Raw genomic sequence first — 71587 nt, 5'->3', positions numbered from 1 at the left:
GCGTGCGTGCACACACACACACACACACACACACACACATCCACTCTTTTTAAGATTCTTTTCCCATATAGCTTATTACTGAGTACTGAACAGAGTTCCCTGTGCTATATAGTAAGTCCTTATTATTTTCTATTTATATACAGTAGAATGTCTGTGTCAATCCTAAATTCCTAATTTATCAGTCCCCCTTTAGGACTCAAGTCTTTTTTTTTTTTTTTTCTGCATCGTGCAGCTTGTGGGATTTTAGTTCCCTGACCAGAGATCGAAATCAGGCCCCATGCAGTGGAAGAGTGGACCACTGGACTGCCAGGGAATTCCCAGGACTTACATCTTTAATGTGAAGAAGACAAATCCATACAGGTAAAAAAGAGAAAAGTAGATATTATGGCACTTTCAGTGAGTGTCTGGCCTCAGGTGTGGGGTAGCTACTGTCGGCCGCCGCCCTGTCTAGTCAAGGCTATGGTTTTTCCAGTGGTCATGTATGGATGTGAGAGTTGGACTGTGAAGAAAGCTGAGCACCAAAGAATTGATTCTTTTGAACTGTGGTGTTGGAGAAGACTCTTGAGAGTCCCTTGGACTGCAAGGAGATACAACCAGTCCATCCAAAAGGAGATCAGTCCTGGGTGTTCATTGGAAGGACTGATGCTGAAGCTGAAACTCCAATACTTGGCCACTTCATGCGAAGAGTTGACTCATTTGGGGAAAGTTCCTGATGCTGAGAGGGAGGGATTAGGGGCAGGAGGATAAGGGGATGACAGAGGATGAGATGGCTGGATGGCATCACCGACTTGATGGACATGAGTTTGAGTAAACTCCTGAAGTTGGTGTTGGACAGGGAGGCTTGGCATGCTGCCATTCATGGGGTCGCAAAGAGTCGGACACGACTGAGCAACTGAACTAAACTGAGTGAGTGTTTGATGAGTCCTAACTTGTTTAAGTAGAAGTTAAAACTTGAGTGCAAAATGAAAACTTAACTTAGATTGTGAGGTTGTATCTAGGAAACAAATGACTTTTGACTAAACTGTAATTTGGAGAGCAGTTAGGTGCCCATATAACATTTTCACAAAAATCATTCTGAGGATTTTGTCAAAGTCTTGGGAATAACCCTTGAAACCATCAAGGATCTACTGTCTTATGTCAGTGAGACCTAAACAGCTTGTTTTTTATTATTTTAAAGAAAAATGATCAAATTTCAGTATATGTTGTCTTGTGAACATTTGCCATTGGAACCATATATTGCTAGAAATAGACATATTTGTGGATGTGTAAGATGCACATCAAACTTGCCCTCAAGCTTCAGTATGAGAAAAAAAAAAGTACAGCAGCTAGAAAAATAAAATATACTAAGAGAGGAAACCAATAGTTTGGAGAGCATGCTGGATTTTTTCTCCTGCCACCGCCATCCCTGAATTCTATTCAAGGAAAGATAGTTTTAAGCCTCAGTCTCTTAGCAATGAATAATTACTTTTGCTAACCTCTCCCCAGTTTTATTTGTATGAGCTGGAGCATGATCTTGAAGATAACTAATGAATCGTTTCTGCTAAGGAGTCCAAAGAAAGGCAGAGCTGTTTTTGGTGGAGGATGGCAATGATCAGGCAGATCCCCTGGTGTAGGAAATGGCAACCTGCTTCAGTCTTCTTGCCTGGGAAGCCCCAGGGACAGAGGAGCCTGGTGGGCTACAGGCCACAGGGCCACACAAAGTCGGACACAACTGAGGGACTGAGCATGCATGCATCCCCAACAATGTATTTTGAAATAACACTTTAATTTCATTTTCTTCTAAATCTTTCTGAAGAAAGTAAATAAGAAGCCATGAGTTGAAATTACAGCAAGAAGCAATTAAATTTTTCTGGAAGGAAGTTCTTGGGGGCAGTCCCAGTGTGAGGCTTCAAGACATGGAATTGTTTCCTGAAGAAGTCTGAGACAGCTCTCTCCTCAGAGGTATTTGTCTGGGAAGCAGGGCTCAGTGAAGAGTTCTCTGCTGGGGGTTTGTCTCACCCTGTGGCTCTGAAGCCAGGAAGGGCATGAGGGTGTGCTGGTTAATGTCGTGACTCTGCTGGGATTTAACAAACTGGGGCTTGAATCCATCTTGGCTGTGTGTGCTCTTGGGCAACTAAATTTACTTCTTTGAGCCTCAGTTGTATGATCTACAAAATAGGCCAGATGAAAGGATGAAATAATACAGGTAAAGTGCTTGCCGTGTTTTAACAGGTTAATAAATAGCAGCTCTTATTAGTATCTGTAAGATGCCCTACAGAGCTCAGAAAGGAAATAAAGTGTTAGTCACTCAGTCATGTCTGATGCTTTGCGACCCCGTGGACTGTGGCCCACCAGGCTCCTCTGTCCGTGGAATTTCCAGGCAAGAACACTGGAGTGGGTAGCATTCCCTTATCCAGGGGATCTTCCTTACCCAGGGATGGAACCTGGGTCTCCTTGCATTGCAGACAGATTCTTTACCATTTGAGCCACCAGGGAAGCCCAGCAAGGAAGGGTGGAATAAGTTGACATCAACAGGGCAAAGACTGTGACTGGTGCCATACGCTACCAGGACCTCGATTCACTCTCTCACTTGATTGTCAACTGCCTTGTGAGGCTTTATTCTTCCTATTCCTCATTCCAGTGTGTTCCCAGCCTTGAAGCTTTGGTTTTGGCTTGTGCTTCGTTTGTTTAGGGGACATCAGACTAAAAGGATGTGAAGGCCATCGCCCTGGATCACCCTGTGGGCACCAAAGGGCTTAGGCTGTTTTGAGGCTGCCTTGGGCATGGATGGACACCACCCTCCTCAGCATGACTTTGGCTCTTAAAAGTAAGCTACTCTCATACCGAGGAGCCACCGCCTCTTTTCTCCCACATCAGAAGAAAGATTTTATGACCGTCTCCTGAGAGCCTCCTCCTGAGCCGTCAAACTCCGACTTGGTAGACACAGGAGAAAGGACTCAGCTCTTTTTGTCACTCTCATGGGCATGCTTATATTAGCTGTTGTGAATGGGTTCTCCTTTTTAGTAAATACTCCTCTAGCTCTAGGGTTCCTTTTATAAAAGCAAATATCTCAGCGACTATCCAAACTATCAGTTATCTATGCATGAGCTCATATTCGCAGTCAGAGCTTGGACCAGGGTGAGGGGAGTGAGGTGTCGAGGTCACCAAGTTTAAGGAGGCCCTTGCACAGCCCTGAGAGTGAGTGTCTTCTTAAGTTTTGCGCCCTTGACATCTTGTTTGCCTCACCCTGAGTAACCCAGTGGTCTCCAAACTGGTCTGCATATGCTGGTCTTGACCAATATACAGGTTAAAATGACTCAGCTGAGCCTGTCATCTCCTGATTGAAACTCTTTAAAGTCCCCAGTTCAGTTCAATTGCTCAGTCGTGTCCAACTCTTTGTGACCCCATTGATTGCAGGACGCCGGGCCTCCCTGTCAATCACCAACTCCCAGAGCTTGTTCAAACTCATGTCCATTGAGTCACTGATGCAATCCAAACATCTCATCCTCTGTCATCCCCTTTTCCTCCTGCCTTAATCTTTCCCAGCGATAGGGTCTTTTCTAGTGAGTCAGTTCTTTGTATTAGGTGGCCAAAGTATTGGAGTTTCAGCTTCATCATCAGTCCTTCCAATGAATATTCAGTACTGATTTCTTTTACAACTGACTGGTTTAAAGGCCCCTATTACCTATAAATGAACAGAGATCATGCTGTCGTTTTTGAGACTGCATCCAAGTACTGAATTTCAGACTCTTTTGTTGACTATGATAGCTATTCCATTTCTTCTAAGCGATTCTTGCCCACAGTAGTAGATCATCTGAGTTAAATTCAACCATTCCAGTCCATTTTAGTTCACTGATTCCTAAGATGTCAATGTTCACTCTTGCCATCTCCTGTTTGACCACTTCTAATTTGCCTTGATTCATGGACCTAACATTCTAGGTTCCTATGCAACATTGCTCTTTACAGCTGTGGACCTTGCTTCCGTCACCAGTAACATCCACAACTGGGTGTTGCTTTTCCTTTGGCTCCGTCTCTTCTTTCTTTCTGGAGTTATTTCTCCACTGATCTCCAGTAGCATATTGGGCACCTACTGACCTGGGGAGTTCATCTTTCAATGTTCTATCTTTTTGCCTTTTCATACTCTCCATGGGATTCTCAAGGCAAGAATACTGAAGTGGTTTTTCATCCCTTCTCCAATGGACCACATTTTGTCAGAACTCTCCACCATGACCCATCCATCTTGGGTGGCCCTACACAGCATGGCTCATAGCTTCATTGAGTTAGATAAAGCTGTGGTCCATGTGATTAAATTGGTTAGTTTTCTGTGATTGTGGCTTTCAGTTTGTCTTCCCTCTGATGGAGAAGGATAAGAGACTTATGAACGCTTTCTGATGGGATAGACTGACTGAGGGGGGCACTGAGTCTTGTTCTGATGGGCAGGGCTATGCTCAGTGAAAGCCTTTGACTGTGTGGATCACAATAAACTCTGGAAAATTCTAAGAGAGATGGGAATACCAGACCACCTGACCTGCCTCTTGAGAAATCTGTATGCAGGTTAGGAAGCAACAGTTAAAACTGGACATGGAACAACAGACTGGTTCCAAACAGGAAAAGGAGTACCTCAAGGCTGTATATTGTCACCATGCTCATTTAACTTATATGCAGAGTGCATCCTGAGAAACACTGGGCTGGATGAAGCACAAGCTGGAATCAATATTGCCAGGAGAAATATCAATAACCTCAGATATGCAGATGACACCACCCTTATGGCAGAGAGTGAAGAAGAGCTAAAGAGCTTCTTGATGAAAGTGAAAGAGGAGAGTGAAAAAGTTGGCTTAAAGCTCAACATTCAGAAAACTAAGATCATGGCATCTGGTCCCATCACTTCATGGCAAATAGATGGAGAAACAGTGGAAACAGTGGCAGACTTTATTTTTTGGGGGCTCCAAAATCACTGCAGATGGTGACTGCAGCCATGAAATTAAAAGACATTTGCTCTTTGGAAGAAAAGCTATGACCAACCTTGACAGCATATTAATAAGCAGCGACATTACTTTGCTGACAAATGGCCATGTAGTCAAAGCTATGGTTTTTCCAGCAGTCATGTATGGATGTGAGAGTTGGACCATAAAGAAGGCTGAGCTCCAAAGAATTGATGCTTTTGAACTGTGATGTTGGAGAAGACTCTTGAGAGTCCCTAGGACTGCAAGGAGATCCAACTAGTCCATCCTAAAGGAAATCAGTCCTGAATATTCATTGGAAGGACTGATGCTGAAGCTGAAACTCCAATAACTTGGCCACCTGATGCGAAGAGCTGACTCATTTGAAAAGAACCTGGTGCTGGGAAAGATTGAAAGTGAGAGGAGGAGGGGATGACAGAGGATGAGATGGCTGGATAGCATCACTGACTCAAGAGATATAAGTTTGATTAAACTCCGGGAGTTGGTGATGGACAGGGAGGCCTGGCGTGCTGCAGTCCATGGGGTTGCAAAAAGTTGGACTTGACTGAATGACTGAACTGTATTGTCTATAAAAGCCTACCTACCCATGAAGCCTCATGTCTCCTCTCTTCCCACCTCAGTTCCTGCTAAGCTGAACTACTGACTTGTTGTTTCTTTGTTTCTTAACATTCTAGACATTTGCACAGGCATATCCTCCTGCTGGGGTGGGGGATGGTCGTTTTAACTCCTGTCTGTCTCTCCAGTGTCAGCTTAGGACCACATTCCCACATCCTAACTTCCTAGTCCAGGTTGGGAGCCCCTCTTCTGTGTAAGCACAGAGCCCTGGTCTTCCTTCAGTCTTCTGTAGCAAAATGGCTTCCATACTTATCTGCCTCTCACATTAACTTGGTTGCTGCCTGTGGAAGGGAGTTAGACTTCTCTTGAGTGCCTAGCACAGGATTATTGAGAATAAATGTTGATCAGATGCTTGTAATATTTTATGCATACCTCTGTGTTTATCCTGGGCTTCCCTAGTAGCTCAGATGGTAAAGCTTCTGCCTGCAATGCAGGAGACCTGGGTTTGATCCCCGGGTCAGGAAGATCCCCTGGAGAAGGAAATGGCAACCCACTCCAGTATTCTTGCCTGGAGAATTCCATGGACAGAGGAGCCTGGCGGGCTATAGTCCATGGAGTCACAAAGAGTTGGACACAGCTGAGCAACTAACACTGTGTTAGTTCATGTCATGCAGTATTTTTCTATTTTTCTGTGTTTATCCTCTTAGAGGTCTTCCCCCTGACACCCAACAACCCTGAAGACATTAAGATTAGGCTATGAGACATAGTGCCTCAGAGAAAAAGGTTGTGAATGTCACCTAGAGGAAGTTCACTAAATAAGGAGGGAGCTCCTTCCACACAGGAAAAGGAAGGAGAAAGCCTCTGTGGTGCTGGGAAGAGGGAAGGAAGAGAGAGTGAGAGGAGAGGGAGAAGGAGAAGAAGATGGATGAGGAAGAGGAGAAGTTGTCCTCTCAACCCATCTTCCTCTCCTCAAACCTTGGAAGGGTTGAAGCAGAAACATCCAGACAAGGCTTGGAAGGGATTGAGGACTAACTAGACTGGTGTTCTGCCTTCTCAGACATGGAAGAGGGGACCTCAGACTTCACAGGGGTGCGTGTGCCTTGACAAACATGGCAAAGGAGCAGTGGAGCAGCAAGGAGGAGGTGAGGAGTTCTCTGTGTGAAGAAATAAATATTTAATTATTTCTTATTATGTCACATGTGTTTCAGTGGTGGCATTTGCTTCTTATGGTATTTGATATCATTATAAATAGTGCTTTTCCATTTTCTGAGGGGAAAATAAAAACAGGAGAAAACTGAGCAGGGAACAGTACCTGAGAGATGCTTACAACCTGTGAACTCATCAGCTATTCATCTCCTACCAGTCATTTCTCATTAGGAGACAGAGCTGAGAGACAACGATTAAACTTCTGGGCAGCAGGCAGCCTGTGTTCTTCAGCAAGAAAACAAAGAGAAGCGACAGTAGACTGGAGCTCATGTGGAGCAATTACCTTGGTCTGTGCAAGGAAGAGTGAAGGAGAAGGAAGGCATCAGGCAGAAACCAAGGGCTGAGAGTTGGGCGCACTGAACAACAGGATCACACACACACACACATTTATCCTTGAGCTCATTAAATATGGACTGAGCACCTATATTTGTCAAGAACTGTGGAAACACAATCAAAATTGGTAAGGTTGAATCTTTTTCTTCTAGGAGTTAATAATGTAGTTAGAGGAGATTTAAAAGTACATAAATACATCACTATGCAGTATATTTTGAGATAGCACAGAAGTGGGAGGATTTATTCTCTCCAGAGAGGGAAAGACGTCTAAGAAGGGATAAGTTTGAGTTGATATTTCATTTCTGCTCCTACTTGTCTTTCTTAATAGCTCACTCAGTGAAGAATCTGCCTGCAATGTAGGAGACCCAGGTTCGAATCCTGGGTTGGGAAGATCCCCTGGAGAAGGAAATTCTTGCCTGGAGAATCCCATGGACAGAGGAGCCAGGTGGGCTACAGTCCATAGGCTTGCAAGAGTTGGACATGACTTAGCGACTAAACCACCACCTACTTGTCTAATACCACCTGCTGTAGTGCAATTCAGTTCTGGCACTACCTACCCAGACATAACCCAGACCCTACAGGTTCAGGACAGATTCTTCCACAAAGTTATTCTCACTTCAGACGTCAACTGTAAGTTCCAGGGGCCCCCAACTCACCTGCACCTCTGACTGGCTGGCTACAAATTCATGGGTTTCCACACCTCCCTCAGGTGGGATTATTTACTCAGAAGACTCATAGAATTTAGGAAGGCACTTTATACCTAAGAATACAGTTTTATCTTAATGGATACTGAGAGGGTAACAGGCAGGAAGGCCAGGGGTCTCCAAATAGAGGAAAGAGGCTGCAAGTGCCAGATATTTTTATCTCTCTTAAGCGGCAGGAAGAAACAAACCAGCGATATGTTTTTCCTTTTCTATACAAATTTAAAACGAGTTTTCTCTTAAAATGCTGTGTTGCCATGACACCTGGTCTCACCTAAAGCTAACTACTCTCAAGCCTTGAGTTAACCAATACATTTCTTTTTCTTATGGAAATGTTGTCTTAAGCTATGTTAATGTACCCCAGACTCTATCTTCAAGTTGGTTCCGCCAAACGGCCTAACTTACTTACTCAGGTATTGTTCCCCTAATATATGTAAATGAAACTATTTGTTGGTATTCTGCCCTTCTACAAGATTCAAGTCAATCGTTTTATGGCCAGGGATGAATTATCTGGTGCCATTCTAAGTTTTATGACATTCCTTTCGTTTCATTAACAGACTGTGAGTGACCATATAACATACAAAAAAAGACTAAGAGGGGGCTACTCTTTTGCCCCCTTCTGATGCCTATGTCAGAAGCTTTCTCTATCTCCTTTATACTTTAATAAAACTTTATTACACAAAAGCTCTGAGCGATCCAGCCTCGTCTCTGGCCCCGGATTGAATTCGTCTCCTCCGGAGGCCAAGAATCCCGCGTCTTATCGTTCAGCAACAACCTTTCAATACACAGAGAGGGAGGTATGAGAGGGCTGTAGGGCTTCTGTGCCCAGTTCCCATGGGTCCATCCAACTGGCATGTGGATGTGTTCACCAACCATGATGTTCCAGTGGGCTTCAGTGTTCAGAATTTTTATTGAAGTTTCATTCCATTATATAGGCAGGACTGATTACATCATTGTCCATGTGATTGAATGTAACCTCCAGCCCCCCTCCCATCCTTGGAGGTCAGGCTGGCCTAAAGCTCCAACCCTCTAATCATGGGGCTGGACTCTTGTGATTAGCCCATCCTGAAGCTATCTAGGGTCCACTAGTGAATTGCCTTATTAGCATAACAAAGGCATTCCTATCATTCAGGAAATCCCAGGACTCTAGGAGTTCATTGTCAGGTATTCCTGGACAAAGACAAATTCTTCATCAGAGCACAGTTGGGTTTAGAAGGTTAACCAGAAGTTCAATAGATGTATATCCCAAGTGAGTCACCAACTGTTTATGTGACTGAGGTGGTACTGCTCACCCTGGCCTCCAAACCATCTCTCCTCCTTTTGCATGATGCAGGACTGTAGTCTTTACAGTTACGATCGCTCCTTGGGAGTATGCCATTGAAAGCTCAGTCTATCAACCTAGAGAGAAGGTGGATGATCAAAGATCAACTCAAAATCCAATATTGGATTAGTTTCAGTAGAGAGCAGGGTCCCAGGAGGATCAAGTCTTAGGAGCAGAGAAGACCATGGTGTAAGGGAGTTTGGGTTTAAACCTTGGCATGGTCACTTAGCTGTGAAATCTTGGACAAGTTACATAACCTCTCTGGGCTTCAACATCTCTTATCTACAAAACGAAGCCTGTGGCCAACACTCCACGTAGGCTAACCCCACATATGTTCAAAAAGGCCAAGAGAACCTCAGGTATGCTGGCCTGAACTGCTGAACCTAAGCCAGTCACTTACCTTCTTGAGAGCAAAACATTGTGAGCAAAACAAGCCCCTAGTTATCTGAGCGCCTATTTATCTAATCTCAAAAACAAGCCCCTATTATTTATTTATTCAAATTAGTTGAATTTTCTGTTCTATGCATTTATTTAATTTATTTATTTATTTTATTAGTTGGAGGCTAATTACTTCACAACATTTCAGTGGGTTTTGTCATACATTGATATGAATCAGCCATAGATTTACACGTATTCCCCATCCCGATCCCCCCTCCCACCTCCTTCTCCACCCGATTCCTCTGGGTCTTCCCAGTGCACCAGGTCGGAGCACTTGTCTCATGCATCCCACCTGGGCTGGTGATCTGTTTCACCATAGATAGTATACATGCTGTTCTTTCAAAACATCCCACCCTCACCTTTTCCCACAGAGTTCAAAAGGCTGTTCTGTATTTCTGTGTCTCTTTTTCTGTTTTGCATATAGGATTATCGTTACCATCTTTCTAAATTCCATATATATGTGTTAGTATGCTGTAATGTTCTTTATCTTTCTGGCTTACTTCACTCTGTATAAGGGGCTCCAGTTTCACCCATCTCATTAGGACTGATTCAAATGAATTCTTTTTAACGGCTGAGTAATATTCCATGGTGTATATGTACCACAGCTTCCTTATCCATTTATCTGCTGATGGGCATCTAGGTTGCTTCCATGTCCTGGCTATTATAAACAGTGCTGCGATGAACATTGGGGTGCACGTGTCTCTCTCAGATCTGGTTTCCTCAGTGTGTATGCCCAGGAGTGGGATTGCTGGGTCATATGGCAGTTCTATTTCCAGTTTTTTAAGAAATCTCCACACTGTTTTCCATAGCGGCTGTACTAGTTTGCATTCCCACCAACAGTGTAAGAGGGTTCCCTTTTCTCCACATCCTCTCCAGCATTTATTGCTTGTAGACTTTTGGATAGCAGCCATCCTGACTGGCGTGTAATGGTACCTCATTGTGGTTTTGATTTGCATTTCTCTAATAATGAGTGATGTTGAGCATCTTTTCATGTGTTTGTTAGCCATCTGTATGTCTTCTTTGGAGAAATGTCTGTTTAGTTCTTTGGCCCATTTTTTGATTGGGTCATTTATTTTTCTGGAATTGAGCTGCAGGAGTTGCTTGTATATTTTTGAGATTAATCCTTTGTCTGTTTCTTCATTTGCTATTATTTTCTCCCAATCTGAGGGCTGTCTTTTCACCTTACTTATAGTTTCCTTTGTAGTGCAAAAGCTTTTAAGTTTCATTAGGTCCCATTTGTTTAGTTTTGCTTTTATTTCCAATATTCTGGCAGGTGGGTCATAGAGGATCTTGCTGTGATTTATGTCAGAGAGTGTTTTGCATATGTTCTCCTCTAGGAGTTTTATAGGTTCTGGTCTTACATCTTAGATCGTTAATCCATTTTGAGTTTATTTTTGTGTATGGTGTTAGAAAGTGTTCTAGTTTCATTCTTTTACAAATGGTTGACCAGTTTTCCCAGCACCACTTGTTAAAGAGGTTGTCTTTTTTTCCATTGTATATCCTGGCCTCCTTTGTCAAAGATAAGGTGTCCATAGGTTCGTGGATTTATCTCTGGGCTTTCTATTCTGTTCCATTGATCTATATTTCTGTCTTTGTGCCAGTACCATACTGTCTTGATGACTGTGGCTTTGTAGTAGAGTCTGAAGTCAGGCAGGTTGATTCCTCCAGTTCCATTCTTCTTTCTCAAGATTACTTTGGCTATTCGAGGTTTTTTGTATTTCCATACAAATTGTGAAATTCTTTGGTCTAGTTCTGTGAAAAATACCGTTGGTAGCTTGATAGGGATTGCATTGAATCTATAGATTGCTTTGGGTAGAATAGCCATTTTGACAGTATTGATTCTTCTAATCCATGAACACGGTATGTTTCTCCATCTGTTTGTGTCCTCTTTGATTTCTTTCATCAGTGTTTTATAGTTTTCTATGTATAGGTCTTTTGTTTCTTTAGGTAGATATACTGCTAAGTATTTTATTCTTTTTGTTGCAATGGTGAATGGTATTGTTTCCTTAATTTCTCTTTCTGTTTTTTCATTGTTAGTATATAGGAATGCAAGGGATTTCTGTGTGTTAATTTTATATCCTGCAACTTTACTATATTCATTGATTAGCTCTAGTAATTTTCTGGAAGAGTCTTTAGGGTTTTCTATGTAGAGGATCATGTCATCTGCAAACAGTGAGAGTTTCACTTCTTCTTTTCCTATCTGGATTCCTTTTACTTCTTTTTCTGCTCTGATTGCTGTGGCCAAAACTTCCAACACTATGTTGAATAGTAGTGGTGAGAGTGGGCACCCTTGTCTTGTTCCTGATTTCAGGGGAAATGGTTTCAATTTTTCACCATTGAGGATGATGCTTGCTGTGGGTTTGTCATATATAGCTTTTATTATGTTGAGGTATGTTCCTTCTATTCCTGCTTTTTGGAGAGTTTTAATCATAAATGAGTGTTGAATTTTGTCAAAGGCTTTCTCTGCATCTATTGAGATAATCATATGGTTTTTATCTTTCAATTTGTTAATGTGGTGTATTACATTGATTGATTTGTGGATATTAAAGAATCCTTGCATTCCTGGGATAAAGCCCACTTGGTCATGGTGTATGATTTTTTTAATATGTTGTTGAATTCTGTTTGCTAGAATTTTGTTAAGGATTTTTGCATCTATGTTCATCACTGATATTGGCCTGTAGTTTTCTTTCTTTGTGGCATCTTTGCCTGGTTTTGGAATTAGGGTGATGGTGGCCTCATAGAATGAGTTTGGAAACTTACCTTCATCTGCAATTTTCTGGAAGAGTTTGAGTAAGATAGGTGTTAATTCTTCTCTAAATTTTTGGTCAAATTCAGCTGTGAAGCCATCTGGTCCTGGGCTTTTGTTTGCTGGAAGATTTTTGATTACAGTTTCGATTTCCTTGCTTGTGATGGGTCTGTTAAGATCTTCTATTTTTTCCTGGTTCAGTTTTGGAAAGTTATACTTTTCTAAGAATTTGTCCATTTCTTCCAAGTTGTCCATTTTATTGGCATAGAGCTGCTGGTAGTAGTCTCTTATGATCCTTTGTATTTCAGTGTTGTCTGTTGTGATTTCTCCATTTTCATTTCTAATTTTGTTAATTTGGTTCTTCTCTCTTTGTTTCTTAATGAGTCTTGCTAATGGTTTGTCAATTTTGTTTATTTTTTCAAAAAGCCAGCTTTTAGCTTTGTTGATTTTTGCTATGGTCTCTTTAGTTTCTTTTGCATTTATTTCTGCCCTGATTTTTAAGATTTCTTTCCTTCTGCTAACCCTGGGGTTCTTCATTTCTTCCTTCTCTAGTTGCTTTAGGTGTAGAGTTAGGTTATTTATTTGGCTTTTTTCTTGTTTCTTGATGTAAGCCTGTAATGCTATGAACCTTCCCCTTAGCACTGCTTTCACAGTGTCCCATAGGTTTTGGGTTGTTGTGTTTTCATTTTCATTCATTTGTATACATATTTTGATTTCTTTTTTGATTTCTTCTATGATTTGTTGGTTATTTAGAAGCGTGTTATTTAGCCTCCATATGTTTGAAGTTTTAACAATTTTTTTCCTGTAATTGAGATCTAATCTTACTGCACTGTGGTCAGAAAAGATGACTGGAAAGATTTCAATTTTTTTGAATTTTCCAAGACCAGATTTATGGCCCAGGATGTGATCTATTGTGGAGAAGCTTCCGTGTGCACTTGAGAAAAAGGTGAAGTTGATTGTTTTGGGGTGAAATGTCCTATAGATATCAATTAGGTCTAGCTGGTCCATTGTGTCATTTAAGGTTTGTGTTTCCTTGTTAATTCTGTTTAGTTGATCTATCCATAGTTGTGAGTGGGGTATTAAAGTCACCCACTATTATTGTCTTACTATTAATTTCATCTTTCATACTCGTTAGTGTTTGCCGTACATATTGCGGTGCTCCTATGTTGGGTGCATATATATTTATAATTGTTATATCTTCTTCTTGGATTGATCCTTTGATCATTATGTAGTGTCCTTCTTTGTCTCTTTTCACAGCCTTTATTTGAAAGTCTATTTTATCTGATATGAGTATTGCGACTCCTGCTTTCTTTTGGTCTCCGTTTGCATGAAATATTTTTTTCCAGCCCTTCACTTTTAGTCTGTATGTGTCTCTTGTTTTGAGGTGGGTCTCTTGTAGACAGCATATATAGGGGTCTTGTTTTTGTATCCATTCAGCCAGTCTTTTTTTGGTTGGGGCATTCAACCCATTTACATTTAAGGTAATTATTGATAGGTGTGGTCCCGTTGCCATTTACTTTGTTGTTTTGGGTTCACGTTTATACAACCTTTCTGCATTTCTTGTCTAGAGAAGATCCTTTAGCATTTGTTGAAGAGCTGGTTTGGTGGTGCTGAATTCTCTCGGCTTTTGCTTATCTGTAAAGCTTTTGAATTCTCCTTCATATCTGAATGAGATCCTTGCTGGATACAGTAATCTAGGTTGTAGGTTATTCTCTTTCATTACTTTCAGTACATCCTGCCATTCCCTTCTGGCCTGGAGGGTTTCTATTGATAGATCAGCTGTTATCCTTATGGGAATCCCTTTGTGTGTTATTCGTTGTTTCTCCCTTGCTGCTTTTAATATTTGTTCTTTGTGTTTGATCTTTGTTAATTTGATTAATATGTGTCTTGGGGTGTTTCGCCTTGGGTTTATCCTGTTTGGGACTCTCTGGGTTTCTTGGACTTGGGTGGCTATTTTCTTCCCCATTTTAGGGAAGTTTTCAGCTATTATCTCCTCGAGTATTTTCTCATGGCCTTTCTTTTTGTCTTCTTCTTCTGGGACTCCTATGATTCGAATGTTGGGGCATTTCACATTGTCGCAGAGGTCCCTGAGGTTGTCCTCATTTCTTTTGATCGTTTTTTCTTTTTTCCTCTCTGCTTCATTTATTTCCACCATTTTATCTTCTACCTCACTTATCCTATCTTCTGCCTCCATTATTCTACTCTTGGTTCCCTCCAAAGTGTTTTTGATCTCATTCATTGCATTATTCATTTTTAATTGACTCTTTTTTATTTCTTCTAGGTCTTTAGTAAACATTTCTTGTATCTTTTCAATCTTTGTTTCCAGGCTATTTATCTGTAACTCCATTTTGTTTTCAAGATTTTGGATCATTTTTATTATCAATATTCTAAATTCTTTTTCAGGTAGATTCCCTATCTCCTCCTCTTTTGTTTGACTTGGTGGGCATTTTTCATGTTCCTTTGCCTGTTGGGTATTTCTCTGCCTTTTCATCTTGTTTAGATTGCTGTGTCTGGAGTGGGCTTTCTGTATTCTGTAGATCTGTGGTTCCTTTTTATTGTGGAGGATTTACCCAGTGGGTGGGGTTAGACGATTGGCTTGTCAAGGTTTCCTGGTTAGGGAAGCTTGCGTCAGTGTTCTGGTGCGTGGAACTTGATTTCTTCTCTTTGGAGAGCAATGGAGTGTCCAGTAATGAGTTTTGAGATGGGTCTATGTGTTAGGTGTGACCTTGGGCAGCCTGTATGTTGATGTTCAGGGCTATGTTCCTGCGTTGCTGGAGAATTTGCGTGGTATGTCTTGCTGTAAAACTTATTGGCTCTTGGGTGGTGGTTGGTGTCAGTGTAGGTATGGTGACTTTTGGACAGTCACTTATTACTGAAAGTTCCATGTAGTCAGGAGTTTTCTGGTGTTTTCAGGTTTTGGGCTTAAGTCTCCTGCCTCTGGATTTCAGTTTGATTCTTCCTGTAGTCTCAGGACTTCTCCAACTATACAGCACTGATAAGAAAACGTCTAGGTTAATGCCAAAAAGATTCTCCCCCATTAGGGACACCCAGAGAGGTTCACAGAGTTACATGAAGAAGAGGAGAGGGAGGAGGGAGATAGAGATGACCAGGAGGAGAAAAAGGGGGACTCAAGAGGAGAGAGACAGATCTACGCAGCTGTCTGTTCCCAGAGTGTTCTCCGTAGCCCAGTTACCTACAAAGATTCACAGAATTGGATTGGGAAGAGAAGGGGAAAGGAGGAAATAGAGGTGTTCTGAGGTAGAAAACAGAGAGTCAAGATTGGGAGAGAATAATCTTCGGTTTAAAAATAGGGCTTCTCTTCTTTTTTTTTTTTTGTAAGGTTATAGTGCATTGAAAATGAAAATTAAGGAGTAGTAGAGGAGTACTAGAGGACTTTAAAAGAAATAAGAGAAAAAGAAAAATAGAAAATAGAAGAGAAAAAGGAAAGAAAAAAAAGAAGAAAAAAGAAAAAAAAAAAGAGAAAGAAAAAAAAAATTTTTTTTTCCCCTAATTAAAAAAATCGTAAAAATCTATGGAAATGAAAGTTAAGGAGTAATGCGGGAGTAATAGGGGATTTTAAAGGAAAATAAAAGAGAAAAAATAAAAAAGAAAAAAAGAAAAAAAGTAAAAATATATCTAGGAGTTTCTCTGGAGCTGTTGCGGTCAGTGTGGGTTCGGCTCAGTTTCAGATAGCTCCTCGTTCCAGCTTACACTTCTCGATATCTACAGGCCCCTTCCGGTGTAGTCAGTGTTTTCTACAGGGATTTTAATCTGTTGTACCAGTCCCTTCTGAAGCGGTTCCCTTTGGTTATTTGGCTTCTGTTTGCCGGTCTCTTCAGAGCCTCATTTCTGCCCTGACACAGGCGGGCAGAGGTGGACTCTTATTCAGGTAGCTGGTTCCGTCGCTCTGCGGGGAGGGGCCGGCACTGCTGTGAGGGGCTTGCGCTGCCGGGCGGGGCTGATGCTGCTTTCTCCGTCTGCGCTGCTCAGGCTCCCGGCTGTTCTATATGGAGCGCACCCCGCGCTGCGCGAGGTTCCAGCCCTCGGGTGTTCCACAAAAGCGCGGAAGGAAAAGCTGCGCCTGCTCTCTGTGCCTTCCCCGTCACAGCGGTCCAGGCAGCCAGCGGCTTGGTGGGCGCACTCTCCCCAGGTGTGGCGCGCCCCCTCCCTTCCGCGGACCCAGTCTCAGTTTCCGCTGGCGCCAGTCGGGTGCGCGCGCCTTCTGCCCTCCGCGTCCCCAGCCCCAGTCCCCGCCTGCGCCGGTCGGGTGCCTGCGCCCTGTGTCTCGCCGCGACCTTCCCCTCCCCCCTGCCTCCTGCCTCCGGCGGGGCTGGGCCAGTCTGCAGCCTGCGAGGTCTTCTCTGGACTTTCTCGGTCTCTTTGTTCTGCGAACGGCCGGCAGTGTGTTTGGGCCGGTTAATTTTCTCTCTCTCTTTTGGTCTCCCACAGTTCAAGTTGGCAACTCACAGAAGCTCCCTCCAATTGTCCTCAGGGCACTCAGGCCCGGACCCTACCCCAAGCAATGCCGCCTAAGACTCCCTTCCCGGGACGGATCTCCGTCCTTAGCTCTTTTGTCTCACTTTTTATCTTTTATATTTTGTCCTACCTCCTTTTGAAGACAATGGGCTGCTTTTCTGGGCGCCTGATGACCTCAGCTAGCCATCAGAAGTTGTTTTGCGAAGTTTGCTCTGCATTCAGTTATTCTTTTGATGAATTTGTAGGAGAGAAAGTGGTCTCCCCGTCCTACTCCTCCGCCATCTTGGCTCCTCCCTGTTCTATGCATTTAAACACATTGCTAGCTGATACCCGGTTCTTATAGGTCTGGAATTCTAAATATTTACTGAAGGCTGATAAAGTGTAAAGCACTGTGTGAGGTGCATAAAATAATCATTATTTAGAGTCCTGCTTTCAAGGAATGCACATCCTCAGGGGAAGAAGGGCTCGGGAGTACATGTGCAATTTGCATCTTTTTGAGTTCAGTTTGGTTTGAATTCATGCTTTACCACTTCCGGGGTCTGCAAACTTGAGTGAGCGCCCAGGCTTGTAACCTTATTCACAATATGGGGACAATAATGCTTTTATTATTGTGTACTATTGTCTGGAGGCTGAGAGTTTATCTTTACAGAAGCCTATTTCCCAACACAAAAGGTTTTTACTACCCTAAAAAAAAAAAAAAATTAGAATATGCTTACTCTCTACTGGTGCTCTGTTTTCTAAGGAGTTGATTTTGCAAATCTGGTGAGTCACATTTTCCCCAAGGCCAAACAGTTCTTAACTACATTGTTTATGTAATTACCTTACCTTTTTATACTTCATATTTCCTCTTAATTTGCAGTGTTTCATAGGAAATTGTTTCTTTTGTAGAATAAGTTGAATTTTAAACACAGATATCACCTGCTTTTCAAAAGTCCACTAAGTGCTGTTTCACTTAAGACCTTCACTACAACCTGTTTTCACTAACTGAAAGAAATCCAACAGAGGTGTGGATGAAAAATTTTGCCTGCCAGATGCGTAAACGGAAGATGTAGCCATCAAGCCAGTAGCCACCGTACCAGCCCTCACCTGTGCACCATGAGGGCATTAAGGATGGAGAAAAGCTGGAAATAGTTAAGGTGCACATCAAAGGATTGATTTCAATGAACCCAGACTCTTGCATCTTTGCATACATAGAAAGGCACTAAATTCCTTAACGTGAGATATTTGTTTTCATCAATTGAAAGCAATCTTCTGATGTTCTGACTGCCTGAGTTTTGCTGCAGAAACTCCTATATATCCTGGCTCCTCCTTTATTGCTTTGAAACAGTCCCTCAGAATGATCTGAGAGGCAGGCTCAAGTTGTTGCAGGAAGGGGGACCCCTTCCATGGCCCGAAACTGGGCTCTTGTCTAACACTAGGAAGTGAATTGTCTGAGGAGACACATATGCTGACAAAGCAAGAGATTTTATGGGAAGGGGCACCCAGGCGGAGAGCAGCAGGTAAGGGAACCCAGGAGAACTGCCACGTGGCTCCCATTGCCATATGGCTAGCAGTCTCGGGTTTTATGGTGATGGGATTAATTTCCGGGTTGTCTTTAGCCAATCATTCTGACTCAGAGTCCTTCCTGGTGGTGCACACCTAGTTCAGCCAAGATGGATGCCAGAGACAAGGATTCTGGGAGGTGGTTGGATATGTGGTGTCTCCTTTTGACCTTTCCTGAACTCTTCTGGTTGGTGGTGGCTTATTAGTTCCGTATTCCTTACCAGGACCCCCTGTCCTAAAACAACTCATGCAAATGGTTACTATGGTGCCTGGCCAGGGTGGGTGGTCAGTCAGTGAGCTTCCCCTAACAAAGTCCTCAGAAAATCTGCCAAATAAAAGATAATTCTCAACTTTTGAGTCCCTCTTTTTTTGCTTTTACCAAAAAAATAAGGCAAAAATTAAAAATAGTGTTCAATTTTGTTTGCAGGGAGCATTAATAACAGGGCTTCCCAGGTGGCTCATACAGTAAAGAATCTGCCTGCAGTGCAGAAGACCTGGGTTCAGACCCTGGGTTGAGAAGATCCCCTGGAAAAGGGAAAGGCTGCCCACTCCAGTATTCTTGCCTGGAGAATTCCATGGGCAGAGGAGTCTGGCAGGCCACAGTCTATGGGGTCGCACAGAGTCAGACACGACTAAGTGGCTAACGCTTTAATAGAGGCGGCACACATGCCAGGAGTAAAAACAGCGCCACCAAGCTCCTTTCCCAGGAACCACATTCAGCATCTCAGCATCAAGCCATCATAACTTTGAACTGTGTCTGTGAACATCTGTGCTTTATCTCCATTTATTCTGTGCATCTGATAGCAAGATGTATACCAAGGTAATTACTTCTTTGTTTTACACCGTTTCAACTTACACAAGTTTTCATCGGAACGCTGTACTTTCAGATGGCAGAGAAAACCTGTGCTATCGTGAGTGCCAGAAAGCTGGGAATGGTTTGAGAAGCAAATATGTTATTTGATTATGGAGTTTCTAGAAAGGTGTGGAAAGAAGCTAAGAAACTCCTCAAGCAGCCATATATCAGAAATCTTCCTGCTGGTCTCTTGGGTTTGCTATGGGATAGGAGGAAGTTGTATTTGATAGATGAATAGTCTTGATAGAAAGTTGCCAAAAATTCTATCATCACAAAGGACTGATAAGTACAGTTTTTGTGAAATTGCCCTGCTCTGAGATGGACTTGAGATTTTGTGTTAGTCCAAGTTTGTGTACCCAATGCACAGTGAAGCCAAACAAACTGACATGTAAGAACTTGGAGCAGAGAAAGGTTTTTTTTTTTTTTTGCAGGACTATGCAAAGAGATGGGTGGCCCACGCTGTAAAAGCCTGAACTCTTGAAGGATTTCAACAAAACACTTTTAAAATCCAGATGAGGGAGGAGTGTCACAGGTGTGTGATCAGTTTGTGCACAATTCTCTGCTTGGCTAATGGTGAGGTTAACAGGGCGATGCCACAGAGGTTAACACTATCAGTCCTTAGGTTTCAGGGGGTCTGGGGCTATGTGCTCATTGTCATCAAATAGTTAACACCTTCCAGTTGGTGGTGGGGGGCGGTTCACTTGTGCAAGACAACTCATGAAATGTGTATCAAATACTATTACTTAGGTACTTCAGAGAGGAGCTAAAGCAGAGGATGTGGTGGAAGGCCTGTCCCAGGAAGGCCCCATAGGACTCTGCTCAGTTTCAGAGTCTGTTCCTGACCACTTGGGAACACTTTATGGTTTATGGCCACGTGAGAAAAAGAAAATCGGAGATTCTGTAAACCCAACCCAATGTTCACTCCTCCAGTCTCAGTTTTTACGAACAAAAAATGAAAGGCACGGGAACTGGTGAAAAATGTGTAGGGCACTCAGCCTGCAGTCTAGAAATTGTTTATAAATAATAGTAACACAGGGAAACAAGTGAACAAGTAGATCCCAAGTTGGGAGGGGCAGCTTGAGTTCATGACTCAGAGGTGGAGGTGGGGTGGGGGATGGGGTGGTTCAGAGCCAGAGCAGACTAGAGAGGATAACGTGGAGATAACGTGTGTGATAACATGGAGAAAGCTTTTAGGATGCTCCTGACACTTGCAAGTGCTCAATTAACATTTTCTCTTTTCATCTTTCTTTTTTCTTCTCCTCCTCCTCCCCATCTTGCTTGAGTGGAGAACTGGGTTTGGAGGCAAAACAAGTGGGACTGGCCTTCTGGCAGCAGATCCATGTTGGAAACAGGAGGGATGGGAGTGGGCATGGTGGTGTTGCATTTGACCTGAACCCTGTGATCCTGGGAAGCAGAGAAGAAATCTCCTCACCATTTGCATTGTTCTAGGAAAAGGTTTAGCTCTAAGGCCCAGCCTTCCCTATATTACTTAGATAAGGTTCATGGCAACACTCTTTGTTATCCTATGACAAGGATAGACCCATCAGTTCACTTCACTAAGTTGTGTCTGACTTTTTGTGACCCCATGGACTGCAGCACACCAGGCTTTTCTGTCCATCACCAACTCCCAGAGCTTGCTCAAACTCATGTCCAGCGAGGCAGTGATGCCATCCAAACATTTCATCCTCTGTCATCCTCTTCTCCTCCTGCCTTCAATCTTTCCACCATCTGTCTTTTCCAATGAGTCAGTTCTTCACACCAGGTGGCCAAGTTATTGGAGTTTCAGCTTCAGCATCAGTCCTTCCAATGAATATTCAGGAATGATTTCCTTCAGGATTGACTGGTTTGATCTCCTTGCAGTCCAAGTGACTCTCAAGAACCTTCTCCAACACCACAGTTCAAAAGCATCAATTCTTCGGTTCTCAACTTTATTTATGGCCCAACTCTCACATCCATACATGACTACTGGAAAAAACCATAGCTTTGACTACATGGACCTTTGTCAGCAAAGTAATGTCTGCTTATTAATATGTTGTCAAGGTTGGTCATAGTTTTTCTTCCAAAGAGCAGATGTCTTTGAAATTCACAAAAGCCATGAAATTCATGGCTGCAGTTACCATCTGCAGTGATTTTGGAGCCCAACAAAATAAAGTCTGTCACTGTTTCCACTGTTTCCCCCTCTATTTGCCATGGAGTGATGGGACTGGATGCCATGATCTTCATTTCTTGAATGTTGAGTTTTTAAGCCAGCTTTTTCACTCTCCTCTTTCACTTTCATCAAGAGGCTCTTTAGTTCTTCTTCACTTTCTACCATAAAGGTGGTCTCATCTGCATATATGAGGTTATTGATATTTCTCCTGGCAATCTTGATTCCAGCTTGTGCTTCATCCAGCTTGGCATTTCACATGATGTACTCTGCATATAAGTTAAATAAGCAGGGTGACAGTATACAGTCTTGATGTACTCCTTTCCCAATATGGAACCAGTTTGTTCCATGTCCAGTTCTAACTGTTGCTTCTTGACCTGCATACAGATTTCTCAGGAGGCAGGTAAGGTGGTCTGGTAGTCCCCTCTCTTGAAGATTTTCCACACTTTGTTGTGATCTACACAGTCAAAGTCTTTGGGGGGGGGTGGTAATCAATAAAGCAGAATTAGATGTTTTTTTTGAATTCTCTTGCTTTTCCTATGATCCAACAGATGTTGGAAATTTGATCTCTGGTTTCTCTGCCTTTTCTAAATCCAGCTTGAACATCTGGGAATTCTCAGTCACATGCTGTTGAAGCCTTGCTTTGAGAATTTTAAGCATTACTTTGCTAGCGTATGAGATGAATGCAATTTTCAGCATTTGAACATTCTTTGGCATTGCCTTTCTTTGGAATTGGAATGAAAACTGACCTTTTTCAGTCCTGTGGCCACTGCTGAGTTTTCCAAATTTGCTGGGATATTGAGTGCAGCACTTTCACAGTATCATCTTTCAGGATTTGAAATAGCTCAACTGGAATTCCATCACCTCCACTAGCTTTGTTCAAGTGATGCTTCCTAAGGCCCACTTGACCTCACATTCCAGGATGACTGTCTCTAGGTGAGTGATCACACCATCGTGATTCTCTGGGTCATGAAGATCTTTTTTGTACAGTTCTTCTGTGTATTCTTGCCACCTCTTCTTAATATCTTCTGCTACCCTTCCCTTCCCTACCCTACCCTGCCCTACTCTACCCTTCTGCTATCTTCCCTACCATTTCTGTCCTTTATTGAGCCCATCTTTGCATGAAATATTCCCTTGGTATCTCTAAATTTTCATGAAGAGATCTCCAGTCTTTCCCATTCTATTGTTTTCGTCTATTTCTCTGCAGTGATCACTGAGGAAGGCTTTCTTATCTCTCCTTGCTATTCTTTGGAACTCTGCATTCAGATGGGTATAGCTTTCCTTTTCTCCTTTGCCTTTAGCTTCTCTTATTTTCTCAGGCTATTTGTAAGGCCTCCTCAGACAGTCATTTTGCCTTTTTGCATTTCTTTTTCTTGGGGATGGTCTTGATCACTGCCTCCTGTACGATGTCATGGACCTCCATCCATAGTTTTTCAGGCACTCTGTCTATCAGATCTAATCCCTTGAATCTATTTGTCATGTACCCTGTATAATCATAAGGGATTTGATTTAGGTCATATGAATGGTCTAGTGGTTTTCCCTACTTTCTTCAAGTCTGAATTTTGCAATAAATAATTCATGATGTGAGCCACAGCTGGCTCCCAGTCTTTTTTTTTTTTTTTTCTGACTCTGTAGCTCTTCTCCATCTTTGGCTGCAAAGAATATAATCAATGTTATTTCAGTATTGACCATCTGGTGATGTCCATGTGTAGAGTTGTGTAGTGTGTCTTGTGTTGTTGTAAGAGGGTGTTTGCTATGATAAGTGCAGTCTCTTGGCAAAACTCTGTTCACCTTTGCCAAGCTTCATTTTGTATTCCAAAGTCAAATTTGTCTGTTCCTCCAGGTATCTCTTTATCTCTTGTGTTCCTACTTTTGCATTCCAGTCTCCTAGGATGACAAGGCTAGACATAGACACTCCAAATTCCCATTGTTGGCCTCAAAAGTCACTAAATGAATTGTTTTTGTCCCACTGATCATTAAAGACAAAATGTTGTTAAGCAAACTTTGGTTAAACCTCTCTCACTTATTAAGGCCCCTGAACTTTGCCCACATCCTCAATCTGAGCCAGCATATAGCCCCTCACTATGGTTTATTTAGTAAACTTTAGTTTACTAAAGTTAGTTTACTAACTTTTAGTTTAGTAAGTTTATTTAGAGACTTAGACTCAGGGTAAAACCCTCTCTGAACTATTTCATGAGATGCCTTCATCCCACTTCACCACATGGATCTTTCCTAGCCTTGTTTGCTCTGCTCTATAAAAGAAAACTCTTTACCCAACTCTCTTGAGATGCTTGCTGGCCTTTTGGACAGTGTTCTCCTTATTGCAATAGTCCCTCTCCTCACTTTGCAGTAATCCCTTCTTATAAAATCTTACCACTTTTATTTGACAAAATATTGTGTAAGACATCTTCCCATGATGGCCCCTATGATCCACTCCTGGTATTCATTTCCTTATTTAACCCTCTCCCTTTGCTTGTGGGCTGGACCTAGTCCATCAGTCAGTTCAGTCCCTTAGTTGTGTCAGCCTCATTGCAATTCCATGGACTGCAACATGCCAGGTTTCCCTTTCCATCACCAACTCTCAGAGCTTGCTCAAACGCTCAAACTCACGTCCATCGAGTCAGTGATGCCATCCAAACAGCTCATCCTCTGTCTTCTTCTCCTCCTGCCTTCAATCTTTTCCAGCTTCAGGGTCTTTTCCAAAGAGTTAGTTCTTTGCATCAGGTGGCCAAGGTATTGGAGTTTCAGCGTCATCAGTCTTTCCAATGAATATTCAGGAATGATTTCCTTCAGGATTGACTGGTTTGATCTCCTTGTAGTCCAAAGGACTTCTTCTTTGCAGTCCAAAGAGTCTTCTCCAACACCACAGTTCAAAAGCATCAATTCTTCAGTGCTCAGCATTCTTTATGGTCCAATTCTCACATCCATCCATGACTACTGGAAAAACCATAGCTTTGACTAGATGGGCCTTTGTTTGCAAAGTAATGTCTCTGCTTTTTAATATGCTTTTCTTCCAAGAAGCAAACATCTTTTAATTTCATGGCAGCAGTCACCATCTGCAGTGATTTTGGAGCCCAACAAAATAAAGTCTCTCACTGTTTCCACTGTTTCCCCTCCTATTTGCCATGAAGTGATAGGACCGGATGCCATGATCTTCATTTTTTGAAAGTTGAGTTTTAAGCCAGCTTTTTAACCTTCTCTCGCTTTCATCAAGAGGCTCTTTAGTTCCTCTTTGCTTTCTACCGTAAGGGTGGTGTCATCTGCATATCTGAGGTTATTGATATTTCTCCTGGCAATCTTGATTCCCGCTTGTACTTCATACAGCTTGGCATTTCACATGATGTACTCTGCAAATAAGTTAAATAAGCAGGGTGGCAATATACAGCCTTGATGTACTCCTTTTCTAATATGGAACCAGTCTGTTGTTCCATGTCCATTCTAACTGTTGCTTCTTGACCTGCATACAGATTTCTCAGGAGACAGGGGAAGTGTCCTGGTATTTCCGTCTCTTGAAGAATTTCCCACAGTTTGTTGTGATCCACACAAAGGCTTTGGTGTAATCAATAAAGCAGAAGTAGATGCTTTTCTGGAAAGTGAAGTCACTCAATTTTGTCTGACTCTTTGCGACCCCATGGACTGTAGCCTGCCAGGCTCCTCCATCCATGGGATTTTCCAGGCAAGAATACTGGAGTGAGTGATCATTTCATCTCCAGGGTTTTTTCTGGAATTCCTTTGCTTTTTCTATGATCCAACGGATGTTGACAATTTGATCTCTGGTTCCTCTGTCTTTCCAAATCCAGTTTGAACATCTGTAATTCTTGATTCTGCTGAAGCCTCGCTTGGAATCTCACTTGGCTCCAAGCTGTTGAAGATGCACTTGGAAAATTTTGAGCATTACTTTGCTAGCATGAGATAAGTGCAATTGTGCAGTAGTTTGAATGTTTTTTTGGCATTGCCTTTCTTTGGGATTGGAGTGAAAATGACTTTTTCCAGTCCTATGACAACTGCTCAGTTTTCCAAATTTGCTGGGATATTGATTGCAGCACTTTCACAGCATCATCTTTTAGGGTTTTAAATAGCTCAGCTAGAATTCCATCACCTCCACTAGCTTTGTTCATAGTGATGCTTCCTAAGGACCACTTGACTTCACATTCCAGGATGTCTGGCCCTAGGTGAGTGAGCACACCATCATGGTTATCTGGGTCATTAAGATCTTTAGTGAATAGGATACATGGCAAAAGTGATTGGATGTCCCTTCTGAGATTAGAGTGCAAAAGACTCTGACTTCTGCCTAGTTTGCACTCTTTTTCTCTAGCTCTTCTTGGTTTGCAGGTTCTGATGAAATAAGCTGCCTTGTGGGGAGCTTTGGAGACATGTTGAAGGACACAAAGAGCAAGAAGCTGTAAGTGGCCTCTGGCTAAAAGCCTGGGAGGTACTGAGGCCCTCAGTGCAATAGGCCTTAAAACACTGAAACCTTCCAACAACCTGGTGAGGAGGATAGCTGTGAGTAAACTTGGAAGTTGATACTTCTCCAGTTGAGCCTTAAGATGGCTACAGAACTGCGTTGCTATGGCCTGAATATTTGTATCCCCCTCAAAATTTACATGTTGAAATCCATCCACTACAAGGTGATGGTATTAGGAAGTAGGGACTTTGAGAGATAATTAGGTCATGAGGTTGGGCCCCCATGAATGAGATTAGTACCCTTATAAAAGAGACTCCAAAGAGATTCTTCACTTCCTCTGTGTCAACTAAAAGAGATGGACAACTTGAGAGTTGTGAGTCGAGTTTTATTTGAGGCAAAATGAGGACTGCAGCCCAGGAGACAGCACTTCAGATAGCTCTGAAAGACTTCTCTGAAGAAGCAGTGGGATGGTCAATATATAAGATTTTGGTGAAGGGGGAGTTCAGTGCAATCAATCGCTTAGTTTACAAACAGTTTTCTGCCAGTTAGGAGAAGCTGATGTCACCATGAAGGGATTTAGTGATTTTCTAAATATGAAGAGATGCAAGAATTGGGATTATGAAATCAGTTCCTGAAAATATCTAACTACCTAAAGACCTGTACCACAGCCTTGTCTAGCTCAATGAAACCATGAGCCATGCTGTATAGGTCCACCCAAATGGATGGGTCATGGTGGAAAGTTCTCACAAAACGTGCTCCACTGGAGAAGGGATGGGAAACCACTTCAGTATTCTTGCTTTGAGAATCCCATGAAAAGGCAAAAAGATATGACACTGAAAGATGAACTCCACAAGTTGATTGGTACCCAATATGCTACTGGAGAAGAGTGGAGAAATAACTCCAGAAAGAATAGAGACGGAGCCAAAGGAAAAACTATGCCTAGTTGTGGATGTGACTGGTGACGGAAGTAAAGTCTGATGCTATAAAGAGCAATATTGCATAGGAACCTGGAATGTTAAATCAAGGTAAATTAGAAGTGGTCAAATAGGAGATGGCAAGAGTGAACTAAAATGGGCTGGAATGGGCGAATTTAATTCAGATGACCATTATATCTACTACTGTGGGTGAGAATCTCTTAGAAGAAATGGAGTTACCTCATAGTCATCAAAATAGTCTGAAATGCAGTACTTAAGTGTAATCTCCAAAATGACAGAATGATCTCTGTCCATTTCCAAGGCAAATAATTCAATATCACAGTAATCCAAGTCTATGCCCCAACCAGTAATCCAAAGAAGCTGAAGTTGAATGGTTCTATGAACACCTAGAAGTCCTTCTAGAACTAACACCCAAAAAAGGTGTTTCTTTCATCATACGGGACTTGAATGCAAAAGGAGGAAGTCAAGAGATACCTGGAATTAACAGGCAAATTTGGCCTTGGAGTACAAAATGAAGCAGGGCAAAAGTTAACAGAGTTTTGCCAAGTGAACTCACTGGTCATAGCAAACATCCTCTTCCAACAACACAAGAGACAAACCTACACATGAACATCACCAGATGGTCAATACTGAAATCACATTGATTATATTCTTTGCAGCGAAAGATGGAGAAGAGCTTAGAGTCAGCAAAAAGAAGACAGGGAGCTGACTGTGGCTCACATCAAGAATTATTTATTGCAAAATTCAGACTTGAAGAAAGTAGGGAAAACCACTAGACCATTCATATGACCTAAATCAAATCCCTTATGATTATACAGGGTACGTGACAAGTAGATTCAAGGGATTAGATCTGATAGACAGAGTGCCTGAAAAACTATGGATGGAGGTTCATGACATCGTACAGGAGGCAGTGATCAAGACCATCCCCAAGAAAAAGAAATGCAAAAAGGCAAAATGACTGTCTGAGGAGGCCTTACAAATAGCCTGAGAAAATAAGAGAAGCTAAAGGCAAAGGAGAAAAGGAAAGCTATACCCATCTGAATGCAGAGTTCCAAAGAATAGCAAGGAGAGATAAGAAAGTCTTCCTCAGTGATCACTGCAGAGAAATAGACGAAAACAATAGAATGGGAAAGACTGGAGATCTCTTCATGAAAATTTAGAGATACCAAGGGAATATTTCATGCAAAGATGGGCTCAATAAAGGACAGAAATGGTAGAGACCTAACAGAAGCAGAAGATATTAAGAAGAGGTGGCAAGAATACACAGAAGAACTGTACAAAAAAGATCTTCATGACCCAGAGAATCACGATGGTGTGATCACTCACCTAGAGCCGGTCATCCTGGAATGTGAGGTCAAGTGGGCCTTAGGAAGCATCACTATGAACAAAGCTAGTGGAGGTGATGAAATTCCAGCTGAGCTATTTCAAATCCTGAAAGATGATACTGTGAAAGTGCTGCACTCAATATCCCAGCAAATTTGGAAAACTCAGCAGTGGCCACAGGACTGAAAAAGGTCAGTTTTCATTCCAATTCCAAAGAAAGGCAATGCCAAAGAATGTTCAAATGCTGAAAATTGCATTCATCTCATACGCTAGCAAAGTAATGCTTAAAATTCTCAAAGCAAGGCTTCAACAGCATGTGACTGAGAATTCCCAGATGTTCAAGCTGGATTTAGAAAAGGCAGAGAAACCAGAGATCAAATTTCCAACATCTGTTGGATCATAGGAAAAGCAAGAGAATTCAAAAAAAACATCTAATTCTGCTTTATTGATTACCCCCCCTCCCCCAAAGACTTTGACTGTGTAGATCACAACAAAGTGTGGAAAATCTTCAAGAGAGGGGACTACCAGACCACCTTACCTGCCTCCTGAGAAATCTGTATGCAGGTCAAGAAGCAACAGTTAGAACTGGACATGGAACAAACTGGTTCCATATTGGGAAAGGAGTACATCAAGACTGTATACTGTCACCCTGCTTATTTAACTTATATGCAGAGTACATCATGTGAAATGCCAAGCTGGATGAAGCACAAGCTGGAATCAAGATTGCCAGGAGAAATATCAATAACCTCATATATGCAGATGAGACCACCTTTATGGTAGAAAGTGAAGAAGAACTAAAGAGCCTCTTGATGAAAGTGAAAGAGGAGAGTGAAAAAGCTGGCTTAAAAACTCAATATTCAAGAAACGAAGATCATGACATCTGGTCCCATCACTCCATGGCAATTGAGGGGGAAACAATGGAAACAATGAGAGAGCTTATTTTGTTGGGCTCCAAAATCACTGTAGATGGTGACAGCAGCCATGAAATTAAAAGCCATTTGCTCTTTGGAAGAAAAGCTATGACCAACATCGACAGCATATTAATAAGCAGAGACATTACTTTGCTGACAAAGGTCCATGTAGTCAAAGCTATGTTTTTTCCAGTAGTCATGTATGGATGTGAAAGTTGGACCATAAAGAAAGCTGAGAACTGAAGAACTGATGCTTTTGAACTGTGGTGTTGGAGAAGGTTCTTGAGAGTCACTTGGACTGCAAGGAGATCAAACCAGTCAATCCTGAAGAAAATCATTCCTGAATATTTATTGGAAGGACTGATGCTGAAGCTCAAACTCCAATATTTTGGCCACCTGATGTGAAGAACTGACTCATTAGAAGAGACCCTGATGTTGGAAAAGATTGAATGCAGATGGAGAAGGGGATGACAGAGGATGAGATGGTTGGATGGCATTACCGACTCAATGGACATGAGTTTGAATAAGCTCCAGAAGTTGGTGATGGATAGGGAGACCTGGTTGCACAGTCTATGGGGTCACAAAGAGTTGGACTTGACTGAACGACTGAACTTAATGAACTGAAAGGCCTGTCCCACCAGATTCACTGGAGCAGAGTGCCTCACTGCATGCTGAGCTCTGTCAGACAGTGTTGAAGGTCAACAGCTGTAGCAACACCGGGTTCAGTCTCCAGAGAGGCAGATGGCAAATGCTCTTGTTGCTGTTGTTCAGTCACTGGCAAATGCTCTTGGCAAGTGCCAATGTGTCAGTGACATCTGTGTATGAAGTTATAACAGAAAGAATCAGTCTATGAACCAAGAATGCCATGCTTTTCCAGTAGTCATGTATGGATGTGAGAGTTGGACCATAAAGAAGGCTGAGCCCCAAAGAATTGATGCTTTTGAACTGTGGTGTTAGAGAAGACTCTTGAGAGCCCTTTTGACTTCAAGGAGATTAAACCAGTGAATCCTCAAGGAAATCAGTCTTGAATATTCACTGGAAAGACTGATGCTGAAGCTGAAACTCCAATTCTTTGGGCCACCTGATGCAAAGAACTGACTCATTAGAAGAGACTCTGATGCTGGAAAAGACTGAAGGTAGATGGAAAAGGGGACAACAGATGGTTGGATGGCATCACTGACTTGATGGACATGAGTTTGAGCAAGCTCCAGGAGTTGGTGATGGATAGGGAAGCCTGTTGTTCTGCAGTCCGTGGGGTTGCAAGGAGTTGGACATGACTGAGTGGCTTAACAACAACAAATGAACCAGGAAGTGGCTTCTTATCCAACACCAAATGGGCTGACACCGTGATCTTGGAGTTTCCAGACTCTGGAATAGAAAAGTAAATTTCTCTTGCTTATAAGCTACCCAGCCTGTGGTATATTGTTATAGCTGCATGAATGTTCTAAGACGTGAGTCATACCTTTGTCAGGGAGCAAAACTGGCTGCCCCTAAAATGTCTCCTTGGCATGCAGATTACTTAGAGCTGAAACCAGTCAAGCTTCAAAAGACTCAGGAAGAAACTTTGACCGTCCCTCTAACTGCCTAAAAGATTTTATATACTGGGCCTGTTACTGAATAGAGCTATCACCAGACAGATCTGCAAGGGGTATTGGCCAGCTGTGGTGGGGTTAGCTCTTCAGAGTCCATTGATCTGCCTGGCCCAGCAAACATTTGTTTAGGAGACATTTGCTTTTCCATCTCCACGTGAATTGCCTTTTCTCCGTTTTGAAGTCCCAAATCACTACCCTCAACCTTCTCTTTTGTCATTAGCTGATGATGGCATTTAAGATGGAGGTTTCAGCCATTGTGGCAAGTTACTCAGTTTTCCTGGGTCTCTCCCATGTATACATATCATTAAACTTTCATTTGACTTTCTCCTGTTAATCTGCCTCATGTCAACTTAATTCTTAGACCAGCCAGAAGAATCTAGAAGGGCAGGGGAAAATTTCTTCCTCCCCCACACCTGATTGCATTCTTGTGGGACAACCACAGAGGACCAGCTAAGTCACACTTGGATTCTTGACCCACAGAAATTGTGTGATAATAAGTGTATTAAGTCATTAAATACTGGGGGTAATTTCTTACATGGCAATAGATAACTAATGTAAGGTTGGTCATGCTAACACTCCACAGAAGTCTAGGATCTGAAGACAAGTCAGCTTTTTATGGGTGGCCCCTGAGAAGCTTCAAGAAGGCAGACCGAGCATGGTGGTTAAGTGATAAGAGATTGAATACACCTGCAGACAGCAGCCAGATCATATCTTACAACAGAATTCTGCAGCTACCAATCCAGGAAGCTCAGTCACAACCTTGGCAGAATTGTCCTGGAGTGGTGAGGCCTTGGCCAATGATGTCCAACTTTCTTATTTTTCACTCATCAATGTTTTCAACTCTGGAACAAGCATAGGAAGCCATATATGTTCCCCAAGTCAATCACACAGATGTTTTCCTTCTGTAACTCCCACTTCCCCAAGCAAAATTGCCAATCAAAACATCCAATCTTGAAACTATCCCTACACTTTTTTTTTTTTTTAAATGGTTGAGCTTTCCCACTCCCTGCTTGACTTTGACTCTCTGCCAATGGCAAGTGATGATGCTGACCCCCTTGCTATGGGAAGCTTGGAATACAAAGCCTCTGTTCTCCTTTGGGCGGTCTTTACTTCCTCAGCATCCTCTTCCTCCGCTTACATGTGCTCTGCTGCCTCCTACTGGGTACCTGATCTGGACTACGGGGCAGAAAGTAGGAGCAGTAAGAAGGGTGGCTGATGGCCAGCCATCTTCCTCCTGTTCTCCCTCCACATGTCAACGTTCACTATGGTTTTCTTGTGATTGATTGGAGCCTTTAATTTATCCAGATTAGATAGGGAGCGTGTTGATAGAGTCAATTAAATCTTCCCCATCTTCCTCACTCCAGAACTCAGAAGAGAAACATAGGTTCAGAATGAAGTTATGGGGCCCTCATGGCCAGACAGTGAGAGAAGTCTCTGGCTTGTTACCAGGGTGAGGAGGGATGGGTGTGTATCCATAGCCTGGATTTTTGTTTTCTAAGAAATAAGCCAAAAGAAGAAATTTGAACTCCTCTAAATCCCCATTTTGGGAATAGGAAAGTCTGAAGAAAGAAATGACTCTAGGTCATGGTAAAATATGTTTCATTTCAGATATCTTTTGGGGGAAAAATATCTGTGGCTTAGAGTGAAAAAACTCTACCCGCTTCCACTGTTCTATCTTCCTAGTATTTAACTGCCCAAAAGCTCCCTTGCCCTCCTCCTCTCTTTCCTAGCAGAGCTGGAAGATAAGACCAGAGTTCACCCCACAGTTCTGTTAAGCCAGGTCAAGCCACTGACAGTCATCAAATGCCTGGGACTATGGAATTCTGGTGTCCAACAGAGGAAGTAAGGATTGACGATTCTGAAGGGAGGATCAGGTGGGGGGTATTTGAGGTGTGAAAGAGAGAGGACTATGAGAAGGAAAGAGAAGAAAGAGGAAAGGGCATATATTTTGAAGCTCAGACAAGACAGTAGTTTTTTAAGAGTGTCTTTTTTTTTTCTCCCTTTGGTTCTTGATTTCTTTTTCTTTTGTTTTAATTGAAGTATAATTGATCTACAATGTTTCAGGTGTACACCAAAAGTGATGCAGAGTACTTTCAGATTACTTTGCAAGATATTCAGTGTCCTTCCCTGTGCTATATAGTAGGTCCTTCTACAGTTTATGTATTTTATATATAAAAGACTATATATAGTATTACAGACTATATATAGTCTGTATCTGTTGGGCTTCCCAAGTGGCCCTAGTGGTAAAAGAATCTGCCTGCCAATGCAGGAGATGCTAGAGGCATGGGTTTGATCCCTGGGTCAAGAAGATCCCCTGGAGTAGGAAATGGCAACCTACTCCAGTATTCTTGCCTGGGAAATCCCATGGAGAGAGGAGCCTGGAGAGCTACAGTCCACGGGGTCACAGAGCCAGACAGGACTGCAAGAGTGAAACCGAGAGTGAGTCTGATTGGTTAACCCCCAATTCTCAGATTATCCCTCCCTCCTTTCCCCTTTGGTAACCATAAATTTGCTTTCTATGTCTGTGAGTCTGTTTCTGTTCTGTAAATAAGTTCATTTTTGTAATATTTTAGAGTCCACATATAAGTGATGTAATATTTGCCTGTCCCCAGGTACATAGTGTTACAATTGAATAGAATTGTGGGACAACGAGCTAGTGTTGGAGAACTGTTTGGTGGTATGGAAAAAACTACACACGCACGTTGAAGCTGGGTCCAGAATCAGTAAGGTCACATTATGCTGCTTCACCGTGGTATAAGAACCTTAAAATAATATACTCCGATTTCTCCCCTTCAATTTCTTCCCCAAGTATATAGCCTTTATACTATTGTTGTCAAACATTTTATTTTTGTATATATTACAAACCCCACATTACATTTATTATTCTGTTTAAACAACTGATGCTCTTTTAAAGAAGTGTGAATAGTTTTAAAGTTCTTGCATATTTACTTATGTAGTTAATCTTTCCAAAGTTCCACATTCCTTTGTATAGACCTACATTTTAATTTATTATTTTCCTTCTGCTTGTTTAATATTTTGTATTGTGTAGATCTGCTAGTGATGAATGCTTTCAGACATTTTATATCTAAAAAGTCTAATTTGTCTTCATTTTAAAAGGATGTTATATTAGTTTTCTAGGGCCGCCATAACAAAATAACTGGACTGATGTCTGAAACAGCAGAAATTTATTTTCCCTCAATTCTAGAGGGCAGCAGTCCAACATGAAGGTGTTAGGTTTCTCCTGAGGCCTCTCTCGGCGTTTTCACTTTTGTAACATAGCTGACTATCATACTGCATCTGTGTCCTGATTTCTTTTCTTTTTAGGACAGCAATTATATTGGATTAGGGTCTATTACCTAGTAGGCAAAGCATTGGTGGTTCAGTGGTAGAATTCTTGCCTTCCACGCAGGAGACCTGGGTTTGATTCCTGGCCAGTGTATAATGCCTAACTACTTTGGGGCTTCCCTGGTAGCTCAACTGGTAAAGAATCCACCTGCAATGTGGGAGACCTGGGTTCGATCCCTGGGTTGGGAAGATCCCCTGGAGGAGGGCATGGTAATCCCCTCCAGTATTCTTGCCTGGAGAACCCCATGAATAGAGGAGCCTGGTGGGCTACAGAGCAAGGGGTCACAAAGAGCAACTAAGCACAACACAGGGTCTATTCAGATGACCTCAGTTTGTTTTAATCATATCTGGTCTCTACATACAATGATATTCTGAGCTACTGGGGTTTATAACTTTGAATTTGTGGGGTTGGGGCATGCACATGCATGCTCATTCACTTCAGTCCTGCCCAACTCTACGCAACACTATGGACTGTAACCCGCCAGGCTTCTCTGTCCACGGGATTCTCCAGGCAAGAATACTGGAGTACATTGTTGTGCCCTCCTCCAGGGAATCTTCTGGACCCAAAGATCAAAGCCGGGTCTCCTGCACTGCAGGTGGATTCTTTACTGCTGAGCCACCGGAAAGTCTAAAGGGCGAGTATAAGTCAACCCAAACCAGATTTTTTTTTTTTTTTTGTAAGTGTGGAACTGTGTCATTGTTTAGCTGCTAAGTCATGTCCAACTCTTTTGCAATCCCATGGACCATATAGCCTGCCAGGCTCTTCTGTCCATGGGATTTCCCAGGCAAGAATACTGGAGTGGTTTGCCATTCCCTTCTCCAGGGGATCTTCCTAACCAGGGATTGAACCCAAGTTTCCTGCACTGTAGGTCGATTCTTTATGCCTGTGCCACCTGGAAAGTCCTACAAAATTGTAGGTTGACAGTTTTCTTTCAGTTCTTTAAAGATGTTGCTCCACTATCATCTGTCTGCATTGTTTCCAATGAGAAATATGCTGCCATCTTTAATTTTGTTCTTCTGAATATATTGAATCTCTTTTCCTCTAGCTGTTAAAATTTTCTCTTTATACAAGATTTCAAGCAATTTTATTATGATTTGCTTTGGTGTTATCTTCATGTTTCTTGTGTTGGGGATTCATTGAGCTTCTTGGATCTAAGGGTTTATTACTTTAGTCTGAAGCAGAAGTAATCTTCTTTTAGGACTCTTCATAGAAATAGAATTGTGGCTCAAAGACTTGAAAATTTTAAAATTTAATGCTTTTTACCAATTTGTCACCCATAAAGTATCAACCAATTTATATCCCCAACAGCAAACATATCATATTTCTAAAGATTTTAGTTAATTGGAGGATAATTGCTTTACAAAGTTGTGTTGGTTTCTGCTGTACAACGATGTGAATCAGTTATATATATATATCTTCCCTGTAGAGCCTCCCTCCCCCTCCTATCCCAACACGCTTCATATTCTTTTTCATTATCAATCCAATTGGTTAAAAAGCTCTCATTGTTTCAATCCCCCTCCTATCCCAACCCTCTTCATATTCTTTTTAATTTTAAACCCAATTAGTTCTCATTGTTTCAATTTACATTTCTTTGATTACCCATAGAATCAAAACTTTGTTCATGTTTATTGACAATTTTTCTTCACTCTTTCAGTCATTTGAACTTCTACTATACACCAGGAAATGTTTTATGTGCTGGGGATACTGCAATACACTAGGGTCAGGTGGCTCTTCCCTCATGAAGCCTGCCTTCTAATGAGAGTTGGGGGAGATAGAGCACACACATATACACACACACCCAAAGTTTCAGATTGACACAAGCTATAAAAAATAAGACAAGATGATGTGATGAAGAATGACTTGGTATGGGGACTTTCCTAAGTTGGGTAATTGCTGAAGGTTTTTCTGAAGATGTGATATTTAAGCTATAACCCAAATTATGAGAAAGAAGTAGGCATGCAAAGATATGGGACAAAAACAGGAAATAGCAAGTGTAAATGGTGTAAGGTAGGGATGAGTTTTAGCTCATTTGAGGGCTAGAAGAACCCTCATGTGGCTAGACAGTGGTTAGCAGGAGAGGAAGCTTTAGGATCTGAACTCAGAGAGCTAGGCAATGAAGATTCATAGAACCTATAAAGCCATAGTAAGGAGTTTATAGTTTATTTTAAATGTGAATTACCTATACAAACCCTTTGCCCATATTTCAATTGGAGTGGTCATATTTTTAAACTAATTTTTAAAGATTCTTGTTATATTTGAAATGGTAACATCTATGGGTATTCATTGCAGATACTTACCTCTATTTTTCATGTCTTTTAATTTTGTGTACAGTGTTTTTAAAATCCCTTTTTTATTTTGCTTTTTAAAAATATTAGTAAATCTATAAGTCTTACTTTACTGCTACTGGTTTCAGAAAGTTCTTCCGCCAAAACTATTAAAATGCTCACTCAAATTTTCATCTTATTCATTTCTTTCACACATCAATTTTTCAGTTATTTTTAAAACTCTCATATCCGAGACAAATATTTCTGCCTCACCTCTGAGCCTCCCAGGAGGAACAAGGCTGAGAAATGGGTTGGAACTGGGTGATATAATACCTCTTACATAATAATGAATACATAGCTAACATGTATTATTTAATGCCTTGCTGTGGCTATTGATGTTCTCAAAGGGGAAAAACCCCACATTTTACTGATGTCCACAGATGATTAACTCCAAACTCAGCCACTGATGAGAAATGGGTCCTTCTGTCTGCGTCTTTTTTTCCCCATGGATGATGTGGCTTCCTGGTGCTCTCTGCTGAGGCACCAGGATCCACCTCACGGAAAGCTGCTCCTTCCTTCCAAAGTTCACCCTTGGATCAAAGGAATCAGAGCCTGGGACTTCCCTGGTGGTCCAGTGGTAAAGAATCCGCCTGCCAAAGAAGGGGCCACAGGTTCGATCCCTGGTCCAGGAAGATTCCTCATGCTGCAAGGTGACTAAGTGCTACAGCTACTAATCCTGCACCCTGGAGCCCATGAACTGCAACTAGCGAAGCCCATGTGCCCTGGAGCCCATGCTCCACAACAAGAGAAGCTATGGCAATGAGAGTTGCATGTTCCACAACATAAAGAGTAGCACCCACTGCTGCAACCAGAGAAAGCCCACACACAAAGACCCTAAATGCAGTGCAGCCATAAATAAATACATAAAATTAAAAAAAAAAAAAAAAAGGCAACAACAAAAAAGAAATCAGAGCCTGGTAAGTTCTTCTGCAAAGTAGGAGTCAGAGTACCTGAGCCCAGCAGTTTCACAGCCAGTGGCTGTCCTGGGATTGGGAACCGCATCTCTGTGGACAGATGTAGAGCTCAGAAAGGGCCAGGTGCCAGCTGCTGGTGGGTCATGGCTGATGCCAACTCTTAGACTCTCTATTAATGAAATGTCCTGACCCTGAAAGCAATTCTATCTCAGTGTTTTCAATCTCACGCTCTGGAAAGTTTCTACTGACCATATGGCTAAGGATACACAAGCCACCTGGGCTGGAATTTGGAGAGCAGGATACGCAGAGCAGCTGCCCCGGCTTCATGCTTCTGCCAGAATGCTCCCACTGGCCCAGGGTGTGTGCTTCTAAACTCCTAGCAGGTGGCAAGGCCCTAATCTTACTTGATTCAATGGTTTATATTTGAAGCATTTTAATTCTGAAATCGTTTTCTCCCATTTTCTCTCTTCTCTCTTCTCCTTCAATGACAAAAGCATCCCACTTCTTCCCAAGGTCAATTCTTATGCTTATACCCTAGTTCACCCATCCCCCTTGAACTCGTCCCTTGGGTTCTTCTGTCCTCTCTGAAGTTTACCTCCATTAGCACTTTTCATCTTACAAACATGCTCTCCAGTCTTTGGAATAGCCTCTCAAGCTGCCTATTCCTTTAAAGTATCACCTAAATTAGCCACTTCCCCCAATCCTCTCTGAGTCCTTTCTATGTTTCCTTTCTAACAATTGTCTGATTTGTAGTTATTTAAATTTGTATTGTTTACTCATAGTTTTATTGTGTTCCCTCATTACTATATAAGTTCTCTAAGTATCAGAAATATGTCTGCCCTGCTCATAATTGTATCTACGGAAATAAATGAAAACCAATCAGATGAGAACAGCCAAAAGCCATTTATTAAGAGCTTGCAAGGGAATCAGCCACCATCCCTTGAATTTTGGCAGAGCCTCAAAGGCAAGCAGAGGACTGGAAAAAATAGAAGGCTTCAGGTATGCCCTGATTGGAGGCTCTTAGCATGGGGCTGCGGTGGGCAAGCTAACTAGATGTGAGGCACTGTATGCGACTGGTTAGAAAAGACTCTGGCTTTCACTGGTGAGTCCTAAGAGGGCAACAGGAGCCAAAAGAAGAGAAACTATCAGTAATTAATCAAGTCCTGGCCATTTAGGGGTGATTGTTAAGAGGGATTATTATTTGGCTTCCTAGACTATTGAAAGTAGTTTGATTTTTTGAACTGGTTATTGCAGAGAGTAGGTTGGCTTCCTGGGCTGGTTGTTACATTGCCTGTAACACTGCCCCACAGCCTATAAAAACCAGCCCAGGAGGCCAACCTATTATCTGCAATTCCGTTCAGTTGCTCAGTCATGTCCGACTCTGCAACTCTATGGACTGCAGTACGCCAGGCCTCCCTGTCCATCACCAACTCCCAGAGTTTACTCAAACTCATGTCCATTGAGTTGGTGATGCCATCCAACCATCTCATCTTCTGTCATCCCCTTCTCCTGCCTTCAATCTTTCCCAGCATCAGGTTCTTTTCAAATGAGTCAGCTCTTTGCATCAGGTGGCCAAAGTATTGGAGCTTCAGCTTCAACTTCAGTCCTTCCAATGAATATTCAGGACTGATTTCCTTTAGGATGGACTGGTTGGATCTCCTTGCAGTGCAAGGGACTCTCAAGTGTTTTCTCCAACAACACAGTTCAAAAGCATCAATTTTTCGGTGCTCAGTTTTCTTTATAGTCTAAGTTTCACATTCACACATGACTACTGGGAAAAGTACCTGCAATAACCAGTTCAAAAAGTCAAACTACTGTGGCTCAACTGGTAAAGAATCTGCCTGCAATGCAGAAGACCTGAGTTCGATCCCTGGGTTGGGAAGATCTCCTGGAGAAGGGAAAGGCTACCTACTCCAGTATTCTGGTCTAGAGAATTCCATGGACTGTATAGTCCATGGGGTTGCAAAAGGTCGGATACAACGGAGTGACTTTCACTTTCACACTAGTCATATTCATTGAAGGGACTGATGCTGAAGCTAGAACTCCAATACTTTGGCCACCTGATGCGAAAAACTGACTCTTTAGAAAAGACCCTGATGCTGGGAAAGATTGAAGGCAGGAGGAGAAGGGGATGACAGAGGATGAGATGGTTGGATGGCATCACCGACTCAATGGATATGAGTTTGAGCAAGCTCCGGGAGTTGGTGAAGGGCGGGGAAGTGAAAAGTTGTTGCTGAATCATGCAAAGACGCTGGGGTTCTTGGCCCCAGAGGAGAAGATTCAATCTGGGACCAGAGATGAGGCTGGATTGCTCAGAGCTTTTGTGTAATAAAGTTTCATTAAAGTATAAAGGAGATAGAGAAAGCTTCTGACATAGACATCAGAAGGGGGTAGAAAGAGTACCCCCTTACTAGTCTTAGCACTGGAATTATATACTCTCAAATTAGTTATTACAGTGAATCAAAAGAATGTCTGGAGGTTGTAAAGAACCTCACCAGATCTAGTCCCATAATTTACAATTTGAGATAACAAAATTAGCCAGAAGGCTTTTTTTTAGAGACTGTCCTCAAGCAGGATACATTATTGTTAAATAATCCTAAGGAATGTAGAGTGGGAAAAAAAAGTTTGTCCTTTCTTCCTCCTTGAGAATTCCAGACCCCTCTCTCCTTGGGGACCCCTGGACTTCTTATCAACCTGACTAGGAATTGACTCTCTCAGAAGCTTGGCGTGCTGCAGTCCATGGGGTTGCAAAGAGTCAGACACAACTGAGTGACCGAACTGAACTGAGTCATTGTTCATTTGTGTATTCAGTCGTTCAGTTCCCAGGACCAGCACAGTGTCTAGCTCAGACAATAGTTACTTATGATATAGTTAATATATGGATGGCAACTCAGAACTTGACATTGCCCCTCTGAGAAATAGTTCTTTGCATTTCTCTCCTACACCTAGCTTCTGCTGATTGTCCCTTCACTAACCTCTATTTGTAAGCAGCTTTTTGCAGGAAAACACTCTCAACAGAAAAATTCCTTTTCTTGTTATTTCAGCAAAGCTACATTGTAACTAACTTTAAAAAATTAACTAATTTTAATTGGAGGCTAATTACTTTACAATATTGTGGTGGTTTTTACCATACATCAGTATGAATCAGCCACAAGTGTACATGTGTCCCCCATCCTGAACCCACCCCCGCCCCCACTTCCCTCCCCATCCCATCCTCTGGGTTGTTCCAGTGCACCGACTTTGAGCGCTCTGCTTCATGCATCAAACTTGCACTGGTCATCTATTTTACATAAGATAATGTACATGTTTCAGTGCTATTCTCTCAAATCATTCCACCCTTGCCTTCTCCCACATAGTCCAAAAGTCTGTTCTTTACATCGGTGTCTCTTTTCAGTTCAGTTGCTCAGTCATGTCCAACTCTTGGCGACCCCGTGGACTGCAGCATGCCAGGCTTCCCTGTTCATCAGCAACTCCTAGAGTTTACTCAAACTCATGACCATTGAGTTGGTGATGCCATCCAACCATCTCATCCTCTGTCATCCCCTTCTCCTCCTGCCTTCAATCTTTCCCAGCATTAGGGTCTTTTTCAATGAGTCAGTTCTTCGCATTAGGTGGCCAAAGTATTGGAGTTTCAGCTTCAGCATCAGGCCTTCCAATGAATATTCAGGATTGATTTCCTTTAGGATGGATTGGTTGGATCTCTTTGCAGTCTAAGGGATTCTCAAGAATCTTCTCCAACACCACAGTTCAAAAACATCAGTTCTTCAGTGCCCAGCTTTCTTTATAGTCCAACTCTCACATCCATACATGACTATTGGAAAAACCATAGCTTTGACTAGATGGACCTTTATTGGCAAAGTAATGTCTCTGCTTTTTAATATGCTCTCTAGGTTGGTCATAACTTTTCTTCCAAGGAGGAAGCCTCTTTTGATTTCATGGCCACAGTCACCATCTGCAGTGATTTTGGAGCACAAGAAAATAAAGTCTGTCACTGTTTCCACTGTTTCACCTTCTATTTGCCATGAAGTGATAGGACCAGATGCCATGATCTTAGTTTTCTGAGTGTTGAGCTTTAAGCCAACTTTTTCACTCTCCTCTTTCACTTTCATCAAGAGGCTCTTTAGTTCTTCTTTGCTTTCTGCTATAAGGGTGGTGTCATTTGCATATCTGAGGTTATTGATATTTCTCGTGGCAATCTTGATTCCAGCTTGTGCTTCCTCCAGCCCAGCGTTTCTCATGATGTTTTCTCTGCATATAAGTTAAATAAGCAACGTGACAATATACAGCCTTGACATACTCCTTTTTCTATTTGGAACCAGTCTTTTGTTCCATGTCCACTTCTAACTGTTGCTTCCTGACCTGCATACAAGTTTCTCAAGAGGCAGGTCAGGTGGTCCTGGTATTCTCAGCTCTTGAAGAAATTTATACAGTTTGTGGTGACCCACACAGTCAAAGGTTTTGGCATAGTCAATAAAGCAGAGATAGATGCTTGTCTGGAACTCTCTTGCTTTTTCAATGATCCAACGGATATTGGCAATTTGATCTCTGGTTCCTCTGCCTTTTCTAAATCCAGCTTGAACATCTGGAAGTTCACGGTTCATGTACTGTTGAAGCCTGACTTGGAGAATTTTGAGCATTACTTTACTAGTGTGTAAGATGAGTGCAATTGTGTGGTAGTTTGAGCATTCTTTGGGATTGCCTTTCTTTTGGATTGGAATGAAAACTGACCTTTTCCAGTCTTGTGGCCACTGCTGAGTTTTCCAAATTTGCTGGCATATTGATTGTGTCTCTTTTGCTGTTTTGCATATAGGGTCATCACATAACTAACTTTTAAATCAGGCATTTCTCCTATACTGTTGGTGGAAATGCAAATTGACATAGCCACTATGGCGAACAGTATGGAAGTTCCTTAAGAAATAAAATAAAAAAACAGCAACTGTATGATCCAGCAAGCCTATCCCTAGGCATATATCCAGAGAAAATCATAATTTGAAAACATACCTGTACCTCAGTGTCCACTGCAGCACTAATTACAATAGCCAAGACATGGAAAAAACCACTGACAAATGAATGAATAAAGAAGATGTGATACCTATATCTAATGGAATATTACTCAACCACAGAGTGAAATAACATCATTGGCAGCAATATGGATAGACCTAGAAATTATCATGCTAAGTGAAGTAAGCTAGACAGAGCAAGACAAATACCATATGATAGGACTTAGATGATGTGGAATCTAAAAAAAAAAAGAAAATGATACAAATGAATGTTTATACAAAACAGAAATAAACCTACAGACATAAAAAACACTTACGGTTACCAAAGGGGGAAGTTGGGGGGGGGGTGTCGGATAAACTAGGAGTTTGGGATTAACACATACACACTACTATATATAAAATAGATAACTAACAAGGACCTACTGTGTAACATAGAGAACTATATTCAATATTTTGTAATAACCTATAAGGGAAAAGAATCTGAAAGAAAAAAAGAATACATATAGATGTATGACTGAATCACTTTGCTATACTCCTAAAACTAACACAACATTGTAAATCAACTGCACTTCAATGTAATCAATCACACCCCCTGCCCCAAGCTTTACTCATCTCTGGTCCAAGCACAACTTTCAAATCTTTTGATCACACAATACCTTGCTAAATTGTCAGTTCTCTCCATAGCTCAAAAAAGTAGAAATAAGGCATAAGTAATTAACAGATGACCAGATCTCTTTCTTAGCTTCCCCTTCAGTAATCTCATGAAAAAACTGTGAACAAGATTATATCTAGAGGAAGATCACTGTAAGTCGACAAGCCTGAACGCAGTGGGAGATAAGGATGAGTCTCATTCCCTGTCTCAGTGATTGATTAACTGAGATTACTTCTCCTTGCCCTTTAAAATTTTTCATGAATAAGTAGAATCTTAGGAGTTGGTTTAAGTGGTATACAAATCCAATTTTTCCTCAGATTTTCAGCTTTCTGATTAAAAGCAACTTTTTTTTTTCCCACCAAAGCTTGTGCCTCTCGGGTTGATTTTCGAGTGGTGAGCAACCTGATCTGAGCTTGGTAACAATTTCACCTGTCACCTTCCAACTGTAGGTAAGTTAGAGATCCTCCACAAGTGTTTTGTTTTGCTCTCTACATTTTTCTTAGAACTCATCTAAGAAACTTCCACAGCCCTAAGTTGCACTTCCAGGAAATTCTCATCTCCAGCCCTCACTTTTCTCATGTGTCCCAAGTCAATTATTTGACGGACATTTCCATGATGAAATCCTAACAGGATCTCCAAGCCTATCAGCAGCCTCTACCCCCTGGGAAGTCCTCTCTCTTCCTCTACATTTTTCTTTGTAATTCATTTGCAGCAGAAGCACTGCTGAAAGTGATTTCTGATTCTGTGGGAAGGCAAATCTGAGGATGAATTTAAGCAGAAGAGAGGAAAGGATGGAAAATGAAAAATGGGTGATTGCTTCTGTTGGCAGGAACACTGCCCCCTTGGGATGCAAGAAGAGATGGGACTCTTAAGTTATCTAAAGGGCTGGAGTTGAGAAATATGATCCAGTTCGAAAGACACCAGCCTGGGACACCAGAATAATCTCTAAATCTTGGTCCCCCCAGTAGCAAAAGCAATGGGACATTGGGGGGTACCTAGACAAGGAGTCATATTTGTGAAGCAGGTCAGTGGGGCTCGGGTTGGGAGAGGTCTGGGCAGGAACATGGTGGAAGGGGACTGGGAAAGGTGGTCACTGTTTTCAGGCAGCAGAGGAGTGGGCTGGAAACACAAGCCCAGGAATGCATGTCAGGCTGCAGTGACTGCTGCGTTCAGGGAAGTGGTTTTACTGAGGAGAGTTACTAAGAAAGGAATCTTAAAGCAAGGGATGCATACCAAGGAGAGTCGTTTTGTTTTTTTCTTCACCTGCTACTTATGACTCCCCACAATTCTCCAAGGAAGGACTCAGGTAGAGTTTGCTGTCCCTGTAGTGGGAAGGTGACTGGGTTGCATCCAGCAGGAGGGATGTCCTCTGCCGTCTTCCCTTCCACCCAAGAGCTAGCACAGCCTGGGCTTGGGAAAGGAGTGCTCAGAAATGTCATCGTCAGAGTCTGTTTACCTAAGGCTGTTGGTTTTTCTGAGATAGTTCTCTCTCTCCCATATTTAATCTTTTACCTGCTTTGTGACACTGTGTACACAAGCATGGCCCAAATTTCTCTATGTGCTATCCTCCCAGTAGTTCCTGAACCTATGCTTCTCTGATCCTCCGTCTCTCCTGTAGACTGATGTAGCACCTCCTGGAGCGTTACCCACAATGAGGCTCCTATCACCTGCATTTCTTATTTCATTCCCCACCTGCAAATCCCTCCTACACATTGTCCTCTGCCTCCTTGTCTTCAGTTTGACCCCCCTTTAAATCTACTTATTACATAACAATGAGATTTTTAAAAAGTCCACAACTGTTGGTGATTGAAGATGGAATGACTTAAGCATGTTACTAAAATGATTGTATATTTCTAAGTGTTCCCTTCCTAAGAGAGTGTGAAGAAGACCATCAGTGAGCAACAGATTTCAACAAATAGTTAAAAGATGGAAAAGCATAGGAAAGCTCGTCAGGGGGAACAGGGGTTGCCAGACAAGAAGGAGGAGGCAGAAGGAACCAACCCACCAGGCAGAACCTCTGAGAGGTTCTCAGTTTGCAGGCGTGGGGGGCAGAGAGAGAAAGACTACATGCTCCCCCGCCCCCCCCCCCCCCCATGGCGACTTCTGCCCAAACCTAGAGCTCAGGAAACCCAACTTTAACCTCTGGTGTTTTGGGATCCCGCAAGAGGTTCTCTCTAAAATTTAAGTTAACTTCTGAATAGTGTTGAAGTTTACATACGAAGAAGTATCTGATGCTGGGACCCCAGAGAGAACCATCCTTAATCCAGCATTTGAACAGTCTGTACTCCAATAGGGCTCCTGGCAACTCAGTCTTGAGAAACTACAAATGGACAATGGCCAGATGTATATAAAAATAGAATCCTAATTCATTATCTGCAGGGTTGAAGGCCAGAAAGCCAGCCTACTATCTATAAATCAGACTTACAGGAAGTCAGACAACTATCTTTGCAACCAACCGAAGAAGCCAAACAATAACCTCTCTAACAACCAGCTTCACATAGCCAGGACCTGACAACTAACAGCATCTCTAGATTTTTGCTCTGCTCTCAGCTGAGGACCTGTCAGCTCAATTCAGTTGCTCAGTCCTGTCTGACTCTTTGCTACGCCATGGACTGCAGCAGGCCAGGCTTCCTTGTCCATCAGGGACAGTCAGAGAAACAGAGGACCAGTCAGAGAAAGCCAAATATACACCTCAACCAATCACAGCAGGCCCTGCTTCATTAGCCCCCCTCCAGCTTCTCCATGCCAACAGCCTCTAATCAGGGCACCTCTGAAACCTCTTAAACGTTCTCCTTTGAGTCTCAGTCAGAATGCAAACAATAGTGGCTGATTCCCTTCCTATACAAGCTCTGAAAAAAGAAACTTTGCTCATTCTCACTTGGTGAGTCTTCAGTTACTTCCAGTCAGTGGCCCTCCCCATGGACCCAGAACTCCCCAGCTAGTCAGGAAAAACGACCCACACATATAACCATGGAGGACACCTATACCAGCTGGCTAGAAAAATCAACCCAGTGCCTCATTCTTAAATACGGACACACAGCCAAGGTCACTGGACACGGAGAAAGCCAGCAGTACATAGGAGATCAAGATAAACAGGTTGACCTTGAAGAAAATGGGTCTTTTGAGACTAGAAACAAGCTTTAAAAAATTCTAATTAGATCTTCAGTGAGATCTGAGAAGATATTGTGTCCATAAAACCAAAACCAGCAGGCTTTGAAGAACAAGGGAGTCTGGAAATGAAAAATACATTTCCAAAATTAAAAAGATTGGAAGATTAAGTTGAAAAACCAACAGAACAGAGAGGAAGAGAAGTAGTCTGGTTGTGTGCCAGAAAGATAAGCCACCTCTTGCAACTTTTATGGAACTAAATCCAACAATGGCTAGAAGTCAGTACATTTAGAGTGCACCTAAATCCAGCAGGAGCCCTGGGGTCCAGGGGCTGGCTGGGGCTGCCTGTGTCAGAGATCCTTTGACCTTTGGGTTTAGCCAAATACATGGATGCTCTGATTAAAAACAAGCAACTTAACTGCAAATCTGACAGCTCCACTTCACTCCTTGAAACCCAGCACCCCTCCCAATCACACATGGTGAGACAGATCAGTCTCTTTCCAGACTGGGACCTGCCAGGACGCAGCTCCCCCACCCACCCCTCCATCCCCAACGCCTGCCCCAGCCCCAGTCTACAACATACCTGGGTGTTCAGTGAGCTGAGCTGACTGACTTTATGGTCAGATTTGAAATTGTGATTGAAAGTGTTAGTCCATGAGTTGTGTCCGACTCTTTGTACCTCTGTGGACTGTAGCTCACCAGGCTCCTTTGTCCACGGAATTCTCCAGGCAAGAATACTGGAGTGGGTTGCCATTCCCTTTACCTGGTTTCAAAGCCACATGCTTTTGTCCTAATTTGAAAAGCAAGGGCATGAGGGTACCTCTTAAAGCTTTTGTGAGAATCAAAGAAGCTAATGCCTGTGAGAAGCTTAGCAGAGCCCCAGGCACAGAGTAATCAGTAAATAGTAACAGTTATTAGGGTTCCCAGAACAGTCTTCCTTTGTCTGTCTCAATTTTAACCCTACTTTGACAAATTTTTATATTTACACCTAAAATTACTAAAAAAATAGTCATTAAACTCTCAGCTTTATTACCAAAGACACACTCTCAGACACCTCATTCAGTCCTCAATTCTTGAGAGATTCTACCTATTATACATATTTTTGAAGCCACAATGGATTGACTGAAGAGCAATTAAAGCTTCTGCTTCATACAGTTCATGTCTTGGGGATCTGGCTGGGTTTGGGCTCACATGTCCTTCGTGTTCTCAGTAAAGTGACCCTTCTTCACCAGGGCTCAAGCCTCACCTTTTTCGTGAGGTCTTTCTGGGACAGCCCCCCGACGGGCCAGGGGTTCTGTCCACTGAAGTTCTTTGTCACCACTGAGGCTGTCTGCCTCCTCCTCCAGATTCTGAGCACCTCACTTACAGAACTCTCTCCGCAGGTGTTAAAACTTGAGGGCCATGCCTCAAGTTTGGGCTTTGCTGCAGTGAAGGCATATGTACCAGGGAAGCATGGGAGAGATGTGGGGTGGTGTTGGCTGGCTTTCCCAACTCAACCACAGCCTTACGAGATGCTGCGCTGTGCCAAGGAGAAGGACGTGGGGAGGCACCATCTCCGCTGGGAGGGTCTGAGGGTCTGAAAGCTTCTGAATCAGTGTGTGGGCTGCCAGTCTGCTTGCAGAAGGGACGTAAAGGCCACCTTCTCTGGTCCCATTCCGACTCTTCTCTCTTGGTCTTTATGACATGCATAGCACGAGAAGCACAGTCTATCCTGACAGACAGGGGACTGCGTTTTCCCCTTTTCTTAAGTTGAAATCATCTGGTCCACTTTCTCATTCCCCTTGGCAGAGGGGGAAACCACAGGAGTCTTCAGCGAAGGTCAAAATACTTGTCCAAAGTCATATGGAAAGTGGTAAAGATGTTAGAACTCAGGCCTTCAGCATCTCAGACCAGTGTGCCGTGATTCTGAGGTTAAAACGAAGAGGGAAAGCCTATTTGAGGCTGCAGCTTCGATCTTGTTGTCCCCCAGAATCGAGCACATGGTCTGGGTGGCCCCATGATTCCCCCGGCTCTGTTTTGTATGGTATGTTGCTACTATTGAAGAAAGGGGAGTGTTGAAAGCGTTCTCACCAGAGGTGTTGTAAGGATATAGCAGGAGGGCCTGGCATGTGTTAAGAAGTTTATTTTCCTTAGGAAAGTGACAACCAACTTGGAGACATCACTACAGCTGGGGTCACACTGAAGGAAAGGTAGGTGCTGTTTTGTTGGAGACATCACAGTGGGAGGGGAGGCCAGGGTGGTCCCCCTCAGCTCTGCCGGGAGAGCTGGGGTGGGCACTGGGTAAGAAGGGCCTGGGGTCCCACATCAGAGTCCCCCGCCTTAAGACAAGAGGGGCTGGTCTCTGGTGCTTTCCTGGCCCCCAGCTGACTTCCAGGCCAGAGAGGCCCAGCAAAGCAAACCTGAAGGGACTGAAGGAAGGTCCCAAGGAAGAAGGCTGCCGCGGCCGGGCCCCCCACTGGGAAGGTGCGGGAGAGGGTGTTGGAGGAAGGGGGCTCTCAGGAGAGAAGAGGCAGGAGCAGAGGGAAGGCCAGGAGCCCTGGGCAGCGCGCCCAAGAGCGCGCGGGGCTGGCAAAGCGGCGGGCCACCTCCGTGTTGGGGTTGCCCTGGGTGGGCTCGAACCACTTCTGCAGACATCGCCCGCTGCCCCTGCGCTCCGGGCTCGCCCTGAAGGAGCCACTCCAGATCCGCTCACACAGGTCGGCAGGCGTGGGGAAGTGGTGCGGGAAGGGGCGGCAGGACGCCCGCTCTGGGCAGCGGGGCTTCCCTGGGGGGCCAGGCACAGGCCACTCAGCCACTCCCATCCGCGCGGCCCCGGGACTTGCCCCGGGAGAGACCCGAGCTTGCATCTGCCCGGGGGGAGGGGGCATCTGCCCGGGGGAGGGGGCCTCTCGGGCACTGCCTAGCCTCACTCACCCCGACTCCAGGCCCAGCCGCTGAGCCAGTTGGACTTGCAGGTGTGGGAGGTGCGGCAGTCCGCCCACCAGCGCTCACAGTCCTCCAGGCACAGGGGCGCGTCCAGAACCCTCTCCGCCTGCCCGCGCGGGTCCACCTGGGTGCGGCACAGCAAGAGGCAGAACTGTCAGAGCATCAGTTTGAAGACTGTCTACAGCTACAGTGATAGTTGGGTCAGGTACCATTGGAACATATTCTCTTAACAACACTGCTAAATATTTTACAAATGAGAACGAGGCTAGAAAGTTTGTACACGGCTCTCTTCCTACAGACAGGAGAGGGGACCCAGTGCCTCCATCCTTCTGTTCTCCCGTGACCGCTCTCCCCGCAGGCCGTTCTCTAGGGTCAGAGGGAACTTCTCTGTCCTCTCCAGTGGCAGCCTCTGACTCTGCTCTTGTCCATAGCTGTCTGCTAGCGTCTTGGAGCTGAGCCTCTTAGGCACACGGATGGATGTCAGGTGGGCCCTGATGGACGTGCGCCTCCCTCCCGCTCCCCCACCCCCAGCCCACCTCTCCCCACCTGCTGGATCCAAGGCCCCAGGTTGGGGGAGCACTGGTAGAAGCAGATGGCCTGGAGGAAGTGCCTCTGGCAGTCCGGCATCATTATTCCGCAGTGAGCCAGGCTGAAGTTGTAGAGCAGAGACACATCCAGGTGTGCTTCCCAGCTCGTGCTGGCCGTGCAGCAGGCGTTGTCCTTCCAGGGGATGCACTGAGTACAGACCAAGATGCGAAAGCCATGGGAGGAGGGGCAGGGGGGTGGTGAGCAGGTGGGCCATCCGCTAGAAGGTGACCCGGCAAGTGGGATGTTCTTAGGTCTGTGTCCAAGGGGTGGAAGGATTGCTGATCATTTGTCAGTGTCCTCAGTCACTCAGTCGTGTCTGAGTCTTTGTGACCCCATGGACTGACTGTGGCCTGCCAGGCTCCTCTGCCCATGGAATTTTCCAGGCAAGAATCCTGGAGTGGGTTGGCGTTTTCTACTCCAGTTTGTCAATATTCACACCCAAAGGATGCCTGGGCACTGGCCGCTCTGCCACAGACTGCACATTCCCTAGGGACAGGGCTTTCAGGGTCTCAGATTCTGGGGCCAGTGGGGGAACCCAAGACCCTTGGAAGTGTGGGATTGCACTGGAGGAGGGTGCCTGAAGCCAAGAAGGGCTCACAGGAGCATGCCAGCCCTGGTCCTCATCCCTCATCCCTGTCAATCACCTTTAGGAACTTGGGGAGAGTTCCTTAGGTCTTATTTTTTCCCCCAGGGCCTGCCGGTGGGAGGGCAGAGGAGACAAGCCTTGCTTGTTGGAATCTAGGCTGACCACTGACGAGTCTCTGGGATCACCATCCGCCCCGACTCCGAGTGGCCAGGCGGCTCAGGGATGGAAACGTTGAATCAGTCGGCATTTACAGTCTCAAAGGTCATAAACCCCCTCCAGTGTGGCCTTTGCCCACATCTCCGTCTAGGGACTTCCCCAGTGGCTCAGACAGTAAAGCATCTGCCTACAATGCAGGAGACCCGGGTTCAATCCCTGGGTCAGGAAGATCTCCTGGAGAAGGAAATGGCAACCCACTCCAGTATTCTTGCTGGAAAATCCCATGGACGGAGGAGCCTGGTAGGCTACAGTCCATGGGGTTGCAAAGAGTTGGACACGACTGAGCAACTTCACTTTCACTTTCTTTCCATCTAGGAAACCAAATGATTCAAGATGGACAGGGGTTCAGAAACCCTCTTGGTTTTTGTGTCTCTTCCCTGATCTGCCAAAGCAGTGCCCACCCCCCAACCCCGACCCCCACACCAGGACTGGCCCCCATACCTCCTCATAGAGCTCAGCCTCCGGGCCAGGCTCCGGCTTGTGGGGCTTGGCGTTCATGCAGACATTGAGCAGCTCATGCCCAGTGCACGTGGGGGGCACTGCCCACAGCCCCAGCAGGAACCGCCACCACCACCCCATGGCCTGCCACAGAGAGGAGTCCTGCTGTGATGGGCAGAACCCTTCACTCCACACCCCGTCACCCCTGGAGCCAGCACAGGCTTCAAGCTTCCCTCAGACTCCATGACGCTGGGCTCCTTTATCTGAGGCGGCATCAAAAAATGTCTCATCCCAACAACGTGCAGACGCCAAAGCAGGCCAGGGAGGGGAGAGATCAGCCCCAGGGTGAGGGAGCATTGGGGTGGACTGGCTCCAGCTTTCCCGGGGACCTTCCCCGGCCCTTCTCCACATGGAGGCAGCCTTTCTAACTCGGTGATATATGGGCTGGGAATTCAGAGCTCCGACCTTGGGTGAGTAACTCAACACACTCTCAGTAAGCAGACTCTCATGGGGCCAAGGACACAGTGGGACTGGCTAGTATGGTGAATATAGTCCTAACCCAACTCCAGCCGCTCTGGGAGGTCCCCTCTGGGCCTATAGCTTCTAGAGTTCCCTCCCCAGTTCCCTCTGGGCAAAGTCCTTTCCTCTCAAGCAGTGAGGGATCCACCTCTACCATCCCTAACTCATCGCAAACCCGGCCTGAGTATGGGGCTGGGGAGCCAGGCGCCCGGCAGCATTGCTGGCATCTCAGAGCAGGGAGCGTGCCCAGGCCTGAGCCATCGGGCCTCTGCGACATGCAAAGCCATGTCCTGTTACTGGGACGAGGAGGCCGGCTTTCCCCTTGATGCTTATTGTGCCCTGTTTCCAGCTCTGTCCTGGGTAGTTCTCAGAATGGGAGAGAAACAAAGCAAACAAAAAGGGCAGAGGCACACCCTGTCCCAGGCACACAGTCCTGCAGGAGACACCCCTCAGCCTTCACCCACCCTAGAGCACAGGCCCCATGCTTCTCAGGAACCCACTGTGAACCCACCACGATGGAGGTGAAAACCTGTAGCCCAGCTCAGGCTGAGAGCCTCAAACATCAGGAGTGGAGACCCCAGTCCCACCCTCGGAGCCCATTTGTCATTTGGCCACTACGTCGTGTCTGACTCTTTTGCAACCCCATGGACTGCAGCTTGCCAGGCTCCTCTGTCCATGAGATTTTCCAGGCAAGAATACTGGAGTGGTTTCCCATTTCCTTTTCCAGTTAGAGCCCATCCGCGAGTCTGAACCTAAGGCTGTTCACTCTCCTCAGCACCAGTTTCAAGCACAGAAATGGCATGGGGTATTTCAAAGAAGCAGGGCATCAGGCGGACAGAGGAAAGAGGCTGCCCCTTCTAGTATTTTCTTCATACTCACTTTTAAAGCAGGAGCCACACTATCCCACCTCCAGAGATTGTAAGGATGAGGAGAGAGTGATGATCCTGGCTATTTATTCCTCCAAGGTCAGGTGCAGGAACTGAGCTTCAGGTGGCTCCAGTTAGCAGCACCATCTAACCCACGTGTCGGGGCCTCCTGTGGGCAGAGTCTCCCAGAGAAACAGACCATGGAGAAACAGATCCTGGGCTCTTTAGTTAGATCTTGAGTTCGCCTCTCAGCTCTGCTCTTTATTAGCTGGCTGATCATGAGAAAATGACATAAACTCTGAGTGTCATTTTCCCTGTCTGTAGAAAAGGCTGTTATGATGGGATTGTTGGGAAAAAGAAAGAGAAATTTCCTGAAAAGGACCTGGCATCGAACCTGGCAAAGAGTAAGTCTAAATGGTTTTTATTCTTTTTTTTTTCCCTTCTACAAAGCATGTAATTATGCATGGAAAGCCTGGCATATTGCAGTTCATGGGGTCACAAAGTTGGACACAACTTAGCCACAGAACAATTATGCATTTTTTTTTGCATTGTAAAATTAATACATATATTAAAAATAGAGGAAACAAAGAAAAGTGGGAAAGACAATATCTATCATGCTACCTCCAAAATGTTCCCTTGTGGCTCAGCTGGTAAAGAATCCACCTGCAATGCAGGAGACCTGGGTTTGATCCCTGGGTTGGGAAGATCCCCTGGAGAAGGGAAGGGCTACCCATTCCAGTATTCTGGCCTGGAGAATTCCATGGACTGTAAAGTCCATTGGGTCAAAGAGTCAGACACAACTGAGCAACTTTCACAAGGTTTTGGGAAACATACTATTTTGAGCTCAAAAGTGCAATTTGAGTACTCTAAATGGTTTTTATTCTTATCCTTTCATCCTACAAAGCCTTTCTTGCTCAGCCTTGTTCCAAAGCTCTCCCTGCCCTGTCACCTGCTCAGTCCCCTGCGATAGGTCACCTGGGTTGTAATGGTGATGATGTCCTTTCTCAGCCCACAGGAGCCAGGCTTCCTGCCAGAGTGAGGACTCAGCAGCCCAGTGATGCAGAGATGAAATGGGGCCTCGGGAACCCAAGGGTTTAGATGTGTGCCCAAAGCCAAAGCACACAAAGCCAAAAAAGTCCCTCCAAGCCCAGGAAACAGCCTGCCTTGGCATGCGAGGACCACTGAACTGTGAGAGGGTCTGCAAGTGCCCTCCACATTTCACAGCAAGGTCATACTCAGTTAAGGAGAGGCTGGAGACTTGGCCAGGACTCTTAGGAGAGTCCTGAAGATGGTAAAAATGCTGGAAAGAGAGCCCATTTCTTTGCCTGCTTCTTTTTTTTAATTTAAAAGAAAATTTATTTATTCAGCTGCCATGGATCTTAGTTGCGGCATGCACAAGCTTTAGTTGCGGTGTGTGGGTCTAGTTCCCTGACCACAGATAAAACCCAGGCCTCCTGCATTGGGAGCTCAGAGTCTTAGCCACCGGACCACCAGGGAAGAAGTCTCTTTGCCTGTTTTTTTGTAACAAGTTTTCCTTTTCCCTCTCTGAAGTAGTCAGTCACTGGCGTTTTCTTTACACAGGAGAAATTGAAACACAAAAAGAAAAGCATTTTATAAGTGAAGAAAGCACACTCTGTTCAACTACAAGGTGATGTGGAGACATGAATTAATCATCATGCTGGAAAATTACATTCTCCACACCTGGTTTTCCCAGCCACTGAGTTCTGAGAACCAAGAAGGACCCAGGCACCAGGCTAGGGTCCTTCTGTATGTGGCCTGGCTTACTCCTCACATTTGCCCACCCCCTGAGTGAACAACCTCCCCCATTTTACCTGTGGGGAAACTGAGGCTCAGCCAGGGAGTGGCAGAGCTAATATCTGAACTCAGGCAGGAACAACTCCATACCTTGCCTAAGGAGCAGGTGAGGGGGAGACCACCAGGACTGACAGGGTAGATGCTATCTGGGTCTCAAGATGGTCTGTTTAAAAAATAAACAAAAAAGTCATATGCCATAATGTTGGGAGACACATGTGGTTTTTATCTGAGAACAGTGATGATTATAGCCCAGCTGCCCACATTTCTGACTCAAACAGCATCAGGAGTCTTCTTTTTGGGATCTGGTATGTGGGTTTCCCAGGTGGTGTGGTGGTAAAGAATCCACCTGCCAATGCAGGAGATAAAGGAGATGTGGGTTCAGTCCCTGGGTTGGCAAGATCCCCTGGAGTAGGAAAGGCAACCCTCTCTAGTGGATAATCCCATGGACAGAGGAGCCTGGTGGGCTACAGTCCATGGGATCGCAGAGTTGGATACGACCGCGTGACTAAGCACCGAGCGGCTGGGGTCTCTCCCCACAGCAAGGGAAGAGCAAGTGTGCATGTCGTGCAAGGCATCACACATGTTTGGGAGGCCTTCAGGCTTGATGAGGGAGTTTGGGTTTAATGTTAATCGTCAGATGACTGTGGACGTGACAGGGACAGGAACCCAGCCATGAAGCGCAGAAGTAATTACTGAGGTGGAGAAACAGGCCCTCTGTAAGTGTCCTTCAGATGGAGGACAAGGAGGGCCGTGCCGGCAGCCCCGGGATGGGGGGAGATGAGCTGGGATGACAGCAGTGTGGGCGGGAGCGGGGGTCCCAGTGGCCTCTCGGAAGCCCGCTGCCCCACACTTGTGCCCCCAGAAAGGCCGTCTTGTGGCCCTTGAGATAAGCTCAGTTTTGCCTTATTGTTTTCAAGTCTTCCAGAGAGAGCTGCTTTCTGACGAATCACTGATAAACCAAAGCTGGCTGCACATGAAGCCATTTGAAACTGCTGGTCACGATCAATTTTGTTCTTCAGCAGAACAGTTTCACTGCCAAGGGCAGAGCCGAGCAGCATCTGCTGGGTTCTGATGGAGAACCACCCGGTCCTCTGATGGCAGAGCCACCCGGCTGGTTGGGACCACAGCACAGGGTGAGCGTGACAGCCCTCTGCTCCCTGCATGCTGCCTCGCCCAAGGCGCTGCAGCCCCCAGACTTCCAGAATAGACTCAGAAAGCAAAGGCCTAGAGCCAGGAATCTCCTGGTGAGAACCTGAGGTCAGAGGCCAGCCAGAGGGGACACTGGTGATTGGGGTTCTTAGTGGACCTTTTGACTCTTTCCTCTCACCCCAAAGACCCCAAGAGCATCCTTGTCTCAGCGTGTAATTGGTCTGTAGCTAAGGCAAGTTAATCAGGGTTACCACTTATCTCAACCTCTTTCCTCCCTCTAGATCAATCATCTCATTACCAAGACCATTGATTTAACCTTCGAGACATCTCTTGAATCCCAATGCTTTCATCCCCATTTCTGTGCCTACTGTCTGGGCCATGACCATCTCTTGCCTCAATTGCAGCCAACAACCCTCTAACTGACTCCCTTGCTCCTTTCCAAAGCTGTATCTGAGCAGCAGCCAGAAGGGTCTAATATGTGAGAATTCTATTATAAAAAAATTTAAACATAAGGCAAGTTGAGAGAATTTTTCAGCAACCCCCCACGTAGCCACCACTTGGTTTTGCCATCACTATTTTACTCTGTTTTCTTTGTCACACATCTAGTCAGCCACCCAGCCCTCTAGTCATCCACAATCTTATTTTTCATGCATCTCAAAGTATGTTGCAGACATCTGCAGACTTCCTCCTAAATAATTCAAGCATGTATATCATTAACCAAAGTTCAACGTTTGTCTGCTGGTGTTTTTTCTTTCTTTCAGAATGAACTTTTTAAAAGGTAAAGATGGTTATGATACTGCCACATTTAAGACCTGTTAAGACTTAAAGATAAGTCCCAAATCCCTAACATGCCACACAGACCCTGGATAATCTGGTCCCTACTTGCTTTTCCACCGCAGCGTGCGGCCCTTTCTCTTGCCTGCGTGACAGGCTTTCACTTCCCCTGCATGAGCTTAGTCTCTCAGTCATGTCCGACTCTTTGCAACCCCCTGGATGGTAGCCCACCAGGCTCCTCTGTCCACTGGATTCTCCAAGTAAGAACACTGGAGCAGGTTGCCATACCGTTCTCCAGGGGATCTTCCCAATCCAGGGATGGAACCCACATCTCCTGTGTCTCCTGCATGGCAGGAAGGTTCTTTACTAGCTGAGCCACAGGGGAGGCCCAGGGGGGTGCTCTGTAATTGCCCTGCTCTCTTAACTGCCCTGCCAGGCTGTTCTTTCATGGCTCACCCTCTGTGGCTGCTCACCCCTTGGCTCCTAGAATGGACACCTTCCCCTCAGGGGAGCTTGCATGGTCCCCCAGGGCTTGGTGACCTGCTCCATGGTGGTCTTACACTTGCTACTGTCATGGCGCTTATTGCCTGTTCTTGTGAACACCTGCCTCAGGCCGGCCCTGCCTTTTGGCTGGGAGCAGCTTGGGGCAGGCTCTGCCCTATGCTCCCAGGACCAAACTGCGCCTGGTCCAGACCTTCGTGCTGAGCACAGGGCAAGGAGCCCTTGAGTAGGAGAAACACTGCGCTTCTTAGAAGCAGTTTCCACTCAGCCCCTTCCCTGGCCTGCCCTGAGCTTGTGCCGCTCCTTGCTCTGTCCTGCCCTTCTCTCCCCTTCCTCTCCACTATCCTCACCTGGGTTTTCTCACTTCTGCTTTGCAGACTTCTTTCTCCCCTCCCTCTCTCCGTCCTCCTCCCCTGCTCTCTCCCTCACCCTCCCTTCCCCTCCCTTCATTCTCTCCTTCCCACCCTTCTCTCCTGTAGCTTAAAGGAGCCTTTCCATTTTCCCTCACCTCCCACCCTCCTGACCCATCTCCTCTCTCGCTCTCTCCCCTCCACTTTCCTTCTCCCTTCTGATTTTTCTCCCTCACCCTCAGACTTTCAATTTGGACCATCTTCAGTTTCTGATGATTTCGGTGAGATTTCAGAGTGTTACGGCTTGGCCCTTTCATCAACACTTGAAGAAGGCTATTTTAGATCTCATCACAACAAAGGAAATGAGTGTGAAACCCATCAGGTGTTGAAGAGAGTCCAGTTAAAAGGAGACAGACAGATACATCAAAGTCCTATGGGAAGGAGATTAGCTGAAAATCAGAGATGAGAGAAAGATCACCAAGAGCAAATACCTATATTTGCCTTCTTGTCTTTCAACTTGGGTTTCTGGCTCCTTCTCTCTTCAGCGTGAAGTTTCGGATGCCAAGGTCCGGTTGTTACATTCAATCCCAGGCTGCTGGCAGATCCACCAGGCAGGGTTAATACTAAGTAACTAAGGTTTACATGCAGTTTCATGATGTGCAACTGAGGTCCATACAAATTTTCTTTCAATCCTCCAACATCGCTCTTTCCAACTGTCCCTAGACCTGAAGTTCAAGCCTCCAATCTATCTCTTGTGTCTCTGTCTTCCCAGACATGCTTCCCATAACATTTGTGCATGTTCACTGTGGCTCCTCTGTGTCATCTTACATTCGTCAACCACTGCAGTTTAGCTTCTATTCACCATCCCATAGAATCCACTCTCGCCAAATTTACCAGCAACCTCCGACCTGTTCTATCAAATGAGAAGGGTTGATTCATAACCCCCTTGACCACTCAGCTGCCTCTGACCAGCGTTCTCCCTACCTTGTCCTACTATTCCTCCTACGTCTCTGCATGTTCCTTCTTGGTCTTCTGGGAGGGCTCTGTTTCCTTTCTCTGTGTTTGAGTGTTTTCTTGAGCTCTGTCCTTGGGCCTCTTTCCTTCTCATTGTATGGACACTTCAACCTCATCCTCAACATGGCTTCCATGATCACCTATATTCAGGTAGTTTCTAATCTCTCTCTTCAGTTCTGACCTGTGTATGTGTGAATGTGTATATATATTTATGTGTATATGTGATCTTTCTTTCTCTCTCCCTTTTCCCTTTTCCTCCTCTCCATAGTTAAAACAGTTAAAATCCAAGAGTATTTTACTTGGATTTCCCACAGACACCTTACATTCAATATGGCCCAACCATTCTTAGCTCCCCCATTCAATCTGCCTTTGCATGCTGTTTGATGAGACTGTGACTTTAGTCACCCAAGCCACAGGGCTGCAGTCCCAGAGTTGCCCTGGACTCCTCTACAACTTCCTGCAAACACTTTACCATGACATGCAGGTCCTTCATGGCCACTGATGACTCTCAAGCCCTCTCCCTCCCAGTCCCAGCCTCACTTGCATGCCTACCATGCTGGACTGCTTGCTGTTCTCTGAACGTGCCACTGCTCTGGGCCTGCAGTCCTACAGCCCCTGCCAGGAATGACCTGTCCCCGCTTCTTCATTCAGCTCTGTATCCTTTGGGGCTCCATTCAGGTGTTATCATCTCAAGAAAGCCTGGGATAGCCCTCCCTGGGATAGACTCCACGGCTTTCTGCACTTCTCTTTAGTGTTGCATTCATTACAAGGGACTATAAGCTTCTGCAGATTTGCTTGCCTCCCCATATCGATTCTACATCCCCTGAGGATGAGGACTTTACCGTGTCCTTCTGTTACCGGCCCCTAGCCCAGTTTATGGTCCACAGAAGTGGCTCTAACTGAGTGAGTGAGTGAGTGCATGAGAGCTCTATATCAAATCTGATGGTTCACAGGGGCCTGAGACTACCTGTAGTATCCAGGTTTTCTGAGTCCATGGACAGTGCTTTCCTTGTAGTTTACTTCTCAGTACCCTTCCTTGGAATGTCCCATCCTGCCAGTCTAGTGTGTTTAAAACTGAAAGTATGTCTGAACAGGCAAAGCCTCTCAGTAGCTCCTCTCAGAGGGAACCTTGAAACACTGTATATGTTCTTTTAGACTGGGACAGTTTTGCGTGGTTATAATATACATGATCCAGTGTATTATAATACATATGGTCTATGCCTATCCATGGCTGCCGAGAACATGACTCAGCCTAACTGCATCCCCCCTCCATTTCCTGTATCCCACCATCTATAAGACATGAGCTGATGTTGGTGTCAACCACTGAACTGTAACCAAAATCCTAGCCTCTCTGGTGAGAGAAAGAGACAAGGCCCCAAAGTCCGGCTAAAAGGAACTATCTTTAATACTTTGAACATTCTGTGATCACTTTTGCCCTAGGGCTGTGTACATGCTTTCCTCTTTCACCTAAGACCTCTCCTGGATCCTCCACACTCTTAGTACCTTCCCTTAGCGGATGCCTTCCTTTTCAGGTCTCAGTTTGGAGAGGTCCACATTCAAGGAGGCCTATGTCTGGATCAGGTATCCTTCCTGATGCTCTCACGGCCCCTGGGCCACCTCTGTCAGGACGCCACACTCTCCTGGAATTGCCTGCTGGCCTCCATGTTTCCAATTAGACTAAAGCCCCTGGACCAGTAGAGAATGTGCCTGTCACTTTCACAGATGTAACTGCAGTGCCTAGTGCTTAGTAGACACTAAGTACTCATAAAATGAACCAGTGATTTTCTTTGGTAAGAAAGTTTCTCTCATATGATTCATTTTCACAAAGAAACCTACTTGGAAACATTCTGGGAAACCTCAGCGTTGTTGTGGATGGTCACAGTTGTGTTTCATATATATGTGATATTTAGACTTGTGGATTTTCACCGTTTAAAAAAATATTTTCCACGCTCATTCACCTCTCACTTATGACTAGGTAACTTGTGCCTGAAACTCTCATCTTGCTCATCTTTCTTATTCCCTGCAGCTTTATTAACCATGTGGCTTGGCAGGAGTGATTGGTAAACTGTTTTTCTCTTAGGCACAATCTCTCTTAGCACACAATATGTAAACAATGAAATTGGATCAATTTATATTTCATAGGTTAAAGAAAATATACATCTTTCTAGATTTGTTTTAGTTTTTATGTCTTTGTCCTACATTAAAAATAGCTGAGAAAATGCACATAAGAGTTGGAAGGTCCACTTGTGTTTTGTGGTTTATAGAAAGGAAGCAGTGGAAAGTAAGTAGTTTTATGGTTACAAAAATTTGACTCTTTATGCCCTTGTGTCTATAAATGAAATACTAGAGAGGGAAAATCAATTTTCCAAAAGATTATGGGTATATTGCCTTCTGGTAATTCAATGATCAAGCAGTTGCCATTTCTAGAAAAGTAAATTTTGTGATTCTTCAGTGACCTGAAGTCAATTGTTATAAGTCAACATGGCATCATTCTATGTGAAGCTGTTGAATGTTTACTTTAGACTAAGTTTTCTGGATAATGTTAGTGGTTGCAAATATTATAAAACTAGATTTTAACTTGCTAAGTGTCTCCTTATACTTGAGTTGATGATTCTGTTTTGATCAAAACTTGTGTAATGTCTGGTTGCCATGGATACTGGGGCTTAAGAGGAGCCCCTGAGTCTTCTTACTGCATTGTTCTTGAAACACTGCACCCATCTAAAGAAATGTAGAAACTCTCTTAGCTTCTCCAAATTCCCTGGCATGGTGGTTTGTTTTGAATCTGGAAGAAGTTTTCTGGGGTTGTTTGTACTGCAGCTTGGATGGTCCCTTTGGGTGGAGTGAAAGGACACAGGCTACGACTGTGGTTTTTCTGAGAGCTGTGCCTTCTCCATTCCAGGAAGATGAGGAAAGTCAATTAAGGTTTCTCAAGCATCACTCTGTTCCAGGTCCTGTAACTAAACTCTTGCTAGACCTCATCTCATTGCCTTGTCCGCTAGTCAAGAGCAAAGACTGAATCTAGTTTAATACTGTATACTACATAGTTTATATTGATTGATACAAATGATTTCTGAATGAATGAGTAAGTAAATCTGCAGAAGTATTAAAAAATGATATGGACCTAACAGAAACAGAAGATATTAAGAAGAGGTGGCAAGAATACATGGAAGAACTATACAAAAAAGATCTTCATGGCTCAGATAATCATGATGGCGTGATCACTCACCTAGAACCAGACATCCTGGAATGCAAAGTCAGGTGGGCCTTAGGAAGCATCACTATGAACAAAGTTAGTGGAGGTGATGGAGTTCTAGTTGAGCCATTTCAAATTGTAAAAGATGATGCTGTGAAAGTGCTTCACTCAATATGTCAGCAAATCTGGAAAACACAGCAGTGGCCACGGGACTGAAAAAGGTCAGTTTTCATTCCAATCCAAAAGAAAGGCAATCCCAAAGAATGCTCAAACTACTGCATAATTGCATTCATCTCACACACTAGCAAAGTAATGCTCAAAATTCTCCAAGTCAGGCTTCAACAGTATGTGAACCATGAACTTCCAGATGTTCAAGCTGGATTTAGAAAAGGCAGAGAAACCAGAGATCAAATTGCCAACATCCACTGGATCATTGAAAAAGCAAGAGAGTTCCAGAAAAATATCTACTTCTACTTTACTGATTATGCCAAAGCCTTTGACTGTGTGGATCACAACAAACGGTGGAAAATTCTGAGAGAGATGGGAATACCAGAACACTTGACTTGCCTCCTGAGAAATCTGTATGCAGATCAAGAAGCAACGGTTAGAATTGAAGGTGGAACAACTGACTGTTTCCAAATCGGGAAAGGAGTATGTCAAGGCTGTATATTGTCACCCTGCTTATTTAACTTATATACAGAGTACCTCATGAGAAATGCTGGGCTGGATGAAGCACAAGCTGGAATCAAGATTTCTGGGAGAGCTTTTCGGCCGGAACCGCCATCTTCCAGTAATTCGCCAAAATGACCAACACCAAGGGAAAGAGGAGGGGCACCCGCTACATGTTCTCTAGGCCTTTTAGAAAACAGGGAGTTGTTCCTTTGGCCACATACATGCCAATCTACAAGAAGGGTGATATTGTAGATATCAAGGGAATGGGTACTGTTCAAAAAGGAATGCCCCACAAATGTTACCATGGCAAAACTGGGAGAGTCTACAATGTTACCCAGCATGCTGTTGGCATCATTGTAAACAAACAAGTTAAGGGCAAGATTCTTGCCAAGAGAATTAATGTGCGTATCGAGCATATTAAGCACTCTAAGAGCCGAGATAGCTTCCTAAAACGTGTGAAGGAAAATGATCAGAAAAAGAAGGAAGCCAAAGAGAAAGGGACTTGGGTTCAGCTGAAGCGCCAGCCTGCTCCACCCAGAGAAGCACACTTTGTGAGGACCAATGGAAAGGAACCTGAACTGTTGGAACCCATTCCCTATGAATTCATGGCCTGAAGGGTGTAAAAATAAAGACCTGGACTGTAAAAAAAAAAAAAAAAGATTTCTGGGAGAAATATCGCTAACCTCAGATATGCAAATGACACCACCCTTATGGCAGAAAGTAGAGAAGAACTAAAGAGCCTCTTGATGAAAGTGAAAGAGGAGAGTGAAAAAGTTGGCATAAAACTCAACATTCAGAAAACTAAGATCATGGCATCTGGTCCCATCACTTCATGACAAATAGATGGGGAAACAGTGACAGACCTTATTTTCTTGGGCTCCAAAATCACTGCAGATGGTGAATGCAGTCATGAAATTAAAAGATGCTTGCTTCTTGGAAGGAAAGTTGTGACCAACCTAGAGAGTATATTAAAAAGCAGAGATATTACTTTGTTGACAAAGGTCCATCGAATCAAAGCTATGGTTTTTCCAGTAGTCACGTATGGATATGAGAGTTGGACTATAAAGAAAGTTGAGCACTGAAGAATTGATGCTTTTGAACTGTGGTTTTGAAGACTTTTGAGAGTCCCTTGGACTGCAAGGAGATCCAACTAGTCCATCCTAAAGGAAATCAGTCTTGAATATTCGTTGGAAGGACTGATACTGAAGCCGAAACTCCAATACTTTAGCCACCTGATGCGAAGAACTGACTCATTGAAAAAGACCTTGATGCTGGGAAAGATCAAAGGCAAGAGAAGGGGATGACAGAGGATGAGATGATTGAATGGCATTGCCGACTCAGTGGACATGAGTTTGAGTAAACTCCAGGAATTGTTGATGGACAGGGAGGCCTGGCATGCTGTAGTCCATGAAGGTGGCAAAAAATCGGATACGACTGAGTGATTGAACTGAAATATTACAAACCTATTTATAGATGATATCAGAGAAATTAAATGAACTGCTCAAAGTCTTATCTCTTTATCATCTAACACAAGATGTATTAGTTAAGTTTACATCACAGGATGTCAAGGGTGAAGAGTGAACATCAGTCAAGGATCTGCAGCCCTTTCAGGAAATTGATTAGCATATTTTTGGTTTACACAGGATAGCTGTATCATGTGAAATTATGTCTTTGTCTTTACTTGGAGACTAAGTGTGATTTAAGATATGTATAGGGACACACAAATTTATAAGAGTAGACTGTGATGGTCAATTTTCTGTCATCTTGTCCAGGTTATTGGTCTCTTTGATTCAATTAAACACTAATCTATGTGTTGTTATAAAGGTAGTTTGTAGAATTTGTGGTGAGAAATGAACTCATATTTGAGTTTTGGTCTATCTGACTTCTAAGTTTGTGCCCCCCTGTTTTACATTAAGCAGATAAAAAGTCTACTGAATTATTCTTTGGCACTATATCCAACTATTCTTTTACATTATAATAAAATCTGCAAAATAGCGAGTGCCTGCCATGTGGTAGGACTTAGCTAAGTATGTCACTCAGGTTATCACATAGTGATCCTAAATGCTGTCACCCCAACTGTGGTCATAAAGAAAGTGAGGTATAGAAAAATCTCTGTATCATGCTTAACTCCTTCCTGCGCCATTCCCTGAAGGATCTGCCCTGAAACTCCAGTCTCCAAAACAAGAGATTCTTTTCATGACCAAAGAGTTTGGGAAATATTCAAGCTATCACCACCTCGTGAGGGCTCAGCGTACTTGCAATGTGCTACAGGTTCTGAGGAGTCCCGCAGTAAGGATATTTCTTGAACTCTATTTAACCCAGCATTTCCAAACATATTTGACCACAGCAGCCCTTGTGGGTAGTAAAGCCATTAACAGCATGGTATGAGTATTCCATAATCACTCTAATGCTAGCTGGCACTAGACATAAGTTTCATAACAAAAACAATGGAAAATGTGCTCAGAACATATCAAACTCCTGGGTCACACATATGATTTAGATAATGCTTAACATTTATTTAAATTACATTTTTCCCTAAAAGTCTTATGTGGGCTGAATTTTTGTTCTGAGAAGCTTCATCTTGCCAATGGGCTACATATCAAATTCCTATGTAAGTCAATTCTTGTACCTTTTGGCAGAATTAGCTAGTGAACCTCTAAATTCCTTTTTAAAATTTTTTTCTTGTGTGCTGTTTTGATCTTTCTCGTTTCTTTTTTTATATTCTTGTTATTTTCTTAGTGGTTACCCTGGGTATTCCAATTAACATCCCAATTTCCTGAAAGAGCAGAAAGAGAAATTAAGGAAACAGTACTATTAATCATTGCATCAAAAAGAATAAAATATCTAGGAATAAACCTACCTGAGGAAACAATAGATCTCTACTCTGAAAAACTGTAAGATGCTGATGTGAAAGAAGTCAGAGATGACACAAACAGATAAGAAACACCATGTTCTTGGACTGGGAAAATTAACGTTGTCAAAATGACTATCCTACCCAAGGCAATCTACAGATTCAATGCAATCCCTATCAAATTACCTATGGCATTTTTCACAGAACTAGAACAAAAATTTTTAATATTTATATGGAAATATAAAAGACCCTGAACAGCCAAAGCAATCTTGAGAAAGAAAAAATGGAGCTAGAAGAATCAGACTCCCTGGAGTCAAACTATACTACAAAGCTACAGTGTGGTACTAGCAGCATAGATCAAACTAGAAATATAGAAACATAGATCAATGACACAGGACAGAAAGCCCGGAGATATCCCATGCACCTATGTTCACCTAATCTATGACAAAAGAGGCAAGAATGTACAATGGACAAAAGACAGCCTCTTCAATAAGTAGTGCTGGGAAAATTGGACAGCTGCATGTAAAAAAATGAAATTAGGACACTTTGTTGTTGTTCAGTTGCTCAGTTATGTCTGACTCTTTGTGACCCCATGGACTGCAGCACACCAGGCTTCCCTGTCCATCACCAACTCCTGGAGCTTGCTCAAACTCTTGTCCATTGAGTCAGTGATGCCATCGAACCATGTCATCCTCTGTCGTCTCCTTCTCCTCCTGCCTTCAATCTTTCCCAACATCAGGGACTTTTCTAATGAGTCAGCTCTTTGCATCAGGTGGCCAAAGTATTGGAGCTTCAGTTTCAGCATCAGTCCTTCCAACCTAACCTTAACCCTTCTAACCTTCTAACCTTCTAACCCTAACCCTTCAAGACTGATCTCCTTTAGGATTCACTGGTTTGATCTCCTTGCAGTCCAAGTGACTCTCAAGAACCTTCTCCAACACCACAGTTCAACAGCATCAATTCTTCAGTGCTCAGTCTTCTTTATAGTCCAACTCTCACATCTATACATGACTACTGGAAAAACCATAGCTTTGACTAGATGGACCTTCGTTGGCAGAGTAACGTCTCTGCTTTTTAATATACTGTCTAGGTTGGTCATAGCTATTTTTCCCAAGGAGCAAGCATCTTTTAATTTCATGGCTGCAGTCACCATCTGCAGTGATTTTGGAGCCCAAGAAAATAAAGTCTGTCACTGTTTCCATTGTTTTCCCATCTATTTGCTGTGAAGTAATGGGACCGGATGCCATTATCTCAGCTTTTTGAATGTTCAGTTTTAAGCCAGCTTTTCCACTGTCATCTTTAACCTTCGTCAGAACACTTCCTAACATCAAACACAAAAATAAACTCAAAATGGATTAAAGAACTAAATGTAAGGCTGGATGCTATAAAACTCTTAGAGGAAAACATAGGTAGAATGCTCTATCCATAAATCACAGCAGGTTCTTTCTTTACCCACCTCCTAAGTAATGAAAATAAAAGCAAATAAATAAATGGGGCTTAATCAAACTTAAAAGCTTTTACATAGCAAAGGAAACCATAAGCAAGATGAAAAAACAAATCTCAGAATGAAAGAAAATAATTACAAATGAAGCAATTGACAAAAGATTAATCTCCAAAATATACAAACAGCTCATGCAGCTCAATATCAAAGAACGCAAACAACCCAGTCAAAAAATAAGTGGAAGGCCTAAATAGACATTTCTCCAAAGATGCAGATGGTCAACAAATACATGAAAAAGATTCTCAACATCGCTAATTATTAGAGAAATGTGAATCACAACTATAAGGAGGTATCACCTCATGCTGATCAGAATAGCCATCATCAAAAAATCTATAGGTAATAAATCCTGGAGAGGGTGTGGTGGAAAAAGGAACCCTCTCACACTGTTGGTAAGAAGGTAAATTGATACAGCCACTATGGAGAACAGTATGGAGGTTCCTTAAAAAACTAAAAATTAGAACAACCATGTGACCTAGCAAAGCATATATTTTGATAAAACCATAATTCAAAAAGATACATGCACCCCAATCAAGTAAACTGTCTTTGGGGCTTATCCTGTTTGAAGATGGAGTTCTGCCATTTCCATACAAAGTATTCCTAACGTACAGACGTTCTGTGCTCTTTTTTTTTTTTTTCTCTTTCTTTCCATGGTAGTGTGATTGCCTCCTTTCGTAAGACTTGGAATATAAGCTACCACTTGTGAGAAAAGGACAAGAAATTGCTCAAAGTGTCAGCATAAGAGGCCCAGCTTGAGGGTCACTTAACACCCCAGAGGGGCATGAATGCTGTTGGTTGAGACTTTTTCTCTAGAGCTAAGGTCTCAGGAAGCTTGAGATGAAGAGGAGAAAGAAATGTATATCATCTCCACTCGAATATAATTTCTAGTTAGAGAAATATTTCCTTTAACAGCTATTTATTGAGGACAGTGTCACGTCTTTTGTCTTGGACTGAATCCAGATCCTCCTCCTCCCTCTTCAGCATTCTTGTTTATTAACCACCTCTCCTTGAAGGAGTCATACCTAAGAAAACAGAAGTCTGTGATCTCAAAATTAGTTAGGAGTGTAGGCTTTACTGGACTTCCCTAGTGGCACAGTGGATAAGAATCTGCTTGCCAATGCAGGGGACACGGCTTCAATTGCTGGTCCAGGAAGATTCCACGTGCCATGGAGCCAGCTAAGTGCGTGAGCCTAGACACTATGCTCTGCGACAGGAGAGGCCAAGACAGCGAGAGCCCCTCTGCGCCCTGCAGCAAAGAGCAGCCCTGCTCCCAGCAGCTGGAGGAAAAAGCCTGCAAGCCACAAGGAAGGCCCAATACAGCCAAAAATAAAAATAAATAAATGAAAGTTTTTTAAAAAGAGAAGGTAAGCTTTACTCACTGTCTTAATGAAATAAAGTGTTCAAGAAAAAAAGAAAACAACTTTTGTCTCCCTTCCTCCTTCCCTCTCACTCAGTATCCCTCCAGTGTGACAGAATCTCTCAAACTCTCCCACCTCTCTTATTATGAAGTCTCCCAAGCTCATCAACTCACACATGCTTCTTTTTCCCTTTTCCTTTTTGCTGCTTCCTCCATCTCCTCCCTTCCCCGTAACTCTCTGCCAGTGCAGAGGTGAAGATCTAAGTCCCATCTACTTCTCTGGTTATCCATCATTCTGATGTGAATAATGAGGTCCCAGGAGCAAACTGGCAAAAACAAAAGTCCCCTGGTGGGTGGAGATGTGGGAGAGGTGGTGAGCACTCAGTCACGGGTGACTGGTCTGTATCGCTTGCCTTATGAATAAATTCAGACCCAGGCCTCCACTTGCATTCAGGTTTGTTGAGAATAGCTTTACCTGCCATCTAGGTAAACCCTGGACACAGTTTTTAAAACAAAACCAACAAACAAAACCCCTCTTCAATCAGCTTTATAAACTGAACTCCCTAATACTGAGCCAGGAAAGTTGTTTGGAAAGGGTCACTTGTCACAGCCCCCCGGCCCTTGGGATCTGTTCCCTGCCCAGCAAGGTCTTTTTGGAATATAAACAATGCGAGGTTGTTTCTCTCTGGCCTGAAGAATTACCTGCTACATAACAAGCTTTTTGCTTGCTCCCTACTGAACCTGAGCAGGGCCCTGCAGGGCCAACCCAGGTGGGATGAGTCTTCCTGCACCGTTCCCCGACCCCCTCTCCATTTCTTGTTTTTAGGATAAAGACCTTCACTGAGTCCCAAGTTGCATTTCAGAACCTACTATGTACAAAATCCCATTCTGGGCACATTTAGAGACAAAGAGTTGAATGAGATTAAGCACCATATCTCCAGTTACTATCCAACGAATTGCTTGGGTTAACAAAAATCATGGGATAACATTGTAAGCCAGTAAATGGTCAGGAATCCTGACTAAGAGGAAGGCAAAATGTAGTCCCTGGGTCAGAGGAGGGGAGGTGGCATGTATCTTACTTGTCTTTTTTGAGGAATATAATATGTCCCATTCTCAGAAACAGCATAGAGCTACAGACATCTGTGGGATCAGAAATATCAATCTTAAAATAGTCATGGCTCCACTTGTTTATGAAATTGCAAACATATCTCTGTAGAAAATAAAAACCAGGAAATATGTATAGCACTTTGATTGGATTCCATCGATGTTGACATCTCTGCCTTGTGGTGTACATGGGGGGAAGTGCCTTTCCCCTAGCTTCTTGTGTTCATCTGGGGGGTGGTGGCACCATCATGCCCTACCCCACCCCCCAATTCAGATTCCCCCAGGGAGTGGGGCACATGTGGTCAGTAATACCTGCTTCCTTCCGGAGGTTAATCCAGCATCCTGGTTTGCTCCTTTATGCTGCAAGTTTTCAGGGGCAAGCCCCACTCGGGAGGCTTTCAGTTGTTCACCGCTGCTTGTGGCTGGGCAGGGGAGTCCTGTTTGAGTTTAATATTAGGAAGTCACATTTTCCATATTGACTTCATGGGTAGCAAAGCCAGCATTTGACTGCCTATCTGCCTTCTCTACTGCTCAGTGGTTCCAAATTAACATGGAAAAATTAATGCTATTTATTTGGTCTACCTCAAACCCTTACAGAATTTTTCTCATTTGCCAGCAAGACCTTGATTGTCCACACTGGACTCAAGTCTTCCTAGTTTTGTATGGATACTTATATTTCACTTAAATTTCTTAACATTCTTATTTTACTACTTTAACTGTAGTTGAACTGTATGGCTTATTTCTTGAAAACTGCAATTGTTTGAGAATGATTTCCATAGAGGAGGTTTTCTCCCCCACTGATGACATCTCAGTGTCTAAGGTTAGTAGTAACAGTTATGCCTTAGAGTGGCTTTTCTCTGAAAAAATTATGGTGTTTTTCCACACTGTATGTCAAGATCTATTAGTCAGCAATAATATCAATTTAATGGGTCATGACAACATTTTAAAATAAGATAGAAGCTATCAGACTGTATTGCACACAGAGCATTATTTGATGAGAATCTTGTTTTATATTTGTTTTAAATCTGTGCATATGTATGTGTGTTTGTGTGCATGTGTGTATGAACTCCATAACAATAGAAAAATACTTTTTGGCAAAAACTGTCTGGTCATTTTCCAATGAGTACACAAAAGAACAACACCTCACAGCTACTTTTGTCCTCAGGACTGGATTTGTGGCTGAGTGTTAGTTGATGGCATGCCATTGGAAGTGATAAAAATCACTTCGAAGTCTGGTTCATAAAACCCACCATGCAGTCCTCTGTTCTCTTGTTATAGCCGTGCTTTCCAGGAAACAAACTCACTCAGAAGGACAATGAAGATAGTGTAGTGCAGTTTATTACACCGGCAGGCCCAAGGCAGAGTCTCCTCTTAGCCAAGGACCCCGACCAGCATTTGTGAAAATCTTTGTGTATGTGTCCGAACCCACCACCCCAAATTCCTTGAGACTTACAAAGGAAGGGTAAATACAATCACAGTAACCCCATCATTCATGAGTTATGTGTTCAAGCAGTTAATAATCAATAAGCCCGTGGTTACATTCCAACCATTTAATAACTGATAAGCCAGTGGTTACATTCCGATAGATACTGTCCAGACCTATGTGTTCTCTTAGGTGAGGAGTAACCTGGATATGATCTTCAAGGTTCCCCTGTCCGGAGGGGGTCTTATCCTTCCATTGTCATTCCCACAGGCACTAAGCAGAGAGTTCAGAGTCCATTGGAGAGGCGGCCGAGCATGATCAGCATGGACAGGCCTGTGATGGACTCCAGGCCCCATGAATTCCTTCTTCACTCTCACTTCTTGTATACCACCTGGAGGCTAAATGCTGAGCCCAAGCCATGATGTAAACTCTATGTTGAAGATGGTGTTCTTTATCAATGCAGATCCTTGGATGACTGTGTAGAATAGACCCCCTTACCACATCTCACCCCTACCCCTAGGCACCAATGAGACTCTGCAAGGATGAGAAATAAACTTCTAATATGTTATGCTACTGGGACTGGGGGCTTACCTGTTTCAGCAGATAATGTCACTTTAACTAATGGATATTACTTACTATTAATATGTGATTGAAAGCCACTGTGAGACATGGAGGACATTATGTTACGTGAAATAAGCCAGACACAGAAAGACAAATAACACATGATCTCACTTACATCTGGGATTCTAAAAAGAGTCAGATGCACAGTAACAGAGAATAGCTATCCACTCCAGTATTCTTGCCTGGAGAATTCCATGGACAGAAGAGCCTGGTGGGCTGAATTCCATGGGGTTACAAAGAGTCAGAAATGACTGAGCGACTAACACTTTCACTACTTTACAAGAGTCTGGGAGATGGGGGAAAGGGGAGATATTGATCAAACAGTATAAAATTTTAGTTATAGAATGGGTAAGTTCTGGAGACCTAATGTATAGCATGGTGACTATAGTGAATAAGAATATACTGTATGCCTGAAATTTGCTAAAAGAATAAATCTCTAGCGTTCTCGACTTATATAAAAAAGGTAACCATGAGAAGTGATGGATATGTTAGTTAATTTAATTGTGGTAATTATTTCACAGTTCATACATATGCCAAAACATCATGTTATACACTTTAAATATATACAATTGTTATTTATTCCTGCTTCCTCCCAAAAAAGCCACTTCAAGACTATAGTGGACCCCAGACAGCAGGACCCCGGACAGCAGCACACACCTATTCCCAAGAAGTAGTAGCTGTCAAGGTAAGCCTGCAAATTCTCCTGACATATGTCAGGCCAGACTGATGTGTCTCTTATTATGTTACACTGGTGACCCCAGGAAAGTCAAATTGCTGAGGAGAAGGAGTATGGGTACCTTTGGTTGGTTGGAATTTGTGCAAATGAAACATGGGAAGGCCTCTCCAAGTTGGAAACCTGTATCAGCAAGTATGAGTAGTTAAGACAACTAAGTGCATTTGTTTACACTGAGCACATTCACAGATGTAACACAAAACATGTCCACCCTACAGGATAGCTCAGTTGGTAAAGAATCCGCTTGGAATGCAGGAGACCTCGGTTCGATTCCTGAGTCCGGAAGATCTGCTGTAGAAGGGATAGTATACCCACTCTGGTATTCTTGGGCTTTCCTATGGTTCAGCTGATAAAGGATCCACCTGCAATGTGGGAGACCTGAGTTCTATCCCTGGGTTGGGAAGATCCTCTGGAGACGGGAAAGGCTACTCACTCCAGTATTCTGGCCTGGAGAATTCCATGGACTGTGTAGTCCATGGGGTTGCAAGGAGTTGGACTTGACTGAGTAAGTTTCACTTTCCCCCTACAAGATAGCTACCATATTTTACAGATGAAACTAAAGCACAGAGGGGTCAAATCACTTACCCCAAATCCCACAAATAGATTATGGCAGAACTAGGATTAAAC

At 43.6% G+C, this 71587-nt stretch overlaps 2 protein-coding genes and 1 non-coding gene across 3 annotated transcripts; 2 read left to right on the top strand and 1 right to left on the bottom strand.

The window, feature by feature from the left end:
- The first annotated feature begins 33791 nt into the window (after positions 1-33791).
- TRNAG-UCC (transfer RNA glycine (anticodon UCC)) lies at positions 33792-33862 on the top strand. The gene has a single exon. It is a non-coding gene; the product is annotated as a tRNA-Gly (tRNA).
- A 14400-nt stretch (positions 33863-48262) lies between these two features.
- IZUMO1R (IZUMO1 receptor, JUNO) lies at positions 48263-50661 on the bottom strand. Its single transcript, XM_061154896.1, has 4 exons — positions 50524-50661; positions 49239-49427; positions 48681-48816; positions 48263-48531 (listed from the first exon to the last, which is right to left on the bottom strand). The coding sequence occupies exons 1-4, from the start codon at positions 50659-50661 to the stop codon at positions 48263-48265; spliced, it is 732 nt and encodes a 243-aa protein (XP_061010879.1).
- A 10809-nt stretch (positions 50662-61470) lies between these two features.
- On the top strand, positions 61471-62031 carry LOC133042840 (large ribosomal subunit protein eL21-like). The gene has a single exon (XM_061123875.1). The coding sequence runs from the start codon at positions 61505-61507 to the stop codon at positions 61985-61987; it is 483 nt and encodes a 160-aa protein (XP_060979858.1). The 5' UTR covers positions 61471-61504; the 3' UTR covers positions 61988-62031.
- Positions 62032-71587: the final 9556 nt, after the last annotated feature.

Source organism: Dama dama, chromosome 1 (genome assembly GCF_033118175.1).
Source record: "Dama dama isolate Ldn47 chromosome 1, ASM3311817v1, whole genome shotgun sequence".
NCBI classification, from domain to species: Eukaryota; Metazoa; Chordata; class Mammalia; order Artiodactyla; family Cervidae; genus Dama; species Dama dama.
The sequence above is the reverse complement of the archived record's forward strand: the minus strand, read 5'-3'. Positions and strand labels throughout refer to the sequence as shown.

Coding starts and splice junctions, on each gene's coding strand:
- IZUMO1R (XM_061154896.1), bottom strand. CDS start 50,661: ATGGGGTGGTGGTGGCGGTTCCTGCTGGGGCTGTGGGCAGTGCCCCCC. Junction 49,428..50,523: donor AGGCTGAGCTCTATGAGGAG/GTATGGGGGCCA, acceptor GTCTGTACTCAG/TGCATCCCCTGGAAGGACAA. Junction 48,532..48,680: donor CGGCTGGGCCTGGAGTCGGG/GTGAGTGAGGCT, acceptor CTGGCCCCCCAG/GGAAGCCCCGCTGCCCAGAG.
- LOC133042840 (XM_061123875.1), top strand. CDS start 61,505: ATGACCAACACCAAGGGAAAGAGGAGGGGCACCCGCTACATGTTCTCT.